We start from the raw sequence: 72,089 nt of genomic DNA, 5'->3' as shown, positions 1-72,089 counted from the left end.
GCTTGTGAATGGGGTGACACATTTATCACCACTTTGGCTGCGATAAAGTGCTGATAACTTGGCGATTAATCCTTGAGAATATGCCCTCAAATGTATTCATGATATCAAATAATGTTTATAGTACATTCAATTTGCATAGTGCGAAGTAGCACAAAATTCGGAAAGTACGCGAGCATAGCATAGTGCTTTTCCCAGGCTTAATATATACCCAGGGGATGGTAGCTTCCTGACAGATCAGCATGGTTATGACTTTGCCATTCAGGATTTAAATGAAGTATGGGCGAAATTTGCGAATTCGCAGTCCACGAATTCACGCGAAAGCAAATTTGCAGTTTGAAAAATGTGCGAATTTGTGCCAATTTGCGAATTGTTTTATTTTGGCGTGTTCGTGGGTTTTATTTTCAGCGCGGTTACCGCAAACTTACCTATGCGGTCGTTTTCGGGCGTGGCCATCTTGTTCGCAGGAGGAAAACGACTCGGCAAAGTCAGAATCAAGGTAAGTCAACGCAGCGCGCGCAAGAATGTATTTTTAAAGCGCGAACAAGCAAAAAAATTTGCAAACTTGCGAATTGCGGATTGTTTGTCAATTTCGCCACGATTGGTGGATGGCGAAATTGCCAAAAATCTACAAATTATGCGAGCGGAACGAATATTCAGCCCATGCTTAACTTAAATAGAGTCATCCTTTAACTTTGCTATGCTGCTGTACAACGAGATTACTTTTTATATTCGAACTATGACATATTGAAATTTCTCCGTTTGGGCTGAACCTCCCATTCTGCGGAATTCTATACATTTCCCATTATCAGATTCTGGCTGTGGTCTCTCCCTATGAACTGCCCTTGGTTAGTGCCAAACTTGTTGAGTTGTTCAGCAGGAGATCCCCTGAGGTTGTCAGGTTTCTCCCCCGCAGGTTTTATTGTCTTCTCCTTTTGAGCCTGAAGAAGGTTTGACCTTCTTGTGAAGTCAACACCAAAAAGCGCGTCAGTGCCTACTTTGGATTTGAAATTTCAAAGACCAGGACACCAAACTAATTCTAGCCCATATGAATGGAGTAACCAAGGGTCTATCAACAGTAAAATCACTGAATTAAGTGCATTTATGTATAAAACAAGGTTTTGTTACTATCTATTCTCTTTGTTTCTGGTTTGTCTGAAGAAACTTTTATTGATTTTATTGTTATTTGTAGTATATGTTAGAGTGATAGTATTGATAAAATGGTCTGGTATGTCTCTTTGATTGTGTGTGAGTTTGACTGTGGTGCTTGGGGGTTGATGGAACCTGGGGTTTCCAAGGGTATACGTAGTGCATATGACCTCTCCAGATGAATTTACTATAACCATTCCTTGATAATATGAGTAAATTTGATGTATTCAATTTCTTGACTAATACTGGGTTATGAAAGTTACCTTGTTCTCTAACTTTTTGGCTATACTGTGACTTATTGCGCATTGAAATCATTGATGAGATATGTTTTCTTTATCAATTTACAAGGCAGGTTTTATTTACTATCCCATGAAGTGTATGGAAGATTATATTTTACCTAGAGAGGATTAATGGGGAAAAAAGAGGGCATTAGTATTGAGATGATGGGCCAAGATGGTGGAGAGAGCGGTCGCAACGTCATGAGGTTTTTGCCTGGACCGCTGAAATCCTGCAAATTATCATACTGGCAAGGCCTGCCCAGACCCCCACCAGATGACGCACCACTGCCAGTGCATCGGGGGAATCCCTGAGAATTTAGCCTTGCATCAGAGGTGGCAGCGTACTGGAAGCATGGCCGGAGGCTCCTTAGGGATGCGCTGAGGCCTGCGCAGCACCGATTTGTGTACATCAGTGTTGCGGCCAATTGAACTGGGAGTTGGGACTCCAAGTTGGGGCCGCCGGAGACCGGCACACAGACAAGATTTGGAGCCAGGCTCCATCAAAACTGAAGCGGTCTGTTAAGGGCTTGGCCTGAGGCCTAAGACCGCCCCATCTTTGCTGGACTGTGGTCGCTGCAGGGTCATGAGTAAGGGCTGCGCTGTGGATGAGACGGCAGTGGGGGAATTGGCGTTGATGCACGGGGCTACTGCTGTGCCCCATTCCCTGGCTGGTGACACATCCTTAGAGGGTTTGATGGCCCGCATTGTTCCCAGACACTTGAGGCCGATATACACAATGAGGAGGAGCTCTCTGAACTGTTGAGCTGCACTAATATCACTCAAGGGGGAGTTCTTCCATGCATATAAACTATGCTGAAGACCCAGTGAACTCCGAACATTGAGGCAGGGGCAGAAGCAACTGCAGCACTGCAGTTAGGACTGTAAGTAACAGTGGGAGACAGTGGCAAATATAACAGGGAAGGGCCTGGGTGGCCCGCTCCTAAGTGAGGAGGGGGCACAAAGCCTGGAGGTGAAGCGAGGCTTGAGGTGACTGCCTGGCAAAGCCAGGCTCCGGCATTTGGGGAGCAGATGGCACTTTCCACCTGGCATCCTGCCAACATCAGAACAGAAGATTGAGATACCTGCTGTGGTTGCTGTGAGGGGACACATTGGATTGTGTGCTCTAATGTCCAGTGCCTAGTCAGGGGTGCTGTACCTTCAGTGAGACTGGGACCCTGTTGTGGTTCACGCTAAGATTTCCCAGCCCCATCCTCAAAAATCATTATGGATCCACTAATGACCTCCCATGCATCTGCAGATCTAATCTGTCAGTTGCAGGCCATGCTGGAGAAGCACACTGGAATTTTTGACAACATTCTACAGGCCATACATGACTCAAAGACTGACATGAAAGCTCAAATGGAAGCAATATAAATGAAAATAAGGCTGCTGTCGGCTGACCATTTCAAGCTTGTGACAGAATGGACAATGCAGCATTCAATGGGGCATACAATGGCGATCATACAGGCACAGCTGAAGACACTACATGCAGGGGTGCAAAAGCTTATGGCACAGTGCGAGGACTCTGAGGGATGCTCTTGGCACAACAATGTCCGACTTCTTGGCTTCCCTGGTTAGACGGAAGGCCCAAGCATGGAATTATTCTTCATGCTCTGGAATGAATCAGTTATTCTTGGTCAAAGAAATCCATACGTTAGAGGTACAATGGAAATCTCTTCACGGCTTAAATGGACTACACTGAAAACATGGAAAAGAAATGCAACACTTTTGCTGCTGTCGACTCATTGAGTTGCCTTGCTTTCCCGGCTCGAGTCTAAGTGGAAGATTCTGATGTAACCCACCAGATAAGGCCTGGGAGTGGTTGAGATCCAAGGGGGGCATGGACCCTCCTAACGCCAAAGGGGGTGATGACCTGAGCAGGAGCAAACCTCATCGCCCCAGCTGATCAAGCACCTGCCCATTGGTGGAGCAGCCAGCCAGGGAACAGGCTTAAGTGGTGGCAGAGATCTCATTATATGGTGTGAACAGATATGAGGTCCTAGTGCATGAGGCAGATTTGGAATCTGTAACAGGTGCTCCCAGCTTGGAGGACAACAGAACTGTCACCCCAGAGAGCTCACCACAACGTCAGGTACCTGATCTGTCATTTTGTGGGTGTGGTAACTCTAAATGTGGCTACTGCTATGTACTGGTGTAGGGCTGCTCAGTGGGCCAAGGACTACCCTGAGTGTTTACAGCACAGGGAGGCACATATTAGACACAGGGCTTGTGGTACCTGCCCGGAGACTTTCTCCTGGTCCCCCTGGAGACTTATTGTAAGGAAATTCTGTACGTAAAGTGCTTTATGTTGTGTTGTTGGGTTCATTGTGTGAGGGGTTGTGGCAAGGTGTACATTTGCAGTCAAGCCATGGGAAAGGTGTTGTACTAAGTTGTTTTTGGTTGTGGCTTGCATGGGGTAGAAACTCTGGGGAGGGGAGGGGAGGAAGGGAGGTGCGACATGGTTGGATGAACTGATGTCCTGAATATGGGTCTCAATAGATGGCCATGGAAATGACTTAGAAGTCTTGACCTCGAATACCAGGGGTATGGTGAAGCTAGAGAGGCAGCTCAGGGTGTATACCTATCTCAGAAGGTAACACATTTATATTGTATGCATAGAGGAGTCTCATCTCACACTGAGGAGCTGGTCAAGGTAGCCAAGCGATGGAGGGGTCAGGTGTAAGGGACTGGATTTTTGATGTATGCTAGTGGGTACTACACTGGATAGACCTGGGAGTGCACTTTGTCCATACCAGGGTGGTAACAGACTCTGCAGGGAGGTATATGAAGCTGTAGGCATAATTAGATGGCAGATCCTTGACAGTAGTGGTTGTATATGCTACCAATGCACTCCAGGGGGAATTAATTGATGCTTTGCCCCAGCCTTGCATAATGATCCTCAACTGCGGGGGTTCTGGGGAGGTGATTTCGATTGCTTTCACTGCAGAGAAATAGATCGCTTGGTGCTACCTTTACCGGGTACGCAAGGAATTTGGGACACAGCAGTTTCAAAAGGGGTCGGCACCTGTGCAACTACATGATGTGCAGAGGTTGGGCCATCCAGAGAGGCTACATTTTCTCATTTTGCCCTGAGCCACCAGGTGACCACAAGGCACAATTACATTTTTGAAAATGAGGAGTTCCGGCCCAATGTGGTCAGCTCGGAATATCTGGGGAGGACACTGTTTGATCACAGTCCATTTTTCGTTTTCTTACAGTGGAGGGTAGTTCGCGCACAGATCTCAGCTTGGAACCTGCGGCCAGATACCCTTTCGGACATGGACATTTAAGAAACCATTGAAACTCATGTGCAAAATATTTCAAAGTTAACAAGGTGTCTGCGGGGAACAGGGGGAGTGAGTGGGACACTATGAAGATGGGTCTGAGAGGACACTGCATAAAAACCATCTGCTGGAGCTAGAGGGGCAGCTTCTGGTGGCAGAGAAGGTGACAGTTACTGATCTACGCACCTTAACACAGCAATGAGTGCTAAAAAACAGCATATAAATCTGACTCACCGACCGAGCAATGTTGAATATAAATCCTATCTTGCCTGACAACATGCTGAGGGTGATAACCCAGAGCACATCTTGGCCTGTCTGCTGAGGTTGCAAACCACTAGAACCATGATCGGGACAATCCGTGATGAGAGTGAACGCATTGTGAATACTCAATCTGACATCAATGCAGTATGTGCAGATTATTATGAGGCTTTGTATGCCCCCCTGAGACCACACCTACAACAGGTCTGGGTTTAGGTTCAAGTGGCCCCCTTACCTCACCTAAATCCATTGCAGGCACTGGAGATAGAGGAGCCATTACACTTAGAGGAAATTCAGGCTGCTGTCCAACAAATGGTCCACAATAAAGTGCTGGGCACCAATGGATTTCTTGTGGAATACTATGCTACCTATAATGCGACTCAAAATTATTCAAGGTGTATCAGGAGGCATATCAAGAGGAAATCCTGCCCAAATCCCTCTGTGAGGCCATCATTGTGCTGCTCTTTAAACCTGGTAGGGACCCCCTAGAAGTAAGCTCTTACCACCATTTATCTATGTTAAAACTTGACTACAAGATTCTAGGCAAGGTCCTTGCAAACCGGGTACTGCCAGAGCTACCATCACTAGTGCACTCCGACCAGATTGTGTCAAATAATGAGGGCAGCATGGACAATCACCGACCTTCCAATAGCGATGTCCTTAGACACCAAGAAGGCGTTTGATACACTGGGATGGAACTATCTCCTGCTGGTGTTGGAAAGTTTGGGGTTAGATCCTGAATTCCTTGGCTGGATCAAGTTGCTGTACATGGCCCCACACGCCATAGTAAAGACAGGTCAGCAGATCTTGCACCAATTCACCAGAGGGCACAACACTAGATTGGGTTGCTCCCTATCACCCACTATCTTCGCTCTGGTGATGGAACCATTGCCAGGCCTGCTTAGGACACGAGGCCCAGATTGGGCTGTGCAGGTGGGGATGGACTGGCATATAATATCACTGTATGCTGACGATTCTCTTATATATGTAAGAAACCACCAACCAGATTTGTTTGAGCTACAAGAGCACTTTGGGTAATAACTGGCCTCAATATCAATTGGGGAAAATCTTGCTTGTTTCCCGTGAGGAGAGTGGAAAAGGTGGAATGGGTGGAGTAGCAGATTGTGTGACTGCACTGGAGCAGGGTAACCATTTGCTACCTGGGGCAATGTCTATCATTGACAGGGACATATTTGATGGGAATATCAGATGGACACTGACTGCGGTCTGACACTCTCCCTAATGGGGTGAACATTCAAAGCAAAAAGTTTGGTTTTGCCTCATTTCATTGAACCTATTTATGGCCCTACAGGTTGTGCTCACACATTATTTTCTTAAAGAGCTGAGGGGGCTTATGTTGGAGCTGGTTTGGGAGGGAAGTCGATTAAGAGTATGGATAGCTACATGCCAGAGGCCCTTGATGGTGGTCAGCCGTGGGGTTCCGGACCTTGAACTTTATTATGCCGCAGGCCAACTGCAATGGTCTATGAGATGGCAAACCAAGAATACAAAGGCTGAGAGTATTGCTATCCGAGGCCAGCTAGTGGGGACCAGGATATTAGATTGGGTGTTGGACAGGCACATCACACAGAGAGGACTGAATAAGTTAGCACACGTAGCAAGACTCTGCTAACCTGATATATTCAGCCGGTGTGCCACCAGACACCGTACGCCCCAGAGCTGCTGCTCTGAAGTGTACAGCATATTAACACCCTGTTAGCAACGTATGTCCCACACAGTGGCAGGAGTCTGGGCTTAGCTGGGTGTGAGACCTATTTGTGGAGGGGGTTCTCTCTCCTTTCCCTAGTTTGCAGGCTTCTTACTGTCTAGGAGCAGGCCTTTTTCTGATGAACAATGCTTTTGCGTTGGTGGTGCATGACACTTGGGGGATGGGACAACAGGAATCAGTGTTTCAAGAGGGGCTCCAATGTGTTCCTAGCCACGGGATGGGCAGAAAAGTTGTAACTATGTGGTATGGCGCCATGTCAGTCGCACCTAATGCACAGGCCTTTTGCAGAAAGCCTAAAGGGGATGAGGACCTGGTGGGTAATCTTCACAACCAAACAGTGGGGGATGGCAATTAAGTGAGTGTCTTGCAATTCCCGTCCATAGTTTAAGCTATTTCAATACCTACACCAAGCTTACCTCACACCTCACTGAGTGCATAAGATGTTCTCGCGATCATCTCCAGAATACCCACTTTGCAGAAACCCCGATGCAACATTTCTTCACATGATATGGGTAGCCTGGTGCTTGTGCAGGAGGATATATATAAAGTTGTTCGGATACTGTTTGCCCTCAACCACCAAATTTGTTTACTGGGGATAAATGTTAGGACAAAAAAAACCAAGACATTTCACGAAGTTCATGAATTTATTCATCTTTCTATTTAAATGACAGATAGTGATGTCCTTGAAGGCGGCCGCTTCGCCATTGGACAGAGTCTGAGTCCGAACACTCCACAAATGGGCAGTGGCAGAGGCTGATGGCATGTCCCATGATGTTCACAGGTGTGGCGGAGCTGGTGCCGCCATGCTGTTGGATAAGTATATTCTCAAGCTGCAGAACAAACAAGGTACTCCAGATGATGGGGGCCAGCCCTAGGCAGAGGGTGGAGCACCCTGTCATTGGCTATGCAATTGGATCCTCTGGTCTTCGTCCCATCCACTTCCCCCTCATTCTGCCGCAACTCATGTGGTATTGTTACATTTGTATAATTCCCCCGTCGACAGTGGTGCTGCTCCCAGTGCAAAAGTTCTTTGTTGAGGTTCAATTATTGTTAATATATCTGGATGTCTTTCACATCCCGCCAAGGTACCTGGACTCCTGCAGGACACACCGCCTGCCTTTTATTTGTATTGTCAGGCACAGCCGATATGTCAGTTGATACGCATCATAATTATGTGCCACTGTTTTGCGATGTGTGCCACGTTACTTTTTACAGTTCGGAGATGACTGTCCATGTTAGAATTGGTGATGGTCTATGTATGAAAATGCAATAAAGATATATTTTTTTAATTTGTAAGGAGATGATGAGCCAGATTACAAAGCAGTTTTGACTGATGCTGTTTGATGTCCTGGGAGGAATGTTTTGCCAATGATTGGTACCAATGAAATTTCCCACCACATTTTTAAATCAAGTTGTGGTAATGTGTGATAAGAATGTTTATGCATATTTGTTTTGTGTCATTTTGTTTTTGTGCAGCTGTCTTTCTTTTTGTGCTACATTATGGCAGTGTGATATTGTTTTATTATACCCTGATTGTGGTGTTTCATTCTGTTATGACTATTTTGTTATGCTGTGCCTTATTATGTTTTAATGATGCTGGTATGTTATTTTGTAACTGTTATTGTTCTATGTTCCATTGTTTTAAATATGTCAACAAATACTGCTACGGTTCCAGCAAAAAAAAACACACGCCTTTAATGTTCCAATGATAAGCATTACTTATCAATGTTATCTTTGTGAAATTACTCGATATCCTCAACTATTTTAGAGACCAGTCAGTCTAAACTGTGGCAAAGACCATGCCCTATATTAGTACCACAAGTGCTCTTTTTCAGTTCACTGCTATTGTGCATGAAAAGCTCCTTGAAAGGTACACGTTTAGGGATCAATGAGATCCATTCTGCAGACATTTGCCATTGTGCATTGAAACGTTTTGCAATTAGTAAACTAGCATATAAAAATTCTGCATATTTTTCCAGTTTGACTGTTTTGATTCCAGTGATAAGTATCTCGCTGTGTGGAAGAAAGACTTTCCTTGGTGGAGAGTGAACCGGAAAACCATGCAATCTTTAAGCTCAAAAGGCACGAGAAACTTCACTGCTGAAAAGGCCCATTTTGAACACTCATTATGTAATTGACAGCAATGTGTTGATCTTGCAGTGTAATTTTTCTATACCCCTAATTTGATGCTGGCCTTTTAAATATCTAACAACTCCAGAATTGCCAGGACTGACACACATTCACAAACTCACTCATTTGGCGGATTTTTAAGAGTCCGTGGGGCATATTATCAAGGACAGGCGATACATTATCGCCGCTTTTATCGGCAGGAAACTGCCCCCGTATGTTTTCATATACAGGGTAAACTAAGTAAAAACAATCCTAAAAGTGCATGGCCAATACAATCCATCTCAAACTAAATAATCAACAAATATGTATAAAACAACACAATATACCACTCAAAAAATCGTTGTACCCAGGTTCTGACTTTTTTTGTTGCTCTTGTCCTGCCTTTTAAATATTGCAGCTATACAAGTGAGTCTGCCTAAGAAACTGTATGGCATGTTTGCTCCTTTTAAGCTAAATGCTTATCAGAGCAAGAACATATTTAAATAGGAGACTATATGAATAAAGCAACACATAATCATATTTTCTACAATATGCGACATATTTCCTCAGATGAGCCTGTAAGGTGCTTACCAAGGATATCTCTGACTTTAGCGTGCTGCTACTAGGATTGTTTTTCCAAAGTAGGTTATTACAATAAAAAATGCAAGAAGGATTTTCAAACCCCCTGGGAGCAGAATTACTATATCTGCTTAGGAAAGCTTTTGAAATCCTTCGGTACATACATAACTGACTTAACACAGTGATGCCTTCACTTTCATGTTTGTTAAAGTATTGCTGTGTCTTAACTGGACATTTATAGGCTGTACATTAAAATTTGTGTTAGTAAACGAATATTTTCTGTATTTTAGTTCACTTTTTGTTCATCTTACGTCTAATTAGACTAACAGGATATGCAATAAAAGTAATATGTTCGGAAATTGCTACGCTTTGCTGATATACTTTTTTATTTTGTACATAATAGGAATGAAAAATCTACTACAGGGAAACTGTGTTATGCTACGAGGCAGAGAAGTCACACTCTTGTTGTGGTTAATGACGAGGGGGCATATTATCAAGGCCAGGCGATAAGCTTATCGCTGCATTAGCGTCTGTTTTCGGGCTTAAAGCGGCGATAACTGTATCGCCTAATCAACATGGACACGCTAGCGCGTGTTCTGCTAACTGAGCCCCCATTTCCAGCACGCCTAACTTTGTATCGCTAATGAGATGCAAAGTAGGCGTGGCTGTGAAACAAACCAGGGAAAATATCGCAAAGGCAAATTTGCTATATTATCAAGGAATGGTAGCGATATTTGAAATTGCGCTAAGTGTACCTTAACGCAGGAATTTAACGTCTGTTAAATTCCTGACTAAGTCATACTTAACATGGGGGGTGGATTGTGTGGCTAAGACCACAGGCCCCTATCATCAAGGGTATCGCCGTTTTACATGGAACATCGCTGGAAAACCAGCAATTGCTAGGATAATTATTGCCATTGCGCTAAGCGCTGTTAATACAGCGTTAGCATGGCAATAATTACCTGCGATAGCCGGCTTTAAACATTTTAACGCTAAGAGTGGCCAGTATTAATTATTGCTGACCATTGATAATATGCCCCTGAGTTCCCACAAGGCCCAAAAATTCTGCATCACACTGTTTTTCATCTCACTCTTAATCGCTTGGTTCAAGGCCTTCCTCAAAATAAAGCATGTGGTATTGATGCACAATTATTTATTTCAGTTTAGACTTTCTAACTATGTAATGTACACAGTTGTTACATGGCTTCAATGAGTATGTTAGCAGCTCTGGTCAGTAGAAAAGCATTCGTTGGATAGCATGTTGGGATCATATTTTTGATATCCTAGGGCTTTTACTTCTACATCCTTTTTGTGGGACTAGGCAGTCTCTACTTTAAATTTGGTCCAGACGCGGTTACATGCATCGTCTCTTGGATGGGCCCGATAGGTGCCCATATATTGGAGAAAAAAAAGTATACTTATAATTCTAGTCATGTCATGGTTTATCTAGCATTTAAACATAGGGTTGGGTAGATGGCAGTTTCTCACACCAGTTTCCTTAATGTTTCAAAAGCCCTCCATGTATATAATGGTAGGGGAGTTGCTCAGCCCTAGGCTGTCTTAAGATGTATCACGAATGAGACCAACTATTTTTACATCTGTCATCCCTGCTCGCAAGGATTTATTAATAAAAGTAAACAGAATGCATTGCTCTGTGCCCCTGCCATGTGGGTGCAAGAAAGGGAGCTTGACTTCATATTTGTACACCCACCATTGTTCACTGTAAGGCCTCAAAAGCGGTTGCCCCATGGGTTAGGTTTTCTCATTTATCAATGTTAGCATGGCATATATTGCCACTATTGTATAAGTTATGCCAAGGCCACGAGTACCACCCCTCAGCAATTCATGTGCAAGAAAGGTTCGAATCAGGTCACTCTTGCTGATCAAATTGTACTGGTAAGCAAGGCATAACACGATATTGTATAAATAATGCAAGAATCTTGTAGGCCACCCTCTGCGAATCCCCGCTAGCGTAGGCTAAAACAACCCACTTCCAGGGGTTTGTATCAACAATTGTATGGACTCAAGCTCCCCCCGCTTACTGATAAAAACCGCCTCAACTCCTGGTTCGATCTCCTCACGTCTCTCATTCAAATTTTGAGACGTGGGGATTTCGGACCTTTATACGTACGTGGCACGTTCGTCACGTGATGCTCCAAATACAAGCTCTGATTCAGCGTCAAAAGATTGCACAGTCATTTTGAGTGTTCTTCTATATGTGTGCACTACGCCCACATAACTACAGCACATGGCCAAATTCACCACTATTGATATGGTTTAAAAAATTGTTGGGCAGGATAAAAACATGCATACTGTGACTGAATCGTTAAAGCCCGAAATCAGCTGTGCACAAATTAACAAATGTCCACAAACATCCTTTGATTCAAAGATTTATACCCTAAAACTGCTACATCTTCTGGTAGTGCATCGTATGCAATGTACAGTCTTCCATATACCGCCATGTGACTCAAAATAGGTACTATGAGCAAATTAAGGAATTCATGCATAATGGATCCGCCATCTTGGAATGTCTAAAAAGATCATAGCCCTATTGAATTTTTCCTCATGTCATGCTTGGGAATTAAATGATGGGGCATGGCCAAGAGTGAGATCATGGCGGCCACATAATTGTGAGGCTCCGATATGGTCCCATCTTAATACTGACCAGAATTATAGTAGGGTTTCTCTAAGTCCCGCAAACTGGAATGAAGGTACTCCATGAAGCCTGACCTAGCCGAAGTTAGAACCGGCAGATGCCCTGCAGCCCAAGACAGTGGCGTCACTCCGGTCTGTGAGGGCCTGGAGCCTGCATGAGAGAGAGGCCCTGTACGAGAGGTCCAAGTGTGACGTTGGACCGCGGCGACTTCCGCGGCAGCAGCGAATGAGCTAGTGCGACATGTAAAGCGGAGCATTGGTAATTGAGGAGGCAGCGAGACCCCTGACCTGATTGTGGCCCGAGCACAGGAGTGGTGAGGGAGCACCTCCTGGACCATAAGCGACCAAGAGCAGCACAGGGTGCAGATCTTCCCCTTTGCCTGACTGGAATAGCACCAAGACCATCGGGGCTGGAGCACCACCAGAGAAGCAGAGGATTGCATGACTGTGGGAAAGACACGTGGTGTGTACCCTGCAGCACTAGCGACAAAGTCAGTAGACGGTGATCCTGGGAGCGGACCTGCCTGCCATGCTAAGACAAGGAGGTAGGTCCCCTGGGGTCCTAGATGGGAGGAGAGGGAGGAGAAAGGGAGCGCTTCAGAGACTAGGGACAAACCGAAGGCGGTGAGCCAGGCGGCAATGCAGAATCAAGTGCCCCAGCACTCTAGTGCTGTAGGCCATTGAGAAAGGCCTGGAGTGCCCGACAGGTGAGACTGTGATGCATTTAATCTGCAAGCGGCCCTGTGAGCTTGGATACAGGTTACTGAGGCAAAGAAGCGCCTGTCCCTTGATACAGGACCCCCGGAGCTGAGTTCTCACCATTGAAATATGGGGCAAACGAGTGGAACAGGGTGATTGATCTAGAGGCCCACCCCACATAGCAGAACTGGGAAAGTTCTTCCTAAGAGCACAGGGGGACAACCGTGGTCTCCCCTTACCACTGTCTATGGATTGCAGGCACTGAGTAACACAAGCACATTAGGAGCACCCAATAAGCTTAGTAGGGAGAAGGGGCGGGAAGAGGCAGTACTGGTCATTTACGCCTGGCGGTCCCAAATGGTTGGAGAAAACATAGTTGAGGTGAATCCCGGCCCTCAGCGAACTTGGCAACCTATAACAAGATAACTGGGCAAAGATCTAGGTGAGATCTATAGGAGGCCTACACCGGATTCCCTGCACACCAACATGCCGCGCTCAAAGGGTATTCTGGGGGTAAACAGCTAAACACCCGTGAACCTTCCCCACAGCATACTGCTCAGAAAATTCTGGCTGCAATTACAGACAAAAGAACAGCACTGCAGCAACACATAGGAGTTGTGTTGGTGGGGCTTGGGCTGTTGCAGGCCGAGCACTTCAAGCTGGCGGACAGGGTTGCGGAAGAAGAAAACTCTATCTCTGAACTGGTGCTGGCACAGAAACAAGAGGTTGCATGGATGGATGACCTGGCGCTGAGAGTAGCAGAACTCGAGCGGAGGGCTGAAGATGCTGAGGGACGGAACAGATGCCACAACATACGGATAGTGGGAATTCCGAAAAACAGGGAGGGTACAAACATGTTGTCATTCCTCAAAAAATGGCTAAGGGAGGAAATGCCAGAGTGCACACTGTCTCAATCGTTTGCATTAGAGAGAGCACACAGAGTGCTGGGAAAGGCACCGGGACAACCCCCACTGCCCGTGGTCCCTCAGCTCCTTCATTACAGAGACAGAGATGCCATATTGCAGCAGTCAAGGACCCATGGGCCATGAATAATCGAAAATAGTAAAGTATTAATGTTTCCAAATTTCACTGCTAAAGTACAGGCACAAAGAGCGTCCTTCATAGAAGCCAAGAAAGCCCTCTGGAAAGCTGGGCAACAATACTCACTAATGTTTCCAGCTAAAATTTGGATTAGCTTGAATGGTAAAACATTCTTCTGAAATACACCTGGGAAACATGGACTTGGCTAGATGCTTACGGGAAAGGAAGGCCCCTACCCAGAATGCAGCCTGGTCGAAGGGGTGAGAAACGGGGTGCCAGAAACAGACAAGGCCTCCCCAAGAAGTCGAAGGCATTACAGAAGCCGACAATTTCTCAAACACAACAGGAAAGGGAAGCGGTACTAAAAGCAGTGGCACAGCTCAAGACGCCCAGATGTAATGGCATGGAGAGGCAGCAATTGCAGCTGGCGATTCACCTGCGGAGAAGACAAAGAGTAGCCCCTGCACATTATTCAGGACCGAACTGACCTAACGCCTCTTCTAAAGTAATTGAATTTCTTCACACCGACTTGAGTGACCTGCCACTGGAGTTGGAGTTGGTGTTCTACCTTGAGTAATGTTTATTTACAGGTGTGGGCGGCAGACCATATTCAGACCGCTCCATGGACTGGGAGGTGTTCAGTTGGGTTTGTTATCTTGCTCCACAAGATCCAATGTACGTACAAATAAAGGGACGTGGGGGCCGAGGGGGTGGCCTGATGACATGAACCATGGCTAGAAACTTTAATCAGGCAGAAGAGTTTAAACTCTTGACTTAGAACATTGGTGGTATGGGTTCTCCTTCCAAGAGTTACAGTATCCGTAACTATATAAAGCGTAGAGGTGCACAAATAGTGATGCTTCAGGAGACTCATCTCACAGAAATAGAAGTCACAAGGATTAAGAGTAGATGGCGTGGCCAATTATATGCGACAACGTATTCAGCATGTGCAAGGGGGGCACTTTTGTTTGTTAAACCGGGGGTGCCTTTTCAGGTGTCACATAAAATATTTGATCCAGATTGAAGATATGTGCTGGTAAAGGGCAAACTGAAGGGAAAGGAGGTAATGTTGGGGAGTATTTATGCCCCAAACCATGATCAGGTACCTTTTCTCATGCAACCATCTAAACCGCTATCAGGGGTGGCAGCTAGTGACTTAGTCCTGGGGGTGATTCCTAGCATTTTAGACTCTAACGGACAGGTGATTCTCTCTATGACAAGAATCAATGATGCATTTAGGAAGTATTATGAGACCCTCTATCAGAAACCAGAGTAGATACTCATTGATAGGCCGGCTGCCTACTTACAAGGATTGAGTTTGCAGGACTTAGACCAAGCCACTAGAAAGTCACTGGCTTCAACAGTCACTGCGCTGAAAATTAAGGCAGCCATCAACGATATGGCGCAAGGAAAGACTCCAGGCCGGATGGCTTTCTGGCTGAGTTTTATCACACTTTTTGCTGCACTATTAGCCCCAAAATGGAGCGAATGTATGCTGAGGCCCTATCAAAGAGACATCGCCCTGCATCTGTTAAGGAGGCTCGGGTGGTCCCATTGCCTAAATTAAAATAAGAGGTGATGGTCACAGCAGAGTTTAGGCCACTGTCCATACTAAACCTTGACTCAGCAAGGTATTAGCAATGCAACTCCTGCCCCTGATGCAGAGATTGGTCCACCCAGATCAAAATGAGGACGCTTTATCATGTCTTATTCCATGAAGATTTGGAAAAGTTCCCTGATGCTGTAGTGATGGCAGTAGATCTGGAAAAGGCCTTTGACTCCTTGAGATGGGATATCTTGTTAGAAGTGATGGGGAAGATGGGTCTGTGTGACAAATGGCTGAAATGGGTTTGTTTGTTATATACAGACCCCACAGCCAGGGTGCGCACAGGTGGGGTAGTGTCAGCCCAGTACTCCATATATACAGGAACGTGACAAGGCTGCTCTCTGTCGCCACTGCTTTTTGCTCTAGCGATGGAGCCATTGGCTGAGCGACGTAGGCAAATGAGCAGGAGGCATGGAATAGTGATGGATGGGTCTGAGCATATAGTCTCTCTATATGCAGATGGCATTTTAGTATATATAAGAGACTGACCCCAAGGAATAGCGACTGTACTGCGCATTCTGGAAGAATTTGCAGAGTTGTCAGGATTAAGGATTAATACAAAAAATATGTGCATATTCCCAATGAGGTCCACTCTGCCTAGACCACTACACCTCCTGAGAGATCTCAAATGGACTCCGGGTTCTTTCAAATACCTGGGAATAGAGGTGTACCATCAACAAATAGACTTATTGGAAGGGAATCTGGGACATGCCCTGAGAGCACTGAGAACTAATGTGACCTTCTGGGACTCTCTCAAACTCTTGGTCATGGCCCGAATAGCGTTGTCCAAAATGTTATTGTTACAGAGACTTTTAACTATTTGGTTATTCTCCAGGTGGTGATCCCGAAGAGCTGGTTCAAAACTATGGATACTCTGCTGAGATAGTTAGTGTGGGACGGACGCCAGAACAGGGTCTCCTTGAGGACTCTGAGGCAGACATTGACCAACTGAGGGCTAGGAGCACCTGACATCCAGGCATACTACTTACCAGCGCAGCTTCAATGGCTGGCCAAATGGCGTAATCACTCAAAAAAAGAGATTGGGGACCGGGAGCGGAATGGAAAGAAGGGGGTCCAGTACCCATGCTCCCACAAAATAACATGTCTACACTAGGGGGGTGACAGTTCCTCAAATGTTAAAGAACGGACACCCAAATAAACATAGGTTCTCGGTACCGTTCGGTAGTTTTAACACAATCACTCACTATCTTCCCAAGGCCCACACACCTGCATTCACAACTGCGACGTCTCTTTAAAAGATCTCCGCTAAAGAGCCCTCTCGCGGGGCCCATGAGGGACTGCAGCACCACCCACACGAGGAGCAACGCCGAATGATGAAGCATGACACTCGCAAGTGTGTGTGAGGGCATTATATTCAAAAAGAGGAATTCGCCCACGACATTTAGAATACCAACTTACTGTGAGTCTGACCACCAAGCATTTTTCTATTCTTCTCTTTTACGAACCATAATTTGGGTTGTATATCTTTGACATTTGAGGAACTGTCACCCCCCCTAGTGGCCAAATGGCTTGACTGAAAGGGGGTTGGAAACACTGGCGCTTCCGGTGCATACTTATTGATGTTTGCTATTAGCGAGGATGTTGTCCCCAGCCAGAAGATTAGGAATATGGGGTTACTACTCAAAGTAGCACTGGCATGTTGGCATGTTGGCATGATGCACGAAGCGGACTGTGGGAATACCGCTATATGTGCCTGACCTGCCAATATCAGCAATACCACAGTTGGGGGTATGTTGCCTTTCCCACAGGGCCAACTAAGGGACTGGCATGAGGCTCGAGTGACATCGGTCAGAGTCTGTTATCAAAATGGTGAATTGCTTCCCCTAGTAGAGTTCCTGGAGTAGCACAAACTTCCAATGGGGCAGTTTTTAAATATCATAAGGAAAGGGGGACACTGGCTGCGCAATGGGGGGTGGGGAGCACACATGTACCTACCATGCATGTGGCCCTCCAGTCGGTGGTGACCCTAGGTTCGGCGGGACATCTTGTGAAATGGCTGCACCTGGTGATAGCCGAGCTGTTACAGATGCCCCAGCCCAAATTGCCCGAGAAGTGGGAAGACTTGGTAGATAGGCCATTATCAGACAAGGAATGGAGGAAGGTAGTTGAGAGTCCAAAAAAAGTATTGAGAAATGCAATCTTCAAACTGATACAGTTTAATATACTCCCCAGGACCTATGTGACTCCACATAAATTAAATGTCATGTACGGGAAAGAGGATCAAAGATATGCCAAATGTTTAGAGACTGATGCCAATTTTGATCACATGATGTGGTCCTGTCAGGAACTTCAGACGTACTGGACAACGATAGTGTACTGGCCTGCACAATGGCATGTTGCCCAGAGATCTGTTTGCTGGTGCTCTTCTCAAGACCTAAATCCAAACAGTTGGGGTATAGATTCACAGACCTTGCCTTATTACTGGCTAAGCAGAGGATAGCCCTTAGGTGGAGGCACCAACAAGCCCTACAATATCTGACTTGGAAAGCGATGTCTCTAGCTGGGCCAGTGCAGAAGAACAAGCTCTGCTCCAAGAAGACAAAGTTACTGAAAGACGCAAGCCCCTGGTGGAACCCTGGGCGGAAATTCTAAAGGCATGGGAAGAGAGGAATTCGGATGACTCTGCCTCTCAAGCAGACAGCAGTGAGCCTGAGACTATGGGAGATGTAAATGCTAGATAAGTAAGAGGCTGGCAGTAGTTTTGTAGTGGCAGGGCAGGGATATTGAAGTAAACAGACCGGGGAATGGACTTAGCTTAGAAACGGTTACCCTGGGTTCTCCCCCCTCCCTCCCTTCTCTCTTGCTTTCTTCCTTTTTCCCCTGATTCCCCTCCTCCTCGGCTCTCCGACCCACTTGGTAGGCTAACACCCGCACACAAAAAATGGTAACGTAGCTCTATTGTTATATTGTTTTCTATGGCATATCTAGACACCTTTGGGCTTAAACACACAAATATGTATGAAGTAAATGGCTGATACTTCTACTCCCCACTACTAAGTGGTAGGAATAAGATATTCAATATGCAAGTTAAGAGCAACGACATGTCATACGATGTAGGCTGGTTATTGAAATTTGACGAGAGTATGCCCACTACCGAAATACTCTTGTAATTATTGTTGAAGGATTCTGATGTATAGAACTAATATTCACTGTTGAAGTGCAAAAATACAGATGGTAACAGGAATTAATAAAAATGTCAATAAAAAGTATATTTAAACAACAAAACAAATATCAAATAAAAATAAATGCTTGGGAATTAATCTAAAAAATATTATTTAAAAATTTTATTTAAAATATTATTAAATAAGGGTTCCAATGTATACATATAAAATAGATTGTATAAAAACCTGAGAGACTGTGAAGAAGCAGTTGTAGGCTGCGGAGACTAATGTTATTCTGATTTTGTCCTAAATCTTAACACTGTCATAAAACATTTCATGTGAGATGGCGTCCATCGAATTTCAGGTTCTCAACAAAGACTACATCATTCTAGTAGAAAGCTTCTCGGGTTATTCTCCTATACCACTCTTCCCTCAAATTAACTCCATTTTTAATTGTATTGAATGTAGAGATATACCATTGTTCTCTAGCTTTCTGTTTTTCACTCAGATTCCCTCCTCTTCTTCCAATGCTAACCTTCTCCAGAACAAACCACTCAAAATCTATTTCTTTGTGGCGATGTTTCTGGAAATGATCCACCATAAAGGCATTGGGTTTTGCATTTCCAAACAGGTCCTGCAGATGCATGGTCATCCAGACTTGTCAACAATTGGATGTGGATATTGTCCTTCAGAAAAGGAAGAACAGTCAGTACTTGTGGTACAAGAGAATAAATTGACCCCAAAAAGACACTGACAAACATTAGGCACATGCAAATAGGAGGGTTACAGGGCTCTTTACCAAGGAACAATAAAATAGAAAACAGACTTATAATCAGGAGATCACTCCTTGAGGGAGTTCAATCCAATCTTAAGATATGAGAATTGAGATCTCAGCTCAAAAACTTTCCTCAGGGACGGACCAGAACTATAATAACACAATATGGTGGTACGTATTGGTCTCGGCCCATCACCATGCACATATGTCCTTTTAGTATAATGATGTCGAGGCACATCATATGGTGATCAGTTTAATATTATTGATACATCTCACTATCAACCCATTTTGGAATTCTGTGGGGTCAGACATAGAAAGCTACCATACATTGGACTGCCAAATAAAACCCCAACTCCTGTTGCATTGAACGTGATGCAATAGGAGTCCTTTCATAGAAAGGCTCCATAACTAGACAGTTTCAACATGTGCCTTGGGTCTTGATAATCTCGTATGTGTGGTGTCGGGGTAGGCTTTGCAGGTACTTCGGGTTGAATCCCTAGCCTATTGACTGGGGACTATAATTGCATATCCCTTAGCCCCTCGGCCAGTACTGGGGCTCAGGTTTGGTGTGCTATGTTGGAGCAAACCCAGGATGCAGCTAGTGTGTAGAGATCATCACGATCTGTGGTCAGTTTATGTTCCTATTGGACCATGTGGAATCCCATGCTTATGTTTGCTCACCCAGGATGATATATGGCCATGCATGATTGTGGTAGATATTTGTTGGTTAAAGCTGCCATTAACCACCTCAGCCCTACTGTTTTGTGAGTGGCTCAGTACAATGCCTGGAAATCTAGGAGTTCCACATCAGGCACTCAGCGATGGTACAGGGCACCGACCCTGTTATATCATGGTAGGAAGTAAGGTAGAGGGTGTCAAAGTGCTAAAGAGAAGGTGGAGAGTGTAGCTAATGGGGGCCTGTGCAGCAGGCAGATAGGCCTACAGTGTGAAGAGTTAGGGCTCAGACCCTGTGGAGAGTGACTCAAGCAGGTGGAGATGTGAAATCTGGGGATGATGGGAGATTCATCTGGGCAAACATGAGTAACATATGTGTCCAGAAGACAGTGTGGCAAAGCAGTGGAACAGCAAGGATATTGCAGTAGTACTAAAGATTAAAAGAACACCACAACATCTCATGCAGGGAGGGTGTTGGAGTAAATTACTCATAGAAATGAAATACCCAGGCACAGCCAAAAACAAGGGGAAAGTGTGATAACAGCAATTATGACCCTTTTGCAAGCTCACAAACACTAAGAGGAACCAGGAATATAAGCCCAAGCACAATTAATTAAAAAGAGAACCTAAAGAACACAGAAGGAGGATGAGCAAAGTAAAAATGCCTCTGTAATTCCAGCTGGGGGCTCCCATCTTACCAAAAGAATCCCATATAGTTCTAGAGAGAGGATCACGCCACGGTGCACAAAATGAGGCAGAGGACTTTCGGTGGTGCGGTTTTGAGGCATTAAGAAAAACTAGCAAGGATACAAAGAGATGAATCTTAGTAAAATGAGCCAAGTTACAATGAACACATTATAATGTTTGAAATAATGTTACAATTTCTGGTGACAGGCACACTATAATGCTGTTGCATCCCTGAACCTCCCCAACCATTTAAGACTTTGAAAAGACAGCACATTGGCAAACGATGAGAAGACGGAATAGAAAAATTTGACAACTTAATGGAAGCCCTGGAAGTAAAGAAATGTAAGACATGAAGGTAATAAAATACATCAAGAACTTAGCCGGAGATTCATCAATCATCAATGGGTGCCAATCAGAGTCCTTTAGATGAAATCTAAAAATGACATAGATGCTAGAAAAGATGCTTGCTTGCAAAGGTGCGTGGAGAACAAAGAGAAGAGGAACAGACAGCCTTAATGGAGGCCAGCATTCATCTTAATGAGCATAAAATAAGTAAGAAAATCTCAAGGAGAGACAAAGCAGGTCTGTCGAAGGGATATCAGAAATGAAGAGCCCCCAAAGACATGCTACTGGTGTTTGCTAATTTACACGCACGAAGGGAAATATCCCCCATGAGGCGAATATGCAATGACTTTAGGATTGCCTGCTAATCCAAAGAAGAGTACGGAAAAACAACCAAAAACATCAGAAATGTATGAAGGTCAAGAAAAAAGGAAAGAATGTTGGTAAGGGTTGTAGACCACTGTCTCTGCTAAATGCAGATAACAAAATCTTTGAAAAATGTTGTAGCAGGGATTCTGCTCATACACAGAACTGTGCATAGAGACCTGGAACCTCAGTGAATTAGGGTGTGCCAATACTCACCATAGTAGCCAAAATCCCCTACCAGACTAGCAATCAGTGTCTCATTGGTTCTTCCATACCCCCAATGATTAGACAACCCAGAACATGGAACTTAGAATACCTCAGGTAATGTGAAACACATGAACACTCTTTCGTTATACTCTCATGCTAGTCCAAAATGGGGAGTAAATGAAGACACGTGCAAGTTTGAAATATTTATTTCTAATGCTGTGTTCTCAGGCGCAGTATCTTAGCTAATACAAGCAGGCATATTATAAGCAACAAGATTATCAGCATAGTTACTATTCCATCAAATACAAAAGGAGTAAGCATGTTAAAGTGCTAAATGGAAATAGACTAGATTACACCTAGATTTTACACTTCTTTTCTATTAGGTTATTTTATATCTACAGAACGTCTCTTGGGTTTACAAGGGTGGCCCCATACCCCTGATCCTAGTAGAAATAGATCACATCATTTTCTACACCAGCTCGCTGCTTGCGAATGTTCTCCAACGTGTGTTTTAGCATGCCTGCGTGGTGCATTATTAAACACGCCAAAATCAGAGGTGGCCAAAGCTGCATATATGTTATGTCTAGAACGTGCGCTGATCTGACCGAACAACAACCACTGTGTTGAAATAACCTTGAAAGCCTTGGCACTCACTGTTCAGGCAAAGCTTGCCAAGCCAAGCTGCTAGTATAGAAAACATATTATTCTCGTGTGAAGCAAAACAGTCCTCTAGACTCTAAACATTTGTAATAATGTGTGCCATGTGCAAAGACAGCAGAAAGGAAACATTTTGTTTAAACTTCTAATAAGCTCATGCTAACTTAACACAGTGGAAATGCAAGGCTCAACCCCATGATAAGACACAGGGCACATTTGGAGTCAATAGGTTTGGGCAGAAAAAAATTGAAACAGAGTAGAGAAAAAAATATTTAAAAATTCAGATGTCCAACTCCTGACCTCGGAAATGGAAGAAAGTGAGAAGCCATTCAATCCAACAATGTATATGCAAAAAACGTAGCAACAGCCTCCAAAAGGAAGTCACTGTTCTCATCCGAAAACATGTCAGCCATCCAATCCTGCAAAGGGAAAGAACATACAGGTTCCTTAATTACCGGAGCCTCGCTGCAAAGGCCATAATCCCTCCATCAGAACAAAACAATTCATGAGCAACTAAGGGGCTCATTAGCTGATCATAATCCGCAATGGGAGACACCGAATTGCAGAGACACAAATCCAGCGCCCAGTCGAAATCGCAACTCAGGCAATGGAAGACAGGCTGGACGTATGTAAAAAAGGAAAATCGAAACGATAATCCATAAGCCGCCACAAGGTCGCAAGAGGCAGCGTTCCTTAGTACTCAAGCATTCGGTTGCAGAGCAGCAACAGTTGTGACTGATCGTTTCGTAACACAGGACGTGCATCCATTTTTAAATAAACAAAACAACAGAAGTACCCTTGCAACCAGAGCTAGCAATAAGGGAAATCCACCAAATATGCTGGAAAAAATCGAATGAAAAAATTCCGGGAAGACTCCAAATATAGTTTGAAAAGAAGTCATAAGGCCACTGCTAACAACTTTAAAAAAGTGTGCCAGCCCGGTGGTGCAGGATGCATTAAAGATAGTGTGAATTAACTCACCGAAATGCAAGGGCAAATCAGTATTTAAAAAAGCATGCACCTCTGTGCGGGTGTTTGCCACGTGAAGGACAAATGTTTCACGAGCAGATGTGAGGGCGACTTCTTTTTGGGACAATAGAGCTCTTATATGGCTCATCTTGTTGAACTTCAGATGAAACGTTGCAGTGTTCCTGAAACCGTCATTTCTGGTTTTCAGCATCACTTAGGCGCTTCCGGTCTAGTCTTTTTCATTCACGCTTACTTAAGCTTTCCTGTTTCATCGTCGTTGATTTCACATCCAGAAACACATCAACGCATTGGCCTCACAGGACACCGGGGGAACAGGTAAGAGTTGGTCTCCGCGGTCAGGCCTTTCTAAACAGCTCCTTTTTATCATGATACCCTGACCTTGCTTCTCCTTTCCACAGGTCTCCCCACGCTTGGATTTATCCGATCCAAATTCTGCATACGTGTCCACTTTTGGACACTAGAAGGGCACTCCTTTATAACCGTCCATACTTAATATTTTGCAGATTACTGGGCTTTCCTTATATATACTCTCACCTTTAGCAGCAGTGAGTATATTTTAGCTTCCGCTCCTTTCATTAATTTTACACCAGCACTTTCCTTTCTGTTTGGCTTGCACGGTCCGTATTGCTTTTTCTTTATTTTTAATAGGGCTCGTCTTTCCACAAACCAATAGGTATTTTTCTTCCTGTTAATGTTTACTAGCGTAACATTGCTTATGGTTTTTCTTATTTACTTTACCGCCTTCACAACGCTCACTCTTGGAACTTCCCCTTCTCCTATCTCTCCAGCTTGTCTTCTCTTCTCCTAACTATTACCTCATTTAATGTCCATTTTGTCACAGATAAACATGCCTATTTATGTGAAGATTATGTCAATTATACAATTCGTAAAGTTTTGCTTTATTTCACAATTATTTTTCCTAAAGTGTTCTTTGTTACTTTTGTGATTTCTGAAATAGTTCAAGATTGTTTACCCTACGTTGTGACTCGATTTTCTGTCATCAACCATGTACTGAGATTTACCCTTAAATATTATTATACTGGTTCTAGCTACCATTGCGGGGAGGTTCTGTCACTGGTTTTGTAATAATTGACCACCGGGCAGATATATATGCTCCTGTTTCACATGATAGTTGTAAGTTAAAACTTAGAACATCGCGAATGATGCTCTGCCTTACACTTGTCTCTCTTTAGAAATGGTTTCCATTAAGTTTACGTCGTATTACTTTTTTTTTAATTCTCTACGACATTTGGTACAATTTTGCCTCGCCCTGTATTTTCGGTTTGTCTTCTCTTAGACCGTACACAAGGAGAGATCATATTATTATCAAAATGCAATACTTTGTGATTTCGCTATTATTTTGATTCATGGAGTTTTAAATATAGAAAGATTGTGTTTTGGTCTATTTTATCTTCCTTTTCTTCTTTTTCCGCTGTTAAAGAGTAGTTTGGAACGTTAGAGGCGCCCTTGCCGCTCTGTTCCACAAGGCTTGAATGTGAGCTTGAATGCGAGCTGCCACGAAGGCTTCTCACTCGCCTGTTCCACCGCAGCTCCAGGGCGGCCTGCCTCCAGCGAAAAAGCCCAGGTACGCTCTCCCTCCTTGAAGCAGAAAAGCATTGATCTGGAGCCGAAGGGCATTGACCGCTACCGCTGCCGGTTCCGCTAGACGTCCTGCTCCCTGGGCTCTCCGAGCTCCTCTCGCCGATGACCTGGCCGATGACCTGGCGCCCGTCTCCTTCGCCGAGGCACATCCGTGAACGCCCGTGTGCGGCTGCAGGAGCGGGTACGTAACCAAAAGGGAGATGGAAGGGAAGCTCGAAAAAAAAAAAAAACTCGGGAAGACGCAAAGCGTTGAGGGATATCAACAGCTAAAGATTACTCATTCCTCATCACACAGCGAGTCAATACGAGCAAGCGGGACTTGAAGGTGAGAGCGGAGCGGAGCACTGCAGCAGTCAGCCGACTGCCGCCATGTTTCCCCAACAATCCATCTACACACGCCCCACCAGGAGGTGACAATTGAAGGTGCTGCCTGTGAAGGAGATGAAAGTAAGGTAGAGGGAGGGGGGGGCTTGCGTGAGGCTAGTCTGCTCCCTAAATGCATGAGTGACTCTGCAGCGGACGATAAGCTCAATAAGCCTGTTGTTACTACAAACCTTGAAAATAGTCCGCAAAATAAAAAAACAGCAAGGTGCGCGGCTAGGACAGGTACCTCATATAAAAGAAAAGGCAAAGGCAAGGGGAGGTCACCAAATTTTGAGGAGGATTTGTCTACCAAGCAGACAGAGGGAGCGGGCTTTTCCTCAAGCTCAGTTAAATCTCTCAGTCTAAAATCCTTGAGGACGTCATCATACCTTACAGCAGAAGTTAAGGCTAAGAGAGGAAGGAAGCGTAACAAAGATAATCTCCTAGCTGAATCCAACGCTAAAATCACCCCCTCCCTGCGGTCCTACTTCAAGGTCGTCCCTCAAGTTTTAGAAATAGGACAAGATCACCCACAGAGAGATTTCACCTGTCAGAAGCACAACCCTGGGTTAAAGGCTATGGCGTCTTCCGAGCAGGACTCGGCCCTAGTTTCAGCCTCAGTCTCAGCTTCAGCCTCAGTCCCAGCCACAGCCACAGCTATAGCCTTAGCCTCAGCTTCAGCCTCAGCCTCAGCCTCTTTGCCAATCTCTGAGCATGTTGATCCTATAAACCCCATAGATGATATGGTACTACTGAAAGAACTACAGGAAGAACTTGATGTTGATGTTGAGTCTACATCACAAACAGTAGTATACCCCAGCCTAATAGATGGTGAAGGGGCACACAGAGTACACAGTGATCACTGGATTATATGGGTGAGCCTGCTGTTATGGCGAGCAAACAGGGAGACCAATCAAATTACCCAACTTCCGTTACCACTGAAGAAAAAGAGAATGAGAATGAGAATGAGAATGTTGAACCCCTCTCACCTTCACATTCAGTCCCGAGCCCACCGGTTGACAACTATCAACCCTGCCAGAGAGAAGAGGGTACTCTAGTTTCCACCCTGGTACCTATTTCAATGGCATCATTGCAGCAGATGTTTGCTTCTTTGTCTGCCGAAATTAAGGAAGGCTTTGCAGAGTCTGCATCAAACCAAAGGGACATAAGGAGTTTTTGTGAGACTCTGGATGAAAAAATGTGTAATTTGTCAATAAGAACACAAGCCCTGGAAGAAACTGTAGGTCAAATGTCTATGCGGGCAGAAGGTACTCAGGAAGACATACAAAAGCTAAAAAGGGAAGATTTGGCCATCTCAGAAAGAATGGAGGTATTGGAAAATAACGCCAGGCGCAGTAACCTGCGTATTTTGAACGTTCTGAGGGCAGTGAAGTAACAGACATCAAAGGGTATATAATTTCGTTATTAAAAGATTCTCTTAACCTTCCTCATACTCCTGAGGTACTTGCTTCGGACATTCAACGAATCCATAGGGATCCTTTTAGACACAATCCACAAAGGGCCAAGCCAAGGAAAATTCTTGTCAATTTTCACACCTATTCTCTCAAGGAGCACATCTTGAACTTAGCTCTAAAGCAAAAGTCGCTAGTAGGCAAAGGCTTTAACTTTCAGGTACGCTCTGATCTGTCAAGATACACTCTAGAAAAGCAGTGGGAGCTAGGAAGAAGAATGGAAGCCTTTCGCAAACTAGGAGCTCTGGCTTGAGCTCTGGCTTGACTCGGACTGTGCCCCGGTTTCGTTTTCATTCAGCCCGCCACCATCTTGTTGTTGTTGTCTGCTCGCCTGGCCCGCCTCTACCTCCCCGAGACCGCCTCCCAGCGGCCCCTCCCACCCACGAACAGCAATCTAGCCTCCTCCCTGGTGCAGCTGTGACCTCCTGGACTCGCTCCTGCACGGTCGCTCCCCTCGCTCCCTCGAACCTGGAAGGAGCGCTGGTATCGTTAATTGCTCATTTCTATCCTACATAGCGCTGCAAGCATTAACTGAATACTGCGCTACTGCACTGAAGTATCTGCTGCCTGCTGCACATTTAATATAACATAGCGCTTCTGCACGCACTGCACTGAAGTATCTGCTGCCTGCTGCACATTTAATATAACATAGCGCTTCTGCACACAATTACATTTAGCATCTACATGCGAGCTGCCTGACATTTGTTTTGTTAGCGCTTCTGGCCGGTCCCACCTGTGGTGTTTAATTTAGTGGCAATAGCTCTGGCTTGACTCGGACTGTGCCCCGGTTTCGTTTTCATTCAGCCCGCCACCATCTTGTTGTTGTTGTCTGCTCGCCTGGCCCGCCTCTACCTCCCCGAGACCGCCTCCCAGCGGCCCCTCCCACGCTCCGCCCCCTCCACTGTCCATTAATGCCTGATGCCCCCACGCGCAGCGTCCACGCGCTTCGGCCACGCCGAAGGTGCGCCAAAGGTAAGCCCGTCTACGCCCGTCCGCGCCTGGACCGCGCCCAGCACCATACCCCCTGCCCCTCGCATTGCCCAGCCCCCCCGCGTTACCTACGATGCCGCCACCCTCCTAGCCCTTAACCCCAGTCGCGCCCCCAACTGCGTCCAAGCCGCTCCTGGACGCACCCATGGACCGTTCTCCTGCTTCTCCTGCAAATTCAGCGGCACCGACAACATCTCCGCTACGACCACACCACAGACTCCCGACCCCAACCACCTAGAATGCATCCTTCTCAACACCCGCTCGGTCCACAGGCACGCCATTGACCTTTGGAACCTACTAGACACCATCTCTCCTGACGTCGCCTTCCTAACGGAAACTTGGATGAACGCTTCCTCCGCCCCTGACATCGCCATCGCTATCCCTGATGACTATAAGATCACACGCAAGGACCGCACCGACCATACAGGAGGAGGAATCGCTATCGTCCATAAGAAATCCATCCGCATCTCTACCAGCTCCGACGCCAACCTCGCTAACTCCGAACACCTTCACTTCCAGATCCACATCGACCCCAAGACAACCCTTAGAGGCACCCTCCTCTACAGACCACCAGGACCCCGCGCAAAATTCAGTGAAGACATCACGGACTTCATCACCCCACACGCGCTCCCCTCCAAAGACTACATCCTTCTGGGAGACCTCAACTTCCACCTTGAAAAGATCAACGACCGCAACACCGCCACCCTCTTAGACAACCTCGCCAACCTCGGACTTAAACAACTGGTCACTTCCCCCACCCACATCGCAGGTCACACACTCGACCCCATCTTCACCTCCAGCAACCATGTCTCCTTCAGCCACACTACGGATCTCCTCTGGACTGACCACAGCTGCGTTCACTTCACCTACAACAAGCCGAAACCCATCATCCACCTCCAACCAACTCTACAAAGAAACTGGAACAAAATCACCACGGAGCAGATCTCCACATCGCTCCTTCAAACCTCCCCAGCCCTCTCTTCTAACGCCAACGAAGCCGCCTCCAACCTCACCCTTTGGTTATCCAACACCGCCGACACCTTAGCACCACTGAAAAAACGTCAACACAAACTTGGCAACAAGAAGGCCTCATGGTTCAACGATGACCTCAAGAAGTCCAAGAAACTGTGCCGCTCCCTTGAAAAGGCCTGGAAAAAAGACCCATCTACCAGCAACAAGGACGCCTTCAAAAGCGTCATCCGCACTCACCACCAACTGATCCGAAAAGCCAAGAAAACAGCATTCAAGGATCGACTTGACAACAACGCCCACAACAGCAAGGAACTTTTCAACATCGTCAAGGAATTTTCCAACCCCTCGGCCAACTCCAACGACATCACCCCCTCTCAAACCCTCTGTGACTCCCTAGCCTCTTTTTTCCACAACAAGATTGCTGACATCCACAACAGCTTTGACAACCAACCCGGAAGCCAACCCACCCTATCATCTGCTGACCATCTTCCCCCCGTTAACACCCTTAACGCCTGGAACCCAATCTCCACTGAGGACACCATCCGCCTGATGAATTCCATCCACTCAGGATCCCCCACAGACCCATGCCCCCACCACATCTTCAACAAAGCAGACTCCGTCATAGCTCCGCACCTCCGAGACGTCAAAAACTGCTCCTTCAACTCCGCTACCTTCCCAGAAGACTGGAAACACGCTGAACTCACCGCCCTTCTGAAAAAACCAACAGCAGACCCCACCGAACTCAAAAACTACCGCCCCATCTCGCTTCTTCCATTCCCGGCCAAAGTCATCGAGAAAGCTGTCAACAACCAGCTCGCCGCCTTCCTCGAAGCCAACAAATCACTCGACCCTTCACAATCTGGCTTCCGAGCCAAACACAGCACTGAGACCGCCCTCAACGCAGCAACTGACGACATTCGAACTCTACTGGACAATGGAGACACAGTCGCCCTCATCCTCCTCGACCTCTCTGCAGCCTTCGACACAGTCAAGTCAAGTCAAGTCATAACATTTTGTATAGCGCACTACATACCCAGAGGGTTTCAAGGCGCTTAGGAAGGGGAGGAGGATTATTTGTCAAATATCCACGTTTTAAGCTGCTTTCTGAACGCTAGGTGGTTCTGGGTGAGGCGAAGGTAAGCGGGGAGTGAGTTCCATGTTTTAGCAGCCAGGTATGAAAAGGATCTGCCTCCCATGGTGGTCTTGTTGATGCGAGGTACAGTGGCGAGGGCTTGGTTGGAAGAACGTAGTTGGCGGGAGGGGGTGTAGAAGGACAGTCGAGAGTTGAGGCAATCTGGTCCGATGTCGTAGAGTGATTTGTGTGCGTGGGTGAGCAGTCGGAAAGTGATCCTCTTATTGACGGGTAGCCAGTGGAGGTCTTTAAGGTGACCAGAGATGTGTTCGTTGCGTGGGATGTCTAATATGAGCCTGGCTGAGGCGTTTTGGATTCGTTGGAGTTTCTTCTGGAGTTTAGCGGTGGTACCTGCGTAGAGGGTGTTTCCGTAGTCCAGTCGGCTCGTGACCAGGGCGTGGGTGACTGTTTTCCTTGTTTCGGAGGGGATCCAGCGAAATGTTTTTCTGAGCATGCGAAGAATGTTGAAGCAGGAAGAGGATACGGCGCTGACTTGTTTGCTCATTGAGAGTGAAGAATCCAGGATGACGCCAAGGTTCCGTGCGTGGTCTGTCGGGATGGGTGCTTTTCCGAGGGCTTCCGGCCACCAGGAGTCGTCCCAAGCAGAGGGGGATGTGCCTAAGATGAGGACTTCTGTTTTGTCTGAGTTCAGTTTCAGACGGCTTTGTTTCATCCATTCGGCAACTTCTTTCATTCCTTCGTGTAGGTTAGTTTTGGCGGTGCTGGGGTCATTGGTGAGAGAAAGGATCAGTTGAGTGTCGTCCGCGTAAGAGATGATGTTGAGGTTGTGTTGGCGTGCGATGGCCGCGAGGGGGCTCATGTATACGTTGAAGAGGGTGGGACTGAGTGAGGATCCTTGAGGTACGCCGCAGATGACTTCAGAGGCCTCGGACTTGAATGGAGGAAGGCGGACTCTCTGGGTTCTTCCGGTGAGGAACGATGTGATCCATTCAAGTGCTTTTCCTTGGATTCCGATGTTATTGAGGCGTTGTAGTAGGGTGCTGTGGCAGACTGTATCGAATGCTGCAGAGAGGTCGAGGAGGATGAGGGCGACTGTGTCTCCATTGTCCAGTAGAGTTCGAATGTCGTCTGTTGCTGCGATGAGGGCGGTCTCAGTGCTGTGTTTTGCTCGGAAGCCAGATTGTGAGGGGTCGAGGGATTTGTTGGCTTCGAGGAAGGCGGCGAGCTGGTTGTTGACGGCTTTCTCAATGACTTTGGCCGGGAATGGAAGAAGCGAGATGGGGCGGTAATTTTTGAGTTCGGTGGGGTCCGCTGTTGGTTTTTTCAGAAGGGCGGTGAGTTCAGCGTGTTTCCAGTCTTCTGGGAAGGTAGCGGAGTTGAAGGAGCAGTTGATGACGTCACGGAGGTGCGGTGCTATGACGGAGTCTGCTTTGTTGAAGATGTGGTGAGGGCATGGGTCTGTGGGGGATCCTGAGTGGATGGAATTCATCAGGCGGATGGTGTCCTCAGTGGAGATTGGGTTCCAGGCGTTAAGGGTGTTCACGGGGGGAAGATGGTCAGCAGATGGTAGGGTGGGTTGGTTTCCGGGTTGGTTGTCGAAGCTGTTGTGGATGTCTGCAATCTTGTTGTGGAAAAAAGAGGCAAGGGAGTCGCAGAGGGTTTGAGAGGGGGTGATGTCGTTGGAGTTGGCCGAGGGATTGGAAAATTCCTTGACGATGTTGAAAAGTTCCTTGCTGTTGTGGGCGTTGTTGTCAAGTCGATCCTTGAATGCTGTTTTCTTGGCTTTTCGGATCAGTTGGTGGTGAGTGCGGGTGGCGCTTTTGAAGGCGTCCTTGGTGCTGGTGGTTGGGTCTTTTTTCCAGGCCTTTTCAAGGGAGCGGCAGAGTTTCTTGGACTTCTTGAGATCATCGTTGAACCATGAGGCTTTCTTGCTGCCAGGTTTACTTTGACGTTTTTTCAGTGGAGCTAAGGTGTCGGCGGTGTTGGATAACCATAGGGTGAGGTTGGCGGCGGCTTCGTTGGCGTTAGAAGAGAGGGCTGGGGAGTTTCGAAGGAGTGATGCAGAGATTTGGTCCGTGGTGATTTTGTTCCAGTTTCTTTGCAGGGTAGGTTGGGAGTGGTTGATGCGTTTCGGCTTGTTGTAGGTGAAGTGAACGCAGCTGTGGTCGGTCCATAGGAGATCCGTAGTGTGGCTGAAGGAGACATGTTTGCTGGAGGTGAAGATAGGGTCGAGTGTGTGACCTGCGATGTGGGTGGGGGAAGTGACTAGTTGTTTAAGTCCGAGGTTGGCGAGGTTGTCCACGAGGGTGGCGGTGTTGTGGTCGTTTATCTTTTCAAGGTGAAAGTTGAGGTCTCCCAGAAGAATATAGTCTTTGGAGGGGAGCGCGTGTGGAGAGATGAAGTCTGTGATGTCTTCACTTCATGTCTGCCACAGCACCCTTTTACAACGCCTCAGAAACATCGGAATCCAAGGAAAAGCACTTGATTGGATCACCTCGTTCCTCACCGGAAGAACCCAGAGAGTCCGCCTCCCACCATTCAAGTCCGAGGCCTCTGAAATCATCTGTGGCGTACCACAAGGATCCTCACTCAGCCCCACCCTCTTCAACGTATACATGAGCCCCCTCGCGGCCATCGCCCGCCAACACAACCTCAACATCATCTCTTACGCGGATGACACTCAACTGATCCTATCTCTCACCAAGGACCCCAGCACCGCCAAAACTAACCTACACGAAGGAATGAAAGAAGTCGCCGAATGGATGAAACAAAGCCGTCTGAAACTGAACTCAGACAAAACAGAAGTCCTCATCTTAGGTAAATCCCCCTCTGCATGGGACGACTCCTGGTGGCCGGAAGCCCTCGGAAATGCACCCATCCCGACAGACCACGCACGGAACCTTGGCGTCATCCTGGATTCTTCACTTTCAATGAACAGACAAGTCAGCGCCGTATCCTCTTCCTGCTTTAACATTCTTCGCATGCTCAGAAAAACATTTCGCTGGATCCCCTCCGAAACAAGGAAAACAGTCACCCATGCTCTAGTCACGAGCCGACTGGACTACGGAAACACCCTCTACGCAGGTACCACCGCTAAACTCCAGAAGAAACTACAACGAATCCAAAACGCCTCAGCCAGGCTCATATTAGACATCCCACGCAACGAACACATCTCTGGTCACCTTAAAGACCTCCACTGGCTACCCGTCAATAAGAGGATCACTTTCCGACTGCTTACCCACGCACACAAATCACTCTACGACATCGGACCAGATTGCCTCAACTCTCGACTGTCCTTCTACACCCCCTCCCGCCAACTTCGCTCTTCCAGACAAGCCTTTGCCACTGTACCTCGCATCAACAAGACCACCATGGGAGGCAGATCCTTTTCATACCTGGCTGCCAAGACATGGAACTCACTCCCCGCTTACCTTCGCCTCACCCAGAATCACCTAGCGTTCAGAAAGCAGCTTAAAACGTGGATATTTGACAAATAATCCTCCTCCCCTTCCTAAGCGCCTTGAAACCCTCTGGGTATGTAGTGCGCTATACAAATTTTCTGACTTGACTTGACAGTGCAGATGGGTTTTCCCGCATCTCTCAAAATAATGATGAACAACAAAATGCATAATGTTCGATCAGTACAGGCAGCCGACGAGCTTTTAATGTCACTGGGTGGAAGGAAGGAGTAATAAAGGTTCTAGCCCAGGTCTGTGAAGAGGTGGGGAAAATAACGGGGAAAACAACTCATAATGCACATAATTTACCGGGAAAAAAAAGAAAAAAAGAGGAAGAATGAAAAAAATAAATAAATCAATAAATATGTAAAAAAAAAAAAAAAAATGGGACATATAACTTAAAAAAAAAAGAAGTTTTTCATGCTTGATATACTTATAATAAGGCGAGCTATCATATTATAATAAAAAGTGGGACATATGAGGTGAGGTCGGGGAAGAGCTAGGAGCACTTACTTCCGGAATTTTCCGGGTAGTGAGGTCAGGGGTTTCCCATGGGCGGGGGGGTCACGGGGTGGTGGCGGGTGGTGGTGAAAAAAGAAAAATATCCATTTCCAATAATGCTCCAGTCGGTACACTTTGTAGCTTTGTTATTTTTACTGTTTTTTCTTTTTATATATAGACAAAAACACTTGTTACGTTTAATGGTTAATATTTTTTTGGGGAAACATGAGTAGGCCTAGAATTTTGTCCTGGAATGTTAATGGTCTCCGCACCAAACCCCGAGCTAATAAAATTATACAATATCTTCGGGATGTGGATGCCGAGATCATTATACTCCAGGAGACACATTTAACCGAGATTGAGACTCTGGAATTAGTGAAGAAAAATAGGTGGATAAACTTCTCAATTACAACGTCCCAATCACTAAACGCGCGGGGGGTTACAATACTTTTTAAAAAATCTTCAAATTTAAATTTGAAGATCTTACAACAAAAAGTGGATAAGGGAGGGAGATGGGCCATAACTGCGGTGGAGATAAGAGGGGCGGTTATAACATTGGCTGGGTACTATGGGCCTAACTGCGATGATACTTCCGCACTAGAATCCCTATTTCAACAACTCTTGAATTTCCCAGAGCCGGTGATCATAACTGGCGATTTTAATATCACCATCAACCCTCTACTGGACAAATCTACAAATAGTAGACAACAAGTTCCCTCCAAAACTAGAAACTGTCTACTGGGGCTAATGAAACAATATGGCTATGTCGATGTTTGGAGGCTGAGAGAGGGCCAAAAACAGTGTTTTTCCTTTAAAAATCTAAAATATAGACACAGCTCAAGGATAAACTTTATTCTAACCAGTAGATCTTTGGTCGACTCCATAACGTTAGTAGAGTATATTCCATCTCATCTATCGGACCACTCAGCAATGAAGCTAGAAATGGAGTGGGGAACTAGGTTTTCTTCGCCGAAACTCTGGTCATTTGACAGGTCATTTCTAACATCGGCAGAAGATATAGAACTCCTTCAATCTGAGACTCGCGAATTTTTTTCTTTCAATAGGTATTCAGCCCCAGTAGGTACAGTATGGGACGCTTTCAAATGTTTTCTAAGAGGAACAGTCAAAAATAGGGTAGCTCATAGAAGAAGGCAGTACAGGGAAGAAATTTCATCTATTGAGAACAGTATGTCAGTTATTCAGTCCTGTATAGACAATGACAGATCTTTGGATAATCATAATCTATCCCTGAAACTAGCAGAGCTTAATAAGCTTAAGAATAACTTGTCCTCGCTAATGGAGAAACGAGTATTGCAAAAATGGGAGACAAGCAAACTCTCTCATTTCCAGTATGGTGAGGGAGCGGGCAGGTTGTTGGCCTGGAAGGTAAAATCAGACCGGGTTCGGAATAATATTGCCTCAGTAACCTCTGATAGGGGTACCTTCACCAGTGACGCAGAAATCAGAGAGACCTTTAAATCATTCTTTCAGTCAATATATCAGGAAAATCTTAATAGCAATACAAACGATATTAGTAACTAGTTTGAGGGTATCTCTCTTCCCTCTCTATCAAAAGAACAGAGCCAATTTTTAGAAGAGGAAATAAGTCTTGTCGAGGTAGAACAGGCCATTAAAGGTTCTAAAGGGGGAAAGGCGGCAGGAACTGATGGGTTACCGAGCGAGGTATACAAACATCTGATCTCAGAGATATCCCCAATTTTAACAGCTTTGTTTAATCAAATATTGAGGGAAGGGGTAGCACCGCCAGCCTCCTGGGATAAAGCCACTATAACGCTCATTCTAAAGCCAGGGAAGCCCCCTTCTGATTGTGGCTCATATCGGCCTATCTCCATCTTAAATGCCGACTACAAAATCTTTGCCACTATATTAGCCAAACGGCTTGGCCAGGTAGCCCCTAATATACTTCACTTGAACCAAAAAGGGTTTATAAAAGGGAGACAACTAAATGAGCTTACATATGAGCTAATTGGATCTATTGATGTGGCGATAAAGGAGACTCTCCCCTTGTCTGTTCTGACGTTGGACGCCACCAAGGCCTTCGACAGGGTAAATTGGTTATACCTGTCGGAGGCCTTGAGGGGGTTCAACGTTGGTGAAAAATTTCGAAGGGCAATAGATCTGTTATATAGAAGTCCTTCAGCTTCAATTTTGATCAACGGGGACCTTACAGCGCCATTCGATATAACCAGAGGAACCCGGCAGGGTTGTCCCCTGTCTCCTCTCCTTTTTGATTTATACATAGAACCTTTTGCACAAACCCTAAGAGACAGTACACTTATTAAACCTTTTATTTTTGGTGAGTGGGAAAAAAAGGTGGCACTTTATGCCGATGACATAATGATTTTTACGTCAGACATTAATACAGCTTATCCAGAAGCAATAAATCTTGCTCTTAAATTTGGGAAAGTTTCTGGATACGAAGTCAACGCTTCTAAGACGGAATCCATGTCATGGAATGAAGTCTTGGATACGGATAACGGGACATCTAGACCTCAATTACGTTACTTAGGGGTAAATATAGTTAAAGACATTGATCGTATCGCTTCATTAAACTTTTCTACAATAGCAGCACAGTGTCGTAAAAATATGAGGGATTGGTCGCATTTTCCACTTACTATTCTTGGTAAAGTTAATCTAGTAAAAATGTGTATCCTACCTAAGGTCTCCTTTTTATTTAATTCAATCCCACTTTTCTTTGATCCTAAATTAATTTCTAAACTACAAAGTGCGATTTCTACTTTCATTTGGAATAGTAAAAACCCAAGAATTTCCTGGAAGAAAATACGACGCCGCAGAGAGAAGGGAGGGCTAGCAGGACCGGATCTTCAGATCTACGCATGGGCCTTTCAACTTACACACGCTCGTATGTTACTAAAAGTGCCAGCAGCAACAGGGGTTGGCCAAATGTTCTCTATGTTATTGAACTCTGAGGGTATTGGACAGAGCAGTTTCTTGTTTAAATTTGGAGACCCAAAATCTTTAAAAAAAATAAAACTAAAGACCTTAAAGGGGATAGCTACTACATGGTACAGAATGAGGCAGGCAATTAAACTAGGTTATTATTCAGAGAGAACTCCAATATGGGATTTACCATCTCCCCCAGCCTGGGCAGAAGACACATTAACCCAACCACTAAGGCAGGCATTAATACCTGGGGTGATTTATTTAAGGACGGTATACTACTGCCTTGGGACTACTTAATAAATAAGGTGGGGCCAAATTTCTCCAGATTTAAATATATACAAATCTCAAGTTGGTCCCAAACATATAATACTCAGACATCTCGAAATAGCAGTTTACCTATAGGAGCCATCAGTGAATTAGTAACTTGTCTGCTAGACAGCCCCCTTGCTAAAAAAGAAGTTTCATTGTGGTACAAGAAGATAATGGAGGAAATAGATGGTAACTTTTGCCTCCCAGTGACATTATGGGCCGATGCATTGCCGGAAGTCGACTTGGAGGAGCTTTGGTTAGCTTCATGTGAAGCACTGTGGGACTTGGTGAAGCCAGCTTGGCTGCGTCGTAATCATATCCTCACTATTCATAGGGCTTATTATTCCCCTTTGAGACTATCAAAATTTTCATCGACAGGCCCGGTATCATGCCCAAGATGTCAGATGGTCGATGCATCTGATACTCATATGTTTTATGAATGCCCAGAAATCACATTATACTGGGAGTCAATAGGAAATGATCTATCTCTGGCCTTGGGTTATCATCTCTCTATAGATCTTGCTCTTGTCATTTTTGGCCTGAAGAACAAAGTACGGAACGCAGCTTCAAACCTCATTTTCTATTCCATCTTGGCAGCCCGGAGGGAAATCTGTAGGCATTGGAAAGAGGCCCAGCCTCCTACAATCCACGAGTGGCGAATCTCGGTGCTTCAGATCTCTAAACTAGATCTAGCTAGAGGTGGAAATGCAAGTCGAAGATCCTTTTGGTTACAGTTGGCACGGTCATGTTGAGCCTGGGGTTTTTTTTTTTCCCCAGGAGTCCTATGATTAATGCGAGCATTCCCGCCATTGGTTTCTTTTTCTTTTTATTTTAAGGAACAAATGGGGCTACGGTGTCACGGGCACTATCTTCCAACGAACAGCCCTATGTGGGAATTTCCAGGCCTGTGTGTATGTACTGATGGGACTATTCACTCCCCCTCCAACTAGACTTCCCTCCCAGCTTACGCTGAGACAGTATTAAAGCACAGCCGGTTCTTCCCATCTCTGTGGCATATTCCTGGATTGGATAGATTGGAGCTATGCACGCAAATGAGGATTAAAAAAAAAAAAAAAGAAAAAAAAAAAAGAAAGATTGTGTTTTATTCACCATGTCACCCACACTTTAGGAATTAGTTTTACCTGTGTATTAGGTCTCACATATTCAATGTATTCTTAGACTTTAGGGTCTCCACAAGTTCCTGGTGACTCTGTAATTCACAATTTTCACTCAGATTTTAACGCTTTTGTTCATGTATAGAGCCATTTTCATTTATTTAGATTTTGTTTATTTCGTTGTTATTTTTTCCTTCCCAGGCCTTAAGAGTCACATCTTTAAACACGGTGTGACGAAACACGTGTCGGATGGTTTGTTGGCTTGTACTGACCTGATTGAAATACATACTTGTTTTCACATGAAAATTGATTGTTGATTCCATCATTTATCCAAGGATCTTGTTTTATATACTCGGTTCTGACATCAGAACCTCTTACTTAATAGCGTGTGCACAGTACTCCGTTTCAATCCAAATCATATTGTTTGTGAAATTGTAAAATTCAAAAACAACATATGGTTTGGAATGAGGCATGCACGATGCAAAGTCTCAGGGCCATATGTATCAACACATTTTCCCATAGACATAGAATGGGCAAAACCCTTTGATACATCTGGCCCTCAGTGCCTTGCACCTGCCAACTTTTAGAACCCCAAACTGATTTAAGATCAATAGTATCTTTCCACACCTCGTAGCCCCCAACAGCCAATTGCTCTAAAAAGGACCTGGAATACAATAGTTTTGTGTGGGTAAGACTAACCTTGGAAGTCGACTGTTCAGTCATTTTAAAATAAAATGCAGTAGGATTTGACTGATTAAAATCAGTGAAGTAAGTGAACCTCTTTAAAACAAAGTGGAACTGCCTTGTACAGGAGCTGGACAATGTTCCCACTGGGTATAATTAACAGTATTCCTCCTGGTATTTGCTATATCTAGGTGGTGATTGTCAAAATGCTGATAACAAAACAAATCACCATAATTTGCGGAATCTAGATACAAATCCTCAGCATCAAAGGCAGCATAATATTTCAAATCAGAAACAAAGCTTCAACGGCCTGAACATCCCAATCATCAGAACATATATTTTGTTTAATTACATCCCCCATAGAAACTCTCACGACATTTGGGACATTTATAAACTCAGTGGGCCCATGGATTTGAAATCCAACAGCATCCCACACAATCCCATCTAAGACGGGTCAAGCAGTGATATTAACAAAAGCCAGTTCCCTCTTCAATCTGTGTGATGAGGAATGGGGAGCCAATGTTCTATTAATATGTTGAATGCATGTTCTTTCTTCAACATAGTGTCCATTGATAAGGCGGAAAAAATACACCACAAATCCAATAGACATGAACAGGTAAATTGAAAAAAGCACAAACCAAATGTAGGTCCAAGGAGGGATCAAAAAATGTTTTTCAAACAGTGTTGCAAGAACAGAAATCTTGGAAGGGGTCTTCGATGTGTGAGAGCCAGTGTCAAATGAAAATCTAGATTCCGTAGCCAAACAAGTTTGTAAATCAGGCATCGATAAGTCAGTGGGGTAAGTATATTCAGTCTCATCAAGGTGAGCATCAGGCAGTGAACTCAACAAAGGATTGGAAATTGCAGGCCTCTCGAGTGCAACATTAGGCCTGGAATTAGTAGCCCGGGCCAAAACAGAATTTCTCAAAATCGATGGACAGGTGACTGCCGGAGTCCTACTAAGAAGAATCGGCGACTCTGTGTAGTTTGACATTGTAAATGGAGAAGTACCTCTGTTCTTTACGACCTGGAAGTGGTGGTAAAATGACTGTTCTTGTACCCTTCACGCCAAGCACTGGAACTGGAGCTCAATATGAGAGACCAAATTCTTTCTTGTTCTCAATCTTCTCTCGAACCAGTTCTCCAGCTTGGGGTAGCCAACCAAATACCGGAATCTGCAATGCAGCATCAGATGCCGAGGGCAAGTGTTTCTTTGCAAGACTGTCTCTCGTCTCTTGTAGATTCTGTAAAACATGACAATGTTCATCTATGTCAAAGGGGGCAGAAACCGCCGCCAGTTCTAGACCGTCAATGTCCGGGATAAACATTTTGACAACAAAGAGCATTTTGTATGGGGTCCGCCTACCCATAGAACTTCTAGGGAGATTATTAGGGCACGCTGCATGCTATTGAGGTGGGACAGCCAGTTCCTGCCAGTGCCTATAACTCTAGCTGTCATAGACTGTTTTAAACCGCGGTTCTTTCGTTCCAAAACACTATTACCCCCAACAAAGTCATGGCATCCTTATACGTCTTAGAGGCAAAAGCAGGACCCTGATCCGAATGGAAGGTGCCACAGGCAAAAATCCCTACAAAGACAAGCAAGTCTCTTATGACAGTTCATGAATCAGCGCTGCAGTGTGGCCACACCCACACAAAGCGTGTGCATGAATCAACTGCTACTAAGATGTACTTATACGCACTATCAGAAGAAAAAGGACAGCAGTGATCTAAATAAACATAACCAAGTGGCTTATTAGAAATGTACAACTGTGTCTGGGGCCGATGTGCAGCAGTTGAAGGTTTAATCTTCCAGCAAATGTCACATTGAAAGACATAATCACGCGTCTGTTTGTACAGTCCCCGCCACCAGAAACGTTGTTGTAACTGAGATACAGTAGCCGAAACGCCCGCATGCGCAGACGCTACACCTTCTTGGGCAGCTGTAATCAGTGTGGACCTGCGGTCCGCGTTGGGAATTAACCTTTCACCAACATCCGGTATTTTAACATAAGGAACTTTATCAGGACTTAAGTGGTATGAATTCTTTGAAGGGAACCCCTTAGGATATTTACTTCCCCTCTCAGTTGCGGCTACAGCCGCCAAGATATCATCATCAATCTTACTTCTGGAATGTGTAACTGCTGCAACCAAATATGTCGACACTGCTGATTTTGCGGCCTCATCGGCCAAAGAATTGCCAACAGCGTGAACTCCCACGTGCTGATGACCGAGAGTGTGAATCAGATACATGAGTGGCAACTGCTCTTTAAGCTCAGCCACCCAGATCATTTTAATTTTTTTTGTGCTACCCTTGGAACCACGAAAGTCATTCTGAATCCAAAAGAACAAGTTCTTATTGTAAGACTGGACACAGTAGTAAGAATCACTCACAATAAGAGTCGTCACACTAGGATCAGCGTACTCCAATGCAAGCATCAGAGCACGGGGCTCTGCCAATTGTGCGTTACAGTCCCCTAAAGTCTGCGTGTGCACGACTTTGGACTTGAATTCATCATTCACCATGGTACCTACCACAATAGCGCAGGTTGAGACATATGCGTGCTTAGAACCAGGCGCAACTTGCGCTGAACCGTAGTGTATATGATAGAATGGAAATCCTCCAAAGGCTGCATAGTCAGTGGCGCAGGATGAACAAATTCATACTGCAAAATCTCTTGTGACTGTAAGGAGGCATCAAAAATAACTGTGACATCCGAAGACGCCAAAGATGCTGCCCATTGTATCCACCGTGGGTGCAAAGCTTTAGAATTTGGTACACTGGCCTTCATCACTGCCTCTAGTGCAGGATTCGGGGTAACAGCCAACATGCGTTTTCCCTGCGACAGTGCACGTTCTTTAAGAATCGCCATTTGCACTGCTGTCAAAACTTTTTCCACAGTGGAAAACCGCATTTCTGTCGAAGTGTACAAGTGTGACTTGGGTACTGTGTCTCCTTCGATAAAAGTAAGGTAAATGAAACCCACCGCCCCAGGGATAATTCTTATCACCAGGTGGGTGTGGTTATCACGAGTCAGTAAGAATTTAGAGTCTAGAAGATCAGCCTGCAAAGAATGCAAAATGGCTGAATGTTCAGGCAGCCAGCACGATTTGGTGAAAGTAGGTTGTATCAAAGCATACAAAGGCTTGATACGCTGGGCATATTCGGGAATCTAAGTACGCCCGAAATTCAAAAATCCCAGCAAGGACTGCATTTTGTCAGAGTTGTAGGAGCGCATAGCTGTGCGCATTTCTCCAAGAAGTGAGGAGCCAATCCTCGTCCTTCATTGTTGAGCTCGTAGCCCAGGAACAACACTGTGTACTCTGCAATGTGATACTTTGCAAAGTTGAATTTGTAACCGAAGTCTGGAAAGTTACAAATTATGCGGTCAACGCGACACAGAAGCACCCAAATTTCGACGTCTGTTAGATAGATGTAATCCACACGCATCTGGGTCGACCCTCTCTAAGAGAAAGAGACCAGACGGAGGGCAAACACACCTGGACTATTTTTATAGCCCATCGCCAGGCGTTTAAATTGGCGCTGTTTGCCGCCACAGGTAAAACTGGTCCATTGGGAACTTAGACCATCCAAATTGTGGGCAAAGAAATGTTGGATATGTCAGGTGTGGTTTTAAACCGTTTTCACACAAGACCAGCCACTAGAGCAGAGCGGCGGGTATTCTGTACTGCACAGGTATGGCAATGCAAGTTCAAATGCTGGTGATCCAATACCAAACGGTATGAGCCGCCAGGCTTGGTCACAGTAAAAAGTGGGTTATTCATCGGTGATACGCAAGTTTCAATGACACCTTGAAATTGAAATTGTTCTAGGATTTCCGCAGCGGAAGCTTTAGCTTCACGTCAGATGGGATATTGAGGTTGAGACTGTGGCATAGAGCGTAAGGGAATCTCGTGGTGTGAGGAAAATGTATCCCAACGACAGTGCGTACGGTACAGAGCTGGCACAAGGGCTTTAGCCTACTCTTCTGTAAAATTCAGCGCATGCTCCTTGGAGACTGTGTGCACGAAACTAGGATGGATCACCTCCTCCCCTCTCGTAGCCAAGAGCACAAAAGGTGGGGGCCAGTCAGCCTCCGCTAACAAAATGTCATAGGTAGTTGTAAGATTTTCCCAAAATGCCCCTTTTATGGTACGTTGTATGTCACCTTCAATTAAAAGGACTATTTCATAAAGTCTATCAGGGGAAGCTACTCTGACATCAGCTGTCTCCACACCAACATATTGGTCAGTTGCTGTCACCTTCAAAAGTGGACGCAGGACCTCTCGCACAATGGTAATCTCCACCGCGCTGTCCAACAACGTCAACACCCATGTCTGATTCTGAAGCTGCATTCTCACTATCTGTGACATATCTTGCTGTTAAAGTGGCAACTTTCTTTTTCTGAAACTGGGGTATTTTCTGTGAAGAATCGTCCTGCTTGCCTTTTCCGTCTTTCGGGCGGGGTTGGTCGCAGCTCTGCTGGCCATCTCGACCTCTGCCGCCGCCTCCACCACCGGACGATGAGGCCGATGTGTCCTGTAAAGAACTAGGTGAGCGTTGATCAGGAACCTATCAGGAATCTATCAGGCGACTTAATCGTACTGCGGTCGCGCAAATCATAAACTCTCTCAGTAGACGCAGGCTTTGGTGATTCGGGAACGGGACTCCTGTTTCTGTTGCTGTTTCCCCTGTTTTTTTATTTCTGTTCCAATTTTTCTTTGGAGCTGTGGGTTGAACGTCTGTTTCAGACTTCGCACCTTGGGTTTACTTCTTATCTTTAGCAGAAAAGGGCTTGACACCTAAACTATTGCAGCCAATGGTTTTATACGCAGCCGTAATTATTCTCGGTAACTGTCGGGGTTTGTCGGCATCGGGGACCTTGTGTAAGGCATTAGCCACTTGAAAGTTTACTGCATCACCCTTTATATCATCATCATCATCAAGCAAGCTTTATTTGACAAGTGTCATAAAAGCATAAAAGATACATACCATTCATCTCAGATGTTATAAATGCATACAATTCATGATAGTTAAAATACAATACGTCTAAAAAGTAAAAAATGCATACAATTCATGAAACCTAAAATGCACATTATACTACAACAGCGTGATATGAGCGAATCACCCCTTCATCACTTTACTCCTAATAGTCCAGGTCCATCCTAGGAACTTTGCTACTGCTATGTGAACAAAAGAATTAGTGCTTGTACAGATAATTCTAGCAGCGGCCATGCCACTCCTGGTACCTAATGATCTACACATTGGGCGCAACCAAGTCCTGCGCGGGGAGAAATACGCTGGGCACCCAAACAGCATGTGATTAATTGTTTCCTTAGGTGCCGGACAACAGGGACACGTGACCTTTTCCCCATTTGTCCACCTAGACGTAAACGCTCTAATTGGCAAACTACCAATTCTAAGCTGGAAGTAGAGCTTTCCATCCAGTGGTTTTGTTATATCATCCCAGAATGTTTCAAGGATGGTCACATCTTTGATATCAAGATAAATCCTGTAAGAGAAAGAGGTGAAATAGACCTAAAAGTTTTTGAAGCTACCATCTCCCAGTATATGCCTTTTAGGACCTTCTTCGATGGAAATCTGTCATTAAGTGGATCCTCCCATAGCTCTTGCATTCCTAGTTCTCCAAGAATCCCCCTAACACCAGATAGCCCTTTAATATTATGGAAAGTATCACTTTGAATTATATCCATAAGTCCTGTAGAAAATATCCTTAATTCAGGAGTTGTCCATAAACGCCTCCAGTATAATACCGGACGCAAGCTAACAATAAATTCAATTGGCCTCAATCCCAAATCATAAAAAAACAGGACACATAGGGGTACTCTGGGGTAAGTTAATAAGATTGCGTAGGAACTTGTTTTCAGATGCAGTCATTCTCGAAGCCCCAGAACTCAACGCCATAGAGGGCTGAGCTAACCACCTTTGCGTCATAAACGCGAAGAGCAGGGGCAATTGGTTTGGTTAGTGACTTAGCATGCTCAGCGCTCAATGCTCCCGCCAGTTGCGATATTTTAGCGTTGCCAACTCAGCCTGCTGGTTCCATCGCAAATCATGTTGGATATTAACACCCGGGTAGCTAAATGCCTTTACTTGTTCCAGGGCCAATTAATTCATGAATAAGCTACCCTTAAAGGATTTGTGCTGGTTAAAAGTCATGAATTTAGACTTTAAAACATTTACTTCAAGTCCTTAGTGGTGCAAAAATCTTCAAAAATACCTAGCGCTTTTTTCAATCCACTCGGGGTCTTTGCGATGATTAAACAATCATCAGCAAACATTAAAATGGGTACTTTCGCACCAGCTAAAATTGGACCGTCAACGCTAGCATCAATCATCAATTTGGCCACGTCATTAATATATAGAGAGAACAGGGTTGGCGCTAGGACGCAACCTTGTCGTACACCTCTTTCTACTGGAAATCGGCTGGTAAAGTTTCCAGGAGAACCCCACCAAATCTGTGCAAAATTATGTTTGTGGAGTCTCATATTTAACAAAAGAAGGGCGCAAGGCATGCCCAAATCATGTAAAACGGACCACAAAATTGAGCGAGGTACAGGATCAAAGGCTGCCCTTAAATCAATAAAGGGAGCATATAAGCTACCCCCACCTAATTGAACAGTCTTCCAGTGAAGCATTGCAAAATGCAATACTTGGTCGACTGTACTAACACAGGCTCTAAACCCTGCATGAAGGTGCAATAAGATGTTCTGCTCACGCTCCCATTCCTTCACTTTATTTAGGATCAGTCTACCTAAGATCTTTTGCATGGTGTCAATCAGACTGATCGGGCGGTAATTACCGGGGAGTGACTTGTCCCCCTTCTTAAAACTGGTATAATTTCTGCACCGTTCCATGATTCAGGTATCGGCGCTCCCTTTGCTATTGCATTTACTAATAGCAAAATATACCTTCCCCAAGATTCTATATCATGCAAGAAGGTGTCTGCTGGGATGCCATCTACACCTGGCGCCCTGACCGGTACCACAGATTATTGTGCAACATTTACATCCCCAATATTAAACGCCTCTTCCAAAAAAGGTGTGAATATGACCTCTACATTTATGTTTAATTCCACACTTTTTGCATATTGGGGTTTGAAATAAGCCACACAATCATCCTGGGCTACCCAATTCTGCGGCTTTTCCGGTTGTCCACCACAGCCCCACTTAAGTAAACTCCAAAAACATTTGAAATTCTCCGGGGCACTAGCTTCCCTGAGCTCTTGCCACCTCTTTTCATCCCAAGCATGCTTTGATTTGAGTATTACATTTTTATAGGCTATTCTTGCTAAGAAGACATCAGTGCTAGATCCTGACTTTAGGACCTGACTCAAATCACAGCGTGCTTGTCTACATTCTTTAGAATACCAATGTGGCGAGTTGTCAGTTTGGACCTTATTTGCCTTGGATGGTCTAACAAACACACTTGTTAATTGCTGGAAAAATATTTCATGTGCCCTAGTGCAAAACTTGAAGCCACTACTACTAATATGAGACCCCAACTCATTTGTCGCTTGCTTTAGCTTGCTTGAAATAAAATCTATATGCTCCTCGCATTCTAGCAATTTAGTCCATTTTATATAGCACATATAAGTTGCAAGGACTACATTAGGGGAGGACACTTCATTCAATCCCCTATCAGCCATACGCGCCTTCCAATATGACAAGATCATGCATAGAGGGTTGTGATCACTCTCCAAGCGATCAACAACCATCATGTCCTCTAGATAATTCCACATCCCAAGGCCTCCATAAAATGTAATCAATTCTACTTTGTCGTAGCCCACTCTTGTAAGTAATAGCACCCATCTTGTCCCGGGATGTCCTGCCTTTATTCAAACAGATTGAGTTAATCTGGATTGCCAGCTCGGTCCATCTCTTGATAGGCTCTAATTCCAATTTCGGAACTCCCCATCGATTATCTTCTTCATCTGCGAGGTTCCAGTCGCCGCTTAACAAAGGCTCAAAAGTCGTGCTAAAATCATGTGCTAGAATTATATGCGAATGTGCAGAGTATCTTTCTAACAGTTCTTCTAGGGCAGTTATGGTCTCTGATTTCTTGCCCCCGTACTGCTCGCATATACATTGTATATATCTACTGGCTTAACCTGTCTATGTTTAAGGGTTAGGATCTGAATGTCCCTATGTTTTGATGGGAGCATCTTTACGCTTACTTCCAAGTCCTGCTTAACCCATATGGCTAAACCCCCTGAGGGTCGCCCTCTTTTGCCCTTTTCCACAGGTACATTGAAATTTAAGAACCCGGGAAAAAACTGCGCTTCAAGAAGCCATGTTTCTTGGAATAGACAGATATTATACTGGTTAATAAACAAAGTCCATTCTGAAATTGAAACTTTTGCCTTCAATCCCGCAACATTCCATGATAGGAATGAACCAAGTTTTCCTAGGCCATCAGGGAAGTTCATAGTTAAATTTGAGCTTATTGAGCTGTGTCCTGGCATAAGGAGGGTTTGATCTTCCAGTAACCGCTGAATTACTGGCGTACTAGAAATGCCTGGGTTAGAGTCTACAGGCTGACTCGGGCTTCCCGCTGTTATACATGTTAAAGGCCTAGATGATCCCCTTGACCCAATAGTCAATCATTGGCCTCTAATCCCGAGCAGCCTTTTTCGTTTTCAGGTACCCAGTTTCTGGTTTTAGCCAGCCAGTGTTGAGGGGAGGAAGATCTAAGTTGTATAATAGAATGATCTGGGGTGAAACTTCTAAACTCCAACAGTATTACGTTTTCTGCCATGTTCGTCTGCTTAAAGATCAATTCAATACAGTCAAATTTATCCCCTTGATGTATAAGCCTTTGTGCCCTAACAATATCTTCTCTAATCACAGAGCGACAACCCCTGGTATGTCTAATCCAGTGAATAGCCTTATGTGTTAGGGAGTCCCTTGTTTCTCGGTCCTTACAAGGGCCCAATTTCGGGACATTCACCATATAAACTTTGGGTATGTCATTCGATTTGGCAAAGTAAAGATGCTCACATCTAGCTATCATGGCAGTTTTGATATTAATTTCCTTAGACATACTAGGTTTGGCACAATGCCCATCACTCAATTGGGGTTCACCACTTCTTTCTATTACCTGCATATCCCCTTTCCTTGCATTTGTTTGATTGGCATCTTTCGTGATGGGAACTTTCGACAACCCTTTCCTTGCCCTAGTCACTTCGCTATACAAAGCACCAGTTTGACTCAAAACACTATCTCTGCTTGGGTGAGGTACAATACATTTCGCTGCCACGTTTTCCTGAACTATAGGTATGCCTCTTTGTTTGTAGGCTATTGGTTAGGGAGGAGCCAGGAATCAAACTCACCCACAGGCTGTTGGCATGCATAGATGTAGATCCCACAGTACCCTCCACAGAACACCTGTGGAAGAACAAATGAGGACTGGATCTGATGTTGCTGACCTGAGAAGAGCCTAGAAGAGTTGGCTTGCTTTTCCTCTTATAACCAGGACAAAGAAGTGGACATCATAAGGCTAACCTCCTGTTCAAGCCATAGGGATACAAAAAACTGACCAGTTGAACTTGACCAGCCCTTGATTCTGCGGCTAGCCTCTGCTGGAATAAGTCTAGAACTTGAAATGCGTTTATTACTTGAGGTTGGTACTCACCCTCCTAAACTAATACCCCAATTTCTTACAGATTTCAAAGCAACAAAGAAGAGAGCTGCTATTTTCCCTTACTATCTTCCCGACCCAAACTATCAATTCCTCTATAACTGGAGATGTAGTCTAAGATTGCCTCAAGGTTGATCAGGTAATTTCAGTATTTAATATACCAGGGGGCCATATTTCAGATAGTGCCTGCAAGCTCAAGGATGTTTGTGCCTGCTTTGTGCACCCCAGGGGCACTATGGTATTACAGAAGGAGGTGCAGATGCTTGGTTAGCAAGTTCTGTAATACTGACAGAATCAGCCCACATGTAGCCCTAGTGCTGCCTTCAGAAGTTGTTCCCCTGTTTGCATGGCAGTGTGGCCACATGCAAATAAGAAAAACTCTTTGCCACTGAGTCTGCGCGGTATTATCAATGGAGGGGCAGAAGCAAACAGGTCCGTTGGAGTCGAACTCATAGTCGTCACAAAAAGGTGGCTGTGAGAAATTGGGTTGTTGGTTGAAGGGGATGAAACCCTACTCAAGAAACAGCCACAATCCTTGTCAGGGTGAACCACAAAAAGTCACCAAATTTACCTGTACTTATCCCTCTGGCAGCTTTGCACAAAAGCACTCAAGCTTAACTCGGAGGCAATGAATAATAAATGTATTCAGTACACAAACAGTAATAAATTGAAACGACAAAACAAGAAAAATCCTACACTAATTTAAAAAAACTTGGTAAATTTGAAAGAATTATGTAACATCCAAATGACAAGAATCCAATTAGTAGAAATAGAGTTATGATGTTTTTAAATTTTAAAGTGCAAAATATCATCAAAATAATGAAAACCTCATCATCTCAATTCTGTCTTCATCTTGTACACTGAACCTCTCTGTTGTGTTCTGAGACTCACAAATATAATATTTCTCCATTGTGCAGGGAAAAACACAGATTTATTTGAAAGCTGACTTAGATGATCATACAATGGTTCTAATAGACTGACCAACCTAGATGTAAATCTCCCACATAAGACTAAAACTGAGTTCATGTTGCTCACTCCCTCCACCCCTACTGCAGCATCAAAGTTTTATTCTGACTAGATTAACTAAATGTACGTATGTGCAAACCTTCTATGTTGAGAGCCCAAAACCAGTGGGCTTCACCTCTGACAAATACTTAAAGCTGAAGACGTACAGAAACCTTGTAGTCACACTAAGGGCAATTTCAAAACCTGCTCCGCTGAGGAATGAAATTCCATATCCCCGCAGAAGATTTCAAAAGAGTAATCCAATGGAAGTTCTCTATTGTATGACATCCCCAAAAATATTCTGGCTCCTCTAAAAACAGCCCTTAATGCGGCAGTTAAACATGTAACAGGCAGTAGAAGATTCGATCATATCACTCTGTTCCTGATTTTCATCAAATGGTTTCAAATTACACACAATGGGGCATATTTACAAAATAAATGACGGAGCACGGCATTAGCCTTTTTTGCTTAATGCCGTGCTCCACCACTTTTGAAGCAAAGGGCTGCACAGTATTTACAACAATACAGTGCAGGCCTGTGTTTTCCCGTATTGCCGCTAATCACAGCTGCATAGCGCCAATGCAGGCACCCTTTCCCCATAGTGCCAGGGTGTGTGCATTGTGGGAAAGATTGTTTAGGTGCAGGAAAGTGTCCCTTCCTGCACATAAACAATTTTCAATGGTGATTTGTAACTTGTATGTGTGCTGCTTTTTACAGCACACATAGAAGTTGAAATTCGTCATTTTTAAAATGATTGTTTATGTGCAGGAAGGGACACCTTCCTGCACATAAACAATCATGTATGGCATTTTGAGCAGTGAATTCAGTGGAGAACATGGCGGCCGGATAGGAGCTAAGCGCGAATATCTCCAAAAGTTAACACCTGCCCTGATCAGTTCTTAGCCATGCTAGCCAATGGGAGGTGGATAACATGGCTAAGAAAATTCGCTCAGTAATGCATGAATATCGCTGACTTTACAGCGATTTTCATGCATTTCGGCCGATTTTTATCTTTTCAGAGATAAACCTTGCTAATAGCAAGGTTTATCTGCGATAAAAATCGTCGCAGCTCGGCGATAAATTTTTATTGCTAACCAAGCAATAGCGATAATTATCGCTATTGCTTGGTAATATGCCCCTAAGTTCAATGCCCTAGCCGACAGAGTAGTATTGGTTGAGAATACTCTGGTGCAAACTAAAGAAGAGGTGAAATCATGTGAAAGCAAAATTGAGAAAATAAGATCCACTGAAAAAGAATTGAGAGATAAAATCGAGGCCATGGAAAACAATTCAAGACGGAATAACCTTAGGCTTTTGAACATTCCGGAAGGGATCGAGGGACAAGACATCAGGACTTTCATAGTACAACTCCTAAAGGAAGTTATACCGGAATTGGACGAGCGAAGCCTAAATGAGGACATACAAAGAGTACATCGGGACCCTTTTAGACAGAATAAAATGAGGAAAAATCCAAGAAGAATTCTTGTCAACTTCAAAACGTACACACATTAAAAGAAAAAGTTCTGAGCATGGCCCTGAAAGTAGGTACTCTTTCAAATGATGGCTATAGTTACAAAATTCGCTCTGATATCTCAAAGGCTACGGCCTTTGGGAAAGTATATGCCAGACTTGCAAAATGAGGGGGCAACAGTGCAAATGAAATTCCCGGCTCTTTTGCGTATAATGTGGGACAACCACACGTATAAAATGTGGGAACCCCAAGATGTAGAAGAACTTCTAGAAAGAATGAACGCTAAAAATAATCTTTGAAGCCAAGTTGGAAGAGCCAGCTTCTTTCCTTTTCCCCTTTTTCATAGTAAAACCTCACAACGGCGGAATCTCATTGAGGGTAATTAATTGCCCGATGAATGTAGGGGGGGTTCTCCAGGGTGGGGATAGGATTAAGGGGTTTTTAATTTTCGTGCACATTTTTAATAAGTCTTTTTTTGGTGGGGAGCATTTAGAAAAAAATATATATATATTGTCCACTGTTTAGGAATTTAGCAAGTCAGATCAAGGTAAAATACAGAATTATAACCTAATATACTAGGCGATTTACGAATTATGTCATGGAACGCCAATGGGCTGCGAACAAGGAAAAGGCTTCCATTTTTTTTATATCTTAAACTAGTGAAGAGTGATATCATCATATTACAATAAACCCACCTTCTTAAAGAGGAGTGGCATGAAAGCACAAAACACGAAAAGTGGATGGGAAAAAGTGTCTGCACAAATCAGGCGTGTAACATTAAAGGAGTTGCAATCATTATAAAAAAACACTTGAATATAACCCTAACAGATAGTGGTGTAGATTCTAAAGGAAGGTGGGCCGTAGCTAAAGTCAGGATAGGTAACATCTCCTTAGCGGTGGTAGGCTATTACGGCCCCAACATCGATGAGCCCGCTCCTCTACATACTTTATATGCACAATTAATAACAGTAACCACTCCGATTATAATAGGGGGGACTTTAATATATTATTGAACCCTACAAAAGATAGACACCCACCAAATAGTGCTTCAAACTTACCTAAAATGAGAGAGGGGGTGAATAGACTAAGAAGAAGATTTAGGGTTGGTCGATGTTTGGGAAACTAAGGGAGATTTAAATAATAGGTTTACCTATAGGAATAACAAGTATGGTCATGCCTCAGGAATCGATTATTTCTTGGTGGACAAACTTTTTAGTAAATTAGTTAAGAGGATTGTACACCTCCCTGCTCACTTGTCAGACCATTCGTTAGTTCAGTTGGAGGTTCAACTAAATCAAACACAGGGTGATAAAAGTCGGACTCTAGATCGCACCCTCCTACTAGAACAGGAAATAGTAGAAAAAAATTAAAATCTCAACTCTGAACTATTTTAAAGAAAATAAAAAGGGGTAAACTCCACTTAACCTAACCTGGGATGCATATAAAGCTATACTCAGAGGGGTCTTAATTAGCCTAGCAGCAAGTAACAATAAAAGAAGAACGAACAGAATCTCCCAGTTAGAATCTGAAATATTAAAGAGGCAAGGGGAATTAGACTCAAACCCAAACATTCTGGAGGTAGAAAAAAGAAAGATTCAGGGGGAATTATTAGAAAAGAAAAATGACCTAGCACTCTTTTTGGAGGAAAGAGTAAGGAAGAAGTGGCAAGCCAGTTGCTTTTCCCACTATGAATATGGAGAAAATAGTGGGAAACTCCTAGCTTGGAACCTCAAGACCGATTCCAATAGGAGTAAAATGATGGCAATAAAAAAAGGTGTTAATGGTACTAGAGTAGAGGATGTATCAGATATAGAGGATTCTTTCGTAAGTTTTTTCCAGGAACTTTATGAAGAAGACCTAGTACCTTCACCTTCAGCTATAAGTTCCTACCTGAATGACTTACACCTCCCTAAACTAGATAAAGACCTATCTGAATCACTAAATGCAGCCATCACAACAGAGGAGGTAGCGGAGGTGATAAAGAAATTAAAAAGAGGAAAAGCAGCCGGGCCAGACGCCATTCCAAATGACCTTTACTTTCTCTTGAAAGTTTCTTTGGCTTCGGAATTGGCCGACCTGTTTAATACTATTTATGTGCAGGGCGCATTACCTCCACCAACTTGGAATGAAGCTACCATTAGTTTAATTTTAAAGCCAGGTAAAGATCCTCTTAACTGCGAGTCATATAGACAGATTTCACTTCTCAAAACTGACTGCCAAAATATTCACTGGCAAAATGACTTGCTTATTATCAAATAACATTATCCATGACAATCAGAAGGACTTTATGAGGGGAAGACAATTGCATGATATTACTCATCAATTAATCAGAGTAATTGATATTGCCGAGCATGAGAAACTATCTTTGGCGGTTCTCAGTTTTGACGCAGCCAAAGCATTTGACTGTGTGAATTGGTCTTTCTTACAAGAAGTCATCCTCTATTACGGTATGGGGGATAACTTTGTAAGAGCCATAATGAACATCTATTCACGTCCCATGGAAAAAATTCTTATTAACGGGAGGCTGTCAAAAAGTTTTTTGATAAAAAGAGGCACCAGGCAGGGATGTCCACTCTTCCCCCACCGTTTTACCCTTGATATAGAACGCTTGGCAGAGAAGATAAGGAAAGCTCATGATATTACTTCCATTTAGGTTTTATGGGAGGAATCTGAAAATTGCGTTATACGCAGATGATTTAATGATATACACAAGCAACCTCAACGCTTCTATTGACAGTTTAACTGACATATTATCCGACTTTGGGAGTATATCTGGGTACCAAATAAATCACCAGAAGACTGAGGTGTTACTCTGGAACACTACGTCATTAGTATTAAAAGCAAACAGCAAAATGAAATACCTGGGTCTAGAAATTTTAGAAGACATTGACGAAATAACTCAAGCCAACCTGGTGACTAAAGCTCAGGAGATGAGGAAGTTATTAAAGGCATGGAACTGCTTACCTCTCACGTTTATAGGAAGAGCTAACATTATTAAAATCGCTATTTTACCAAAATGTACATTTCTTTTCAATGCCATCCCCTTGGAATTCAAATTACAGACCTTAAGTAAGATCCAGAGCGAAATAAACACCTTTATCTGGGCTTCCAAAGGAATCAGGATAGCATGGAAAAAGTTATGCCAAAAGAAAAACCGAGGAGGGATAGCAAGCCTAAGCCTTATGACATATTATAAAGCCTTCAACTTTAAAAATATTAGGATCCTTTTTAAATCATGGACCGCCTATACTGTCTACTTGAAAGCTACAACCAACACTGATTTTTGTCTTTATAAGTTTGGACATCCCAAATACTTAAAAAAATAATAATTAAAAGTCCTAAAGTCAGCATACAAAGTATGGTATGAAATAAGGAAATCTTGGAAACTTCCATACTACAGTAAGCAAGCTCCAATTTGGAACTCCCCAGGGACCCCAGAATGCATGAAAGACAGCCTCGCAGACCCCTTAAAAAAGCTGGGATACTAAGATGGGGGGAGCTAAAGGAAAATGGTAACTTAATAAGCTGGGCAACTTTACTGGAGAGGACAAACGCAACAATTTCAACGTTTAAATACTACCAGTTGACAAGTTGGTGTAAAGAACAAGAGAAAATCCCAGTCAACATGGAAGGAATAGAGGAAGAAATACTAAAAGACCCAGCTCCAAAAGAAGTCTAGAAATGGTATTGGTATCTAATTGAAAGGAAGAAAGTTGACTTTAGTACTCCAGACGATAATTGGAAGAAGATCTTCCCAGCTCAATACTTACAACAAAAATGGCAAGTATCTAGCACTTTTCTAATGTTTGTTACTGTCTCTACACCACTCAGGAGAAATCATCTCTTTACCCTACACAGATCTTAAAATAAATAATCAGGTGACAAAAAAATGTCCCAAGTGCGGTGAAATAAAGGCAAATGATATCCACATGTTTCATCAATGCGCACACCTTGACATCTATTGGAAGGAGATTGGTAAGATAACTAAAAAGCATTAAACGTAAATATGAAGGTAAGCTCTTTTAATATTATTTTTGGTATCCTAGAGGGTAATGATCAGGATGTTGTTCTAAATAAAAATCAGAAATGTCTGCTATTTACCCTGATGTTACTAGCTAGACGTGAAATATGTAGAAACTGGGGGGCATATTATCAAGCCTGTGCGCTAAAATTATCGCCGCTTTATCGGCCGTTATCGGCCGAAAACGGCCGATAAAGCGGCGATAATGGGCTTGATAATATGCTCTATGGAATTCCAATCGAAGCACATGTTAGATGTGAAGACATCTAACATGGGCTTCGATTGGAATTCCACAGAGCATATTATCAACCCCATAATCGCCGCTTTATCGGCCGTTTTCGGCCGATAAAGCGGCGATAATTTTAGCGCACAGGCTTGATAATATGCCCCTGGATTCTCCCATCTCCTCTAACATAGATCATTGGCTTATACAAGTCAATAAGTTTAGGAGCCTAGACCCACTCAGAGGGGTAACAAAACGAACGGTATATTGGGACTTATGGGACAAAAATATGGCATAGGATAGGAAGGGCTGTCCAATGATTTTACGAACTGTGAATAAGTGATTCCATAAGGATCCATCAGAGTGGCCTCGAGATGTTGCATCCAAAAGAATTCTAAAGAATTTGCTGGCAGTTTTAGACATGGTCTTGCCTCGTTTACCTTGGGCGGTTCACTTCACCAGAGGAGACTTGGCTTGCTAAAAACTACAAGATCGCACAAATGAGGACAAAAAAAAACATGCATGGCGTTTTGCTGTTTTTAAATGTGCTGCACAAAGCAGCACACATAGAAACAGCAAACACGAGGAGAAATAAAACATTTCTCCTCGTTGTGCCATGTTAAGACCAGGGTGCATATTTATAAGGACATAACGCTGCCATAGTGTTAATTTTTTTACATTACTGCAGCTTTTGTTTAATCGCGTATTTACAAGTTGCCACTAACTCCAGTTATCAGCATTTTTCTAGTGCTAACGTGAATTGTTCCGAGCGGTACTACTATTAGTGTTACTAACTGAAAATGAGATGCAAGGGAGGCATTCCCATGTAAAAACTCCTGTAAAACAAACAACTCGATATTTAGAAAGATTTCTGTCGCTGAATTCAATTAGAGGAAGTTTTTTGATACCAGGAAATACCTGATCTTAGAAATGGTACAAACACAATTGGGGCCTCATTTAAGAAGTTTTGGTGCTAGACAGCTCTGCCAGGTAGCTTGCTGTGCTGCCCTGCAACCAAACAAAAGGGCAGGAATGCGCCCTATGAAAAAGATAGGGCACATTCCTGTCTTTTTCCTCTATGTTGGCGCACCATGGCTGCCATGCGTCAACACAGGCCCCCTTGCGTCATGATACAAGGGTGCCTGCATTGTAGAGCTGATTGATGTTGTGCAGGAAGGGACACCGTACTGCACAAAATCAATCAATCTAGGCGATTTGCTCTTTCTATGTGTGCTGCAGAATGATGCACAGATAGAAGAATGAAAAAAAGAGGAAAAACTAAAACATTTATCCTCCTCGCGCCTCCCTAACGCCACCCTTGAGATGGTGTTAGATTCTGATGCAGTTTCAAGCGTGAAAAAGACACTTATTTACAAGGCAATGAAAATCCATGTAAAGTGGCTTTACATGGCCTTGTAAACATGCTGTGACACATTTTCACCACAACATCAAAAAAGTGACATTCCAGCGGTGTAAATGTACTGTTAGGGCCTCATTTGAAGAATTCAGCCTTGGCAAGGTCACCGCCACCATGGACCTCCTGCCATTGCAGCTAGGACCACCAAGAAGACCACCATCACCACCACTGCTATGTGTCACTCACCTGAACAACTGCTCCATTCCCTTTGGGTGAAGCTTGGACCTGATCCCCTCTAAGTGCTGACCCGAGTAGATTGGAGCATCAGCAACAGGAAGCCAGAAACCGGGATTCTCAGAAAGCCAGAGAATCTCCAGAGTCGTTTTGAACCATGGAAGTAGGAGAGATGCACAACTAATCAACATTAAATTTGGTCATATGCCAAATAAGGAGTCACATCCAGGGGCCCCCCCAGACTCTGCACCGATGGCCACGTCGCAGTTGAGCCATTGTCAATGGGGGAGCGTTCAGGGGAAATGGTGGGATCCTGTTTATGAGTGCAATCTTGCTTCTTCGCCAAAGCATGCAGAGCCTTCTGCCTCTCTTGTATAACCTGCTTCAGAATGGGGTGGGTTTTAGTTGTGGTGGGTTGCCTTCTACACCTACACTTCCCACTACAACTGGCTCCACGAATGACAGCTTGTTACACAGACACTTGTGTCCCTGTTCGCAGCACCTGGTGATCAGTAGATTCCATTCAGGTCCGGACCTGTTCAGCTGCATCACTGAATTGTGTGTTACTATCTGAGACTACTGGCAGCCTTGCCGATGAAGAGGAGGGAGTATTTGATGCCCAACTCTCAGTCATCCCTTAACCACTAGAAACGACCCCCTCTGCCTCTGAACCCCTGTGGCATAGTCAGGGAAGAGAAGTACTTTGGTGTTATTCACTTTCATCTCCCCAGCTTGCGTACCTCCCTCAGGACAGTGTCACTATCCCTGTAGGACGTGGAAGAGAAAGGGTTTAGACGGCACACCTGCACTTGTTGAGCCTTCTCCACGACTAAGAATGGGGAGAGTGTACCTGCTGGCCATGTGTCACACAACCATGTCTCAATATCTGCCACTGCATCAGCTCCTTCTGCTCTCTCCGGCAGAACCACCACCCCAAAGTGGTTTTACCGGAGCGGCCCTCTGCATCCTCCGCTCTTTTTCTAGTTCTTGCTCAATGTTGTATACCTTATCAGTCATTTGCGATGATCTGCGTGCTACAGGGTGAAGTCGACTGCGATTTTGTTGATGTGGCCCTCAAGGAAAGAACACGTGTTTGAGGGAGGAAGCTATTTTTTCCTCATCCATGAGAACAGAGTCTAGTTCGGAGTCCAGGGTGTCTACTATCACCTGCCCCGGTGGCCAGCGACCTCCAGCCACTTGGTCCACCGACACAGAGGAGCGGTCAAGTGTCAACGCCTGCCCTGTGTGAAGGGTGCCTAATAGCTGTGCCAGATGCCCAGGCACTATGTATGATATGCGGTGCAGTGCAGTGTGGCCAGCCGGCCCCTCTCCTTCAGTCATTTGTATGCTAGCCAAGAATCTTCGTTTGGTCAGCACCGAGAGAAATCAATCAATCAATTGGGTACTTATAGAGCGTGGCTACTCACCAGTGAGGGTCTTAACGTGCTGGAGGAATGGGGCTGCTGGTCGGACTGGTTGTAGAATCATTCAAAGAGCTAAGTCTTAAGGTCCTTTCTGAATTGGGTCAGCGACAAAGATTGCCTGAGTTGCAGGAGCAGGGTGTTTCATGTCTTGGCGGCAAGGTAGGAGAATAACCTTCCTCCTGGGGAAGTTGGGATATTGGAGTTTTCTGATGGATACGTGGAATGTGAGGTGGTGGTTCACGTATGCTGGTCCTTCGTCATGAGCTTTATAGGTGTGAGTGAGGAGTTTGAAAGTGACTCTCTTGTTGGCTTGAAGCCAGTGGAGTTGCCAGAGGTCTTGTGTGATGTGACTGCAGTGGGGGATGTTGAGGACCTGCCTGGCTGCAGTATTTTGGACTTGTAATTTCATGAGCTGTTTCTGGTGAGGCTGACATAGAGTGCTTTGACGTAGTCAAGTCTGATGGTGATGAGTGTGTGGGTGACAGTCTTTCTGAATTATGCCAGAATTCATCTGAATGTTTTTCGAAGCAGGTGGAGCGTGTGGAAGCAGGCTGAGAAAACTGTGTTGATTTGGTGGTTCACAGGGAGTGATGAGTCCAGTATGATGCCAGGGTTGCGTGCATGGTCCGTTGGGGTGGGGCCCAGAGCTGCCAGCTACCAGGTGTCAAACTAGGCTGAAGGGATGGTTCACAGGATGAGTAATTCGGTCTTGTCTGAGTTGAGCTTGAGGCAGCTGTCCTTCATCCAGGTAGCACCGGCCTTCATTCCGCTGTGAAAGTTGATTTTGGCAGTTGTGAGTTCATTGGTGAGGGAGAGGATCTGTTAGGTGTCATCGTCATAGGAGAGTAGGGCTTAGGGAGGAACCCTGATTACCCCACAGCTGACCTCTATGGATTCTGGGAGGAACATCAGTAGTCTGACACACTGGGTCCAGCTGGTGAGGAAGCAGTGGATCCATCCTAACGCCTTTTCACAGATGCCAGCGGGTGCAGTGGGAGACAGTTTCGAAGGAGACTGAGAGGTGTAGTGGAATGAGGGCTGCTGTCTTACCCCGGTCGAGGATGGAATGAATGTCGTCTGCGGCGGCGAGGAGTGCAGTCTCTGTGCTGTGGCTGCTTCAGAAGCCGGATTGGGAGGTTTCCAGGACGTGGTTCAATTCAATGAACTTGGAGATTTGCGAGTTGATGATCTCGGGCCCGATTCACAGAATGAACTTAAGACTAAATCCTAAACTTACTACTATTTGGTATTCACAGAATGCACTTACTACTTCGGGATTCACAAAGTGAACTTACTACTTTCGGGATTCACAGAATGAACTTACTACTTTCGGTATTCACAGAATAGATTGAAGACTACTAACTTTACGTTCGCACTCGGGCTGTAAATTCCGGCCCGGAGGCGGAGTTTCCGGCGGAGCTTACGGCCCAGAGGCGGAGCTTCCAGGCCGGAGGCGGAGCTTGCGGCTTGGAGGCGGAGCTTCCAGCTCAGAGGTGGGTATTTAGCCATGGCTGAAATCTCCACCTCTGGGCCGGAAGCTCCGCCTCCAAGCCGCAAGCTCCGCCTCCGGGCCGGAATTTACGGCCCGAGTGCGGACGTAAAGTTAGTAGTCTTAAATCTATTCTGTGAATACCGAAAGTAGTAAGTTTATTCTGTGAATCCCGAAAGTAGTACGTTTAATCTGTGAATCCCTAAAGTAGTAAGTGCATTCTGGAATACCAAATAGTAGTAAGTTTAGGATTTAGTCTTGAATTCATTCTGTGAATCGGGCCCCTCCTCTATTATCTTGGCTGGAAGGGGAGGAGTGAGATCGGTCTGAAGTCTTGAGGTCTGTCTGGTCTCAAGATGGCTTCTTTAGCAGAGGTTTGAGCTCAGCATGTTTCCAGTTGTCGGGAAGGCGATGGCAGCAGCTGCTCTGTGGAACATGTGGTATGGACAGGGATCTGTTACGGCATCTGAGTTGATGCTTTTCTTGGTCTTGAGCATGTCTTCTTTTGTTGTGAGCGTGGTCTAGCGGAGCAAGGTATGTTGGGGTGTTGCTTGGTTGTGTACAAGGGTGGTGGGCATGGTGGAGGGATCAGGGTTGTCAATGCTGTTGTAGCTCTTCCTAATCTTGTGGTTGAAGAAGGTGCTGAGTTTGTGGCAAATACCTTGTGAGGGGGGACTGTAGTCTTGCTGTTAGACCTGGGGAACTCCTTGATGATGGCGTAGAGTTCCTTGCTGATGTGTGCATTGGCATTGATTATATCTTTGAGGTCTATTTTCTTAATGGTTTTCAGGCGGAGGTGGTGTGTGTAGATGGACGATTTGAAAGTTGTGTGAGTTTGCCAGTTTTGATGTGCCTAATAACAAAAAAATGCCCCCTCTCTCTATAGTTTTAGATGGAGACCAAATAAACAACTTAATTAAATCTGGTCTGGTATATTTATTTATACCTTTTACTTTTTTCTTTGTACAAAAAGACTTTCCAAAAAGATGGCAGAGAAAGGATACACAATACAAATGACAATTAACGTTATTCAACACTCTTAGACATGACAATGCTTTACAAACAATATTTCAACATTACATCCAACAAAAATCCACATCACAATACAACGGTGTCTGTAATACATAAATTAATTTAACAATCGAACTTATTGACACAAAAAAAGCCAATTGAATACAAGAGCAACACACGCATATATCAATTTTGCTTTAGATACAACTGGATGTTGTGATTAGCTCTTGCAGAAGATGCCGACGCGTTTCAAGTTTGGACCATTAGTGTCCAAACTATCATCAGGGCTCAGTTATATGTCTAAAGGGATGTAGAAAAACAAAGTTTTAATACACCAATTGCCTCATTTTTGTTTATTTGAAACTAAAACGTTTGGATAAAAATAAAGGAAGTACCTGTATCTTCCTATATGGAGGAGCTTACTTGGCTTCTAACAATGGACCCAGATCATGTCTCCGGGTCTCATCTGGGAATGCTTTTGCACAAACGCAATCTAGAGATTGGGCAAAAAGACGGATTCATATTTACTACTCTTGATCATTAGATTTAGCAGGGTATCATAAAGATGCTTTCATGACTGGGGAGCCAGACCGAACTCTTGGCATTCCATGACTGGATTAACAATAGACATGGAGATATTAAATTCTCGATAGAGACCAGCACCTCGTGTATGACATTTCTGGATGTCGAAGTGACTTGCCAAGATGGTAAACTTAAGACATCGCTGTATAGAAAAACGACTGACAAGAACACGATTCTCCATCATAAAAGCTACCACCCTAGAAGCCTCAAGGCAAACTTGCCATATGGGCAAATGTTGCGTATTCGGAGAAATTGCTCCGAGCTAGGGGACTATGATCAGCATGCCCTGACATTTTGTGACGAAATGATCCATAGGGGATATCCACGCAAGCTTTTAAAGAATTCTTACAAGAGGGCTAGATTTACTCCTCGAGAAACCTTGCTACAAGTGAAAGAAAGAAAGGAACTGGACCGACTGGTATGCGTTACTACTTTCGGCCCTGACACGCATAGGCTTAGACAAGCAGTTCTCAAAAACTGGCACCTGCTGGAAGAGCTAGAATGCCCCTTCCCACGCCCCATCTTCGCATACAAAAAGAATCGGAGTGTGGGGCAACAAATTGTGAGAGCAGATCTCCCAAAGTCCCAACCAAAGCACGATCTCCGGGCACTTTGGGACATGAAACCAATACAAGGACACCACAGATGCGGTAACTGTGTGGCATGCGGTAGCACCATCGAAGGATCTGAGTTCCAACATCAAGGAACGAAATGGAAACATCTTGATTTTTCTAATTGTAAGACGAAAAACGTGATCTATGTGATCATTTGCCCGTGTAGCAAGATCTACATAGGCAAAACAAACCAACAGGTCAACCTTCGAATAGGACAACATAGATCGAGAATAAAAAAGAAAATAATCACAGCCCCAATGGTGGAACATTTCGTGGACATGTCCCACAATGAGAATGAATTCAGGTGGTCTGTTCTCCAAACAATGAGTCACATACAGCGCCCTGCAGACATTGACAAGCTATTACTTGAGAAGGAAGCTTATCTCATTTTAAAATTCAACTGCATAATGACTGGCTTGAACAACATGTCAGAGTTGTCAAGAATTTGAGCCTTTATGCCATACTGCCTGATTGATGCTGCAAACACGGTCTTCTTGGCCGATAACAAATGAAGAATCATCTAACCTAAGCCCCTAAGATATACTCCTGTAACGCCTAAGGTGTATGTTTAATTCGTCTTTTTTAAGAATGTGAGAATGGTTAACAAAACCACAAATCCCAGAATGCAGCAGTCCGGCACCCGGTTGTTTTAAGTACATGCAAGATGGCCGCGTGACCCATACATGAATTGGGAATCGAGTAGGAAACAGTGTTTGACAGAAAGAGAAGTTACCAGCTGCCACAGGTAATACAACCGCCCGCACACGCGGCAGTTCTTGTTCACCATGAAGTATAGCGCCCTTACTGACCGCGGTCCTCCCCTTTTTCTTTTTACAGTTAAACTAAGCCACATTCAAAGAGAGAAGGAAAGATTATTTCGTGGCAATAGTGACTGTGTATTTCTACGGCCCCGGCTGGGGCGGTGGACAGGGGGCGAGAGGCGGCGCCTCGAGCTGCGCGATTGACAGGTACGAGCGCTTCTGCATTCTGGCAGTGTTATCGAGTGAATTTTGTAATTAGAGGCACTTACACGAACATTGTCTCAACAGATAGACGCCAGCAAAACTGAAGAAGAATAGACGCCCTGGGTACTTGTAGTCCAGGTAGGAAAGCAATACCTATAGTGGCCCGTCTTTAACATTGGCAAAAAAAAGGTTCTTTGTAAAAGCAGTTTTAAAATCGGGCTTGTGTTGTTTACTTAGGTCATAAAGACAAAGAAAAAGATATCCCTCCGCCCCCTCCCTTTTTGCATCGCAAGACCATTCAAACTAAGGTACGGGCTGATTTTAAAGTCATGAAAGCATCTTTATGATACCCTGCTAAATCTAATGATCAAGAGTAGTAAATATGAATCCGTCTTTTTGCCCAATCTCTAGATTGCGTTTGTGCAAAAGCATTCCCAGATGAGACCCGGAGACATGATCTGGGTCCATTGTTAGAAGCCAAGTAAGCTCCTCCATATAGGAAGATACAGGTACTTCCTTTATTTTTATCCAAACGTTTTAGTTTCAAATAAACAAAAATGAGGCAATTGGTGTATTAAAACTTTGTTTTTCTACATCCCTTTAGACATATAACTGAGCCCTGATGATAGTTTGGACACTAATGGTCCAAACTTGAAACGCGTCGGCATCTTCTGCAAGAGCTAATCACAACATCCAGTTGTATCTAAAGCAAAATTGATATATGCGTGTGTTGCTCTTGTATTCAATTGGCTTTTTTTGTGTCAATAAGTTCGATTGTTAAATTAATTTATGTATTACAGACACCGTTGTATTGTGATGTGGATTTTTGTTGGATGTAATGTTGAAATATTGTTTGTAAAGCATTGTCATGTCTAAGAGTGTTGAATAACGTTAATTGTCATTTGTATTGTGTATCCTTTCTCTGCCATCTTTTTGGAAAGTCTTTTTGTACAAAGAAAAAAGTAAAAGGTATAAATAAATATACCAGACCAGATTTAATTAAGTTGTTTATTTGGTCTCCATCTAAAACTATAGAGAGAGGGGGCATTTTTTTGTTATTAGATTTATATAGGGTCCAGCCCTCCCTCTACCCCGGTAAGGACCTATCTCCGTTTGTGTGCAGTTTTGATGTGCCTTCATTTCTTCTGCAGGTGCGTTTGGACTCATGGGAGGCAGGAGTGAACTGGCTGGCCTTCTTTGAGTGTTGTGTGCCTGGATCTTTTTTTGAGGGGTGCGAGAGTGTCGACTCAGTTGGAGATCCATCGATGGAGGTTGCGTGCTGCAGTGTTGGCATCTGTGGGCATTGGAAGAGTGGTTGTGCTGAGGGTATTGATGAGAAGTTCTTCAGTGGCTTTGATCCAGATTCGACGGGGGCGATGATGGTGGTAGTGTATGGTGGGCGTGGTGAAGACGAGCGGAATGCAATGATGGTTAGTTCAGGAGACTTTGGGGTGTAGCTGTAGATAAAGCTCCTGCTGGCGGAGAAGATGGGGTCGAGAGTGTGTCTGGCTATGTGGGTCGGTGCAATGACTAGCTGCTTGAGGGCAATGTTGGCAAGGTTCTCCAGGAGGAAGGTGGTGTTCTGGTCACGGTGATTGTCCAGGTTGAAGTTGAGTTCTCCAAGTAGGATGTAGCCAGTGGATGCGTGAGCCTGGGGTGTGATGAGGTCGGGGGAAGGAGGGGTCAGGGGCGAGGGGGCCTATAGCTAAGGGTGACCCGGAGGGGGGTGTTGCTCTGGAACTGGAAGTGGAAATGTTCCAATGTTGGCGTTGGGTAATTAGAGTGCGTGGTCAGTCAGTGTGCTTTTGGGGACAATGGCAATGCCTCCTCCTGGGCATTCAGTGTGGTCCTTGTGGGTGATTTTATAGCCTTCGGGGATGGCAATGTCCAGTCTGGAGCAGAGAATAGTCCAGGTTTCTGTGAAGAAGGAGATGTCAGGCCCCTGATTTCTGTGGTGTGTTTGCATAGGGAACGCATGTTGAGGAAGATGTAGTTGAGTCAGTTGGGTGTGCTATTGGGCAGCCGGGAGGCTAGAGTGCCTGGTTTGTTGGTGTGGCAGAAGCTGTGGGTGCAGTTTCAGCAAATGAAGGGTCCAATGGCATTTAACGGTGATGCTAGATGTCAGGTGGCATGGTGTCCAGGGTTGAGGGTGAGGAGAATTCTGGCGTCGTAGAGGTGGAGTGTCCAAGATGCAGTGTCCCTGCTGCTGGCCTCTGTCCAGCCACGGACGGACGCAGATTGGCTTGACTTTGGTGCGCCTTCGGCATGCCAGCGGTGCACCTGTTACAAGCGGTTGCACAGCGAGCTCCATTCAGTAGTGCTGCAAAGGGTGCTGATCAGCTGGGAGGCACGAAATACAGGAGCAGGAAAGGACACTGAAGGGTGGTGGGACCGCGGCAGATCGCAGCAGCAACAAGGGAGAGGCCAGGCAAAAGGAACAGAAAAAAACCCACTGAAAAAACAAAGCCAAACAAAGCAAATAAAAAAAAACAAAGCCAAAGGCTGAGGCAGAAAAGCAATGGAGAAGAGAAGAAAGAGGGTCATAAACAGAAGAAAAGAGGGACAGGAGGACAGTCAAGCATCAGAGCAGTGATGGACAACCAGGGATAAGGTGCAGGCAAGAGCCTACAGGTGGGGGAGGGCCTTGAGCGCCTGACCTCCGGGTCAAAGGAACCGGGCAGCAGCAGATGGGGACACCAGCAGCAGCCACCAGACAGTACTGTGCTTTGAGAGGAGCAAGTGTACTAAGGGATAGTCCCCCACACACCCGAAAGCACACTAACAGGGGGCGAGGAAAGGCAGCAGTAGCAGTTCACCTCCTCTTATCTAACAGTCGTGACGAGATTCCATGTACCCCAGTGCCCCAGCGAGTAACAGCAACTCAAGCTATGCACAGAAGTTCCTAGGCCTGAGCTAACCCCATGCCCCTGGCACCCACTGCCATCAACAACTTGAGCCAGTTAGTGGAGTCACTCACCAGTCTAGTGCGGTGTCCTCAGCGATGTGGGTCTGCCGCTACTCAGGGATTGCTAATGGCATGATGTGCACCACACACAGACACTAGGGCTGGGCCCGACATGAACCCGGGGCCTCCTCTGGTTTCCATCCCACACTCTCCTCACCTGTACATCAACACCAGGGCGTAATCCACTGCACTCTATCCAAATCTATGACTCAGCCAATAGGGTCCTCAGCCAAGCCAGATTTCACAAGCCTGGATAGAGCAGTCGCCTTTGGGTCCAGTGGGAAACCTCACGATGTAAGTTGTGCAACAGAACCCTCTTAAGCACGAAGTCACGTTGCTCCTGCCACACAAGGTCGCATAGCCCAGGGGACTCACCCTCCACAGCGTCCGTCCAATGCCACCTCCTCCGGCCTGTAATGCAGAGACTCACGGCTCACCATCAGCAATCTCCTCCGTGGACAACAGTGTAGTGGTGGCATGTGTTATGAAATGAAGACTTCCCCACGTTGGTGCACAGGAGCGCATCTACTGAGCACATCTCCATGGGGCACCAAGTGGTCTTCTCACACAGGTCATCAGTGTGTCTCGATGCAACCTGCTAGACTTCACCACCAGGGAAGGGCAATCGAGGATGCCTCAATGTCTACAGCCGTGGACCACAGGGTTGGGCGAGACGCTGCATACCTCCGCCGTCAGGACACAGTATCTCCACAGCACTGGTGCCTTCCACTCCGAGTGTCAGACACAGGGCCAGAGGAATGTCCGCACTTCCAGGCATCGGCCCCCATTGTGTCACAAGGTTGGTGAAATGAAAAGTGCTGCATCGCTGTTTTTCCCCGACGATGCACCACTTTTCATTAATGAGTCCCTGATTCTGCATTTCCTCTTCCCCTGGGACTCTGGCTGGTCATCCTGGCTTTTGGGGGATTGTTGACCTGTGCTGAGCTTGGTCCTGGCTGCTCCATTCTGCATTCCATGTTTTTATTGTATCTTATTTCCTTAGAGGTGTATTTGTAAGCTTCTTTTGCCTCTAGTTGAAAAGTGACGTTAGGCTGACTAACGTGAATTTTTTTTACCGCTAGTTGGCTGTCTGTCACTTTTTTCACTCTAGCGTCAAGATTTTTATCACCATTACGCTAGAGTTAGCTGCAATTTTCGCTGCCAATAGCTGATCCTAACGCCATATATGACATAGTGTAAATATCTAGGTAACATGGCGATGAATTTCAGCAATAGACAGCGGTAAAAAAATTGCCACTAAGCAACATCAAAACTGCTTAGCGGCGATTCTTGTTAATATACCGTCAGATTACCCTTGTAAATATGGGGCAGCATCAAAATCAATGAGTGTTGTGGTGGAACACTCACCGGAACACCAGGGCCGGACTGTCTACCGGGCGTTTTGGCATGGCGCCGAGCTGGGGGAGGATTTCGTTGATAGGGACCTGTGTGTGCTGAACGAAATTCGTTTTGCTTTGTTTATTTTGAAGCACACGCAGGTCTTCATCAACAAAATTAGCCCCCGTTGCAGTGACATCAGCCCCCAGCTCGGCAGCATACCAAAACGCCCGTTAGCCAGTCCGGCCCTGCGCAACACCAATTGCCCACCCCTTTCAAGCTAAGTAGGGTGCCTTATTTAAAAGGCAGCGTTAAGTTGACGTTAAGTGGCTTAACACTACCTTGTTAATGAGGAGAAGCCCGTATCGCCACAGGAACGTTGAAAAAAGTGATGTTTCTGTGGCGATAGGGGCTTGTAAATATGCCCCCAAAGGCTTTTCAAAAGTGGCCTGCATTGTTCACAAAACTTTACTAAGAAACCTGACAATCTGTCTCACAAACACATCCTATCTAGACGGTCTCGTGCTCTCGGTAGTACAGACTTTATCTGTCTCTAAATCAGTTACTTCACAAAACCAAGAAAAATAAAACATCCTTTCTCAGATGTGCTCCCAAAATGTGGGACTTGATAACTAAAAGGACTAACTCATCATAAGAAGCCTGATGACAGAACTGAAAGATGTGCTTTTTTCACCAACATTTCCAGCTATGAATCATTTATTGACTTGGCCTTGCGTTCGCATTCCCATTGTACAAATTATTGATTGCTAGAAGATCTCATTTGCCTACGCTCTATTGTTTGCTCATTATAAGCTGTCTGCTGGCAGTTCTAGTGCGCTTCCCTCTCAATGTTTGCCCTTCCCCGCCGTGTTTTTCTGGCTTTAATCCTAAGAGGAATGCCCCGTTTCCCTGCCAGAGATCGTTATTTCTAGTGCATAACCTCATTGAATATTATTTAGTAATGCATTTTCTCCACCGTTTTGCCCTCTGATGTTTATGTACTTTTATCTTTTATGCTGTAAAGTGAAATATTAAAATATTAAAATTGACTTAAAATAAACAAACATTTGTCCCCTCTGTTGTAGCTTTCTGACAGCAAAAGTCATTTGCGTCACTTATTTGACACGCCTGATTTATCTGGTGAATATAAGTACTTCATGGTGAGGACCAGGGATGGCGAACACACAGCCACAGTCCACATGGAGGGCACAGTGCACCCACACACACACAACACACACACACACATATACCACCCCTAACTTGTGCATACGTATGGCATTAATATATCAGGTTAATGATGTTTCTAATGTATAATATGAATATGGTGAAAGGTGGAGCAATCTACTCAACCAAGATATTTATTTCTTCCATATACACAGACAGTCGTGGAGCTGAGAGAGAGAAAAGTAGGCTCAGTATAGTCTCTGACTTCACAACGCCATCTGAACAAGGCATGACAGCTTCAATGAACAGCAATGACCTTGCCTGTCGCTCATTCTATGCACACATCACCACACCAGTTAAAGGAGATAGTTTCTCGATTCCATGAACTGGATGTGTTTATGATGCATGAATGTTGTACAGTCATGCTTGCACAGTAATATTTAAGTGACTACGTTCTAGGCATCAATTGGTCTTTCCTCCTGGCGGTTCTTGTATTTCCAGACGCCTTTCATCAAAGTACATGTTCATTTAGTCCCTTTGACGTTTGATAAACAGTCTTACAGTTTCATGTTTCCCCATGTGCGGCCATCATCAAACATGAATGCATTGTCATTCTTCACATGGCCACAATGAATTACTTCGGCCATTCCGAGCATGTCTGACAATGGGGATGAAAACTGGCTCGAGATCAGAACCATTGATGGATGGCTTAAAGGCTATTTAGCTGCTCACAGTAATGAAGAGTGGGAGGCAGAGTTATTGACTGAGACAGAGTTGTAGGCAGGTAGTCATGAAGAGACATGTTACGAAACTGTGAAAGAGAGCTCAGTTAGGAAAGTGTAGATAAAGCTGCTGGCAGAGGTCCAGGACAGGGGAAAGATGGAAAGATTCAAATAGGGCAAGAATGAGTAGGTTAAGCAGGATTCAGGAACAAGGAACGCCATTTTGAATAATTACTAGATAGTGCAAATTTAACATGGGAAGCAGAAAGTCTAACTCCCTTTTTAATTCGTATCTTGGATCCAGATGTGAGAGTTTATGCAATTTTTCTGTAGGTGCACATGCGCCCCACACTCCTGGCCATTATTGTGAATACCCATATGCATGAGTGGAAGATACGTTTGATGGCCAGGTATCTTGCATTTGTTTTTAACACTTCTGTTGTGTTATTCAATTGTAAACAGCTGTCACTGTCATCCAGCAATAGCAAGTAATATTGGTGGAATATCAGGCTGCAAGCCTTAATATACGGATATTCTCAAGAGAACCGTAAAACTTAAATGGCTTGTCTGAAAACGATGGACTGATCAAGGGTGTTTTTGTCAAAGGGAGTGAGCACACAGATCATTAAGCCTGTCAAAGACACGGGGGCATATTATCAAGGGGGTTTATCTACATTTTTTTGGCTTTAAAAGCCAAGAAAGCGGAGATAAAATTATCTCCCTATTACCTAGCTGTCGCTAACACCAGTTAGCGACAGCTAGTAGGAGATAGCAACCATCTTGGGCCCCACTTTGCATTTCAGTGATATTTATCACTAATGACATGCAAAGTGGGCGTGCCAAGATGTTAGCGACTGAAAACAGTCGCTAACATCGCTATCTCCTATTACCAACTTTTGGAGATATTTGCGCTAAGCGCGAATATCTCCAAAAGCTAACACTTGCCCTGAGCAGTTCTTAGCCATGTTATCCAATGGGAGGTGGATAACATGGCTAAGAGCATTAGCTCGGTAATGCATGAATATCGCTGACTTTTCAGCGATATTCATGCATTGCAGCGATTTTTATCGCATTTGCGGTAAACCTTGGTAATACCAAGGTTTATTTGCGGTAAAAATCGCCGCAGCTCAGCGGTACATTTTTGTCTCTAACCAAGCAATAGCGATAATTATCGCTATTGCTTGGTAATATGCCCCACGGTTTGTGGTTCTACAGTAACCGCTTAAGGAAATTCGAGGATGCATAGGCATAATTGGACAGGGTCAGTTTAGAATTGACCAGAGAGGGCTGTCCTCTGAGATAAATGTCAATACTTGTTTGAGCTCTTGTGGTTTAGTGGAAGACCTTTTAACAACAGAGCCAATCACACAAGTTAAATGTACACCAGATCACCACCAGAAACCTAAATTATTATCATGTTTCTTGTGAAAGCAGAATCCCTTCCAAGCAGTTTGAAGCCCACATTACGAGGTGGTCAGAGCCGAAGTTCAGGCTGGAATTCAGTTCAAGTCAAATATAAATGGGCGGAAGATCCCACACCCGGCACTGGTTTTTGGCCCCACGCCCGTTAAGAGGGAGTGTGCAATGCTCCTCATACCAGGACACATCGCCCCCATCCCTTACCACACCGTCCACCTGCCCCTCACTAGCTGCCTGGCCTCATACCTGTAAAGTGACGTATGATGTGTCCTGAAGCCAACACGCTTAATTGGACTTTGAGGGATAAATAAACAAATAAAGTAAGAAAAAAAAAGCAATAATGGCTATTCTTGGAACCATCATGTAGTGTTGTGCTGTCTCAGCACAGAGCCGAGCACCTGTTTTTGTGCTTGAGATGTTAAAGTTAATAAACATAACTCAAAAAATCTCCAACTTAATGTGTGAAGTGCAGAAAGGACAAGACGGAATACATGAGGAGAAGTTGCCTCTCTATGTTTCTGACTTGTGCTTTCTAAGGTCCATGAATTAACTTCGGGGAACTCCTATACATATGTATGAACCTTAGACATCTCAAACGCAAAAAGCACAGTCACTTGGGTCTGAGCTGATCCAACATAGCTCTTTATGATGCAGCCTCTGAGGGAGATGGCTGCATGATGGAAAGTACAGTTTTTAGCTTAGCATTCCCGACATATGTACAACCCGTGATTTATCCTGACCATAGAATGTCAAGAGAGAACATTGAATTGCAAAGTAGAGGTGTTTGACAGGAAGTATTGATTCTGTGTTGACTTTGCATCTGTTGACAGTGGGTGAGTACTGTCAGACAACTGGTCCTTATCTAGTATATACTTGTTTACTCCTGTATTCAATACGATCATACTCGGTTAATTTAATTGCTCTGTCTTTACTCACACTGTTAAATTTCATTACCTAACCTTCTTAAATTTGTTGTCTGTGGGTGTTCTTTTTTTCTGCAAGAGCCAAGAAAGTGAGGTTAATGTTTTTTTTAATATTAATATAATATTATTGTATTACTACTGCTACTATTGCTACTAATTCTACTACTACTACTACTACTACTACTACTACTAATAATAATAATAATAATAATAATAATAATAATAATAATAATAATAATAATAATAATAACAAATAATATTAGAGTTACATTTTGTTTTTCAATCGTATCTTTTGGGAAGGTGAAATACATGTTTATGTAAGCAGGTGACATGAAATATGCTTTATGTAGGATGGCGCTAACATTGCACAGTTCATAATAAACTGCCTGAAGCAGTAATAACTTCGCTATGCCTCAAAAGGCCCACAATGTATTAGGTGAAAAACAAATATAAACTGACCTCTTTAACTTATCATATTGATTGAGTGACTTGTAAACCAATTGATATTCCAAAGGTATTTCAAATAAGAGACAAACATGACCTTTTGCAGATACCATATTCCCAAGGCATTTTTTCCATTCTTATGCACTGGCAAGTTGATATTGTATTGGCTTCTGAAAAGCTTCCATGGAGAAAAATACCAAAACGTAAAAGCATAAAAGTGGAATTGGTAATAATTGTAAAGTATGCTCAACAGAACTTTAACGTTGAAAAAATCAATCTGGACCTTTGTAATTGGCCTGACCTTTAGGGCAACATGCATGCTGTGTGGATTCTCCCCATTACCTCATCGTTTGTAACTTTAGAGTTAT

Source organism: Lissotriton vulgaris, chromosome 3_1 (genome assembly GCF_964263255.1).
Source record: "Lissotriton vulgaris chromosome 3_1, aLisVul1.2, whole genome shotgun sequence".
Taxonomy (NCBI): Eukaryota; Metazoa; Chordata; class Amphibia; order Caudata; family Salamandridae; genus Lissotriton; species Lissotriton vulgaris.
The sequence above is the reverse complement of the archived record's forward strand: the minus strand, read 5'-3'. Positions refer to the sequence as shown.